The sequence below is a fragment of the Papio anubis genome, chromosome 16, assembly GCF_008728515.1.
Source record: "Papio anubis isolate 15944 chromosome 16, Panubis1.0, whole genome shotgun sequence".
In the NCBI taxonomy this organism is placed as follows: Eukaryota; Metazoa; Chordata; class Mammalia; order Primates; family Cercopithecidae; genus Papio; species Papio anubis.
Window position 1 is genome coordinate 20,885,180 of NC_044991.1, and position 65,476 is coordinate 20,950,655.

At 48.9% G+C, this 65,476-nt stretch overlaps 1 protein-coding gene across 9 annotated transcripts; it reads left to right on the forward strand.

Moving 5' to 3' along the window:
• The first annotated feature begins 6,252 nt into the window (after nucleotides 1–6,252).
• Nucleotides 6,253–57,798, forward strand: ASCC2 (activating signal cointegrator 1 complex subunit 2). Of its 9 annotated transcripts, XM_021921445.2 has the most exons (21): nucleotides 6,304–6,389; nucleotides 11,639–11,712; nucleotides 12,856–12,953; nucleotides 19,353–19,511; nucleotides 19,875–20,045; nucleotides 22,668–22,797; nucleotides 28,916–28,983; nucleotides 30,210–30,320; nucleotides 31,460–31,572; nucleotides 36,861–36,935; nucleotides 38,155–38,262; nucleotides 38,505–38,573; nucleotides 38,769–38,843; nucleotides 40,890–41,070; nucleotides 43,783–43,997; nucleotides 44,900–45,019; nucleotides 52,734–52,833; nucleotides 52,920–53,050; nucleotides 53,897–53,996; nucleotides 55,861–55,940; nucleotides 57,223–57,798. In XM_021921445.2, exons 3-21 carry the CDS (start codon nucleotides 12,873–12,875, stop codon nucleotides 57,392–57,394), a joined length of 2,259 nt encoding a protein of 752 aa, XP_021777137.1. In that variant the 5' UTR covers nucleotides 6,304–6,389; nucleotides 11,639–11,712; nucleotides 12,856–12,872; the 3' UTR covers nucleotides 57,395–57,798. The 9 variants fall into 9 exon arrangements, with proteins under 9 accessions (XP_009215328.1, XP_003905455.1, XP_031512237.1 ...); XM_003905406.4 differs by lacking the exon at nucleotides 11,639–11,712 and having other exon boundaries at nucleotides 6,263–6,389; XM_009217064.3 differs by lacking the exons at nucleotides 11,639–11,712; nucleotides 19,353–19,511 and having other exon boundaries at nucleotides 6,253–6,389.
• The last annotated feature ends 7,678 nt before the right edge of the window (nucleotides 57,799–65,476 follow it).

Here is a 65,476-nt window from a genome sequence, read left to right on the forward strand (position 1 = left end):
AGAAGGACTGAGCACCTAAAAGTTGTATTAGGACAGAAGCCCAACTCAAAATGGCTTAAGCAAAACAGGCATGAGGAAAGCCTCAGGGTACCTGAATTCAGGTTTGCCTAGATCCAGGGTTCAAATGATGTCATCTCTCTCTTTCATTCTCTCTCTGCTTATCATTCCTTTTCTTGGCTCTGCAGTTCTCTGAGTTGGCTTCATTCTCAGGTTCTATGTGGTGGCCTCCAGCCAGCATAAGTTTATTCTTACTGCTAACAATCTCATCAGAAGGAGAGCTTCTCTTTCCTTTTGATTTCAAATAAAGATACCAGAATTCGGTATCACTGGATAGATTTGGCAGACTGGATGGAATGGCTCATGCCTGTAATCCTAGCACTTTGGGAGGCTGAGGCGGGAGGGTCACTTGAGACCAGGAGTTCGAGACTGGCCTGGGCAATATAGACCCTGTCTCTTAAAAAAAACAATTGAACATCATGTATCCACTCTTGAGCCAATCACTGTGACTGAAGGTTTAGAATATGCCATTTATCCAGGCTCATATTAGATTGATGTGGCAGCTTCCAAGATGGCACCCAGTGATCTTGCCTTCTGATATCCATGCCCTTGTATAGTAAGACCCCTCCCACATTGAATCAAGACTGGCCTATGTGACCAGTAGAAATGTGGCTGAAGTGATAGTTTGTGACGTCTAAAGCTAGGCCACAAAGACATTGGTGCTTCTGCTTTGATCTCTTAGATTGTTCGCTTTGAGAGATGCCAGGGGCCATGTGGTGGGGACACTCAACTAGCCCTGTAGAGAGGAACCGAGGCCCCTTGCCAATAGCCAGTACCAACCCAGCAGTCATGCGAGTAAACGATCCACCGCAGAAGTGAATCCTTCAGCTCCAATCAAGTCTTCAGTCCTAGCTGACATCTGATTGCATCTTCCTGAGAGACCCTAAGCCAGAACCACCCAGCCAAGCCACTTTGGAACTCCCAACCCACAGATACCATATGGGATAATAAACTATTTTTTTAAATTGAGATGGGGTTTCACTATGTTGCCCAGGCTAGTCTTGAACTCCTGGGCCCAAGTGATCCTCCCACCTTGGCCTCCCAAAGTGCTGGGATTACAAGCATGAGCCACTGCACCTGGCCTAAAAAACTATTATTACTGTTTTGTTTTGTTTTGTTTAGACGGAGTCTTGCTCTATTGCCCAGGCTGGAGTGCGTGGTATGGTCTTGGCTCACTGCAACCTCTGCCTCCCGGGTTCAAGCAATTCTCCTGCCTCAGCCTAGCAAGTAGCTGGGATTACAGGCGCCCGCCAGCACACCTGGCTAGTTTTTTGGTATTTTTAGTAGAGACGGGGTTTCACCATGTTAGCCAGGATGGTCTCAATCTCCTGACCTCGTGATCCGCCCTCCTCAGCCTCCCAAAGTGCTGGGATTACTGTTTTAAACTGTTGTATTTGGGGATGATTTGTTGCATAGCCCTAGATGACTAATACAATTTTGGACATTTAAACTCTGGGTAAGGGGTCAATGCCACTCCATACATATTGAAATGGGAGTGACGGTTCCCTAAGGAGTGATCAAGTTGCTATTGGTAGGAAAACAGAGGAAATAAACACTGGACGCCAAACAACAGCTAATCTCAACAATGAGTGCTCTGCAAACACATGCTTGCTGGAGGACTGACATGCAAAAGAAGGGAACACTGATTCATCTGAGGTGACTCAGAGTGTCTGGGCCAGGCAAGACTCAGACCTAGATATTTCAATGTCTATTTTGTAGCACTGAATATTGACAGTTTTCTCCCTAGTTACCCCTAGACTTTGTTGATTATACGAACCATGGACACTCCTCTCTTTTGCCAACCCAAATAGTTGTTCTTAGTTGTTTTTCTTTTAATCTAGAGGAGAAGCCAGGCCAAGAAATTACTCTGTATTTGCATGTTTGCAAATGACTTATGCATGATTTGAGGCCTCTCCTGTTAACCCGGCTTTTAAATTTAATTTCAGTTGGACACATATTAGCTCAGACAAGAATGTGTCCTTTGTAAACCAACATTCCTCATTAAGCTTTTTTGGCAAGGGAGAAAGATGAAAGAAATGTAAAAGTTAATACTCCAGCTGATAGGGAGTCTCCTTTCTTCCTTCCTTCCTTTTCACTAACATTTTTCGAGCACCTACTATGTTCTTGGCATTGTCTATATTATCTCATTTAAGCCTTCTGTTTTGTTTTGTTTTGAGACTGAAATGCAGTGGCACAACCACAGCTTACTGCAGCCTCCACCTCCCAGGCTCAAACTATCCTCCCATCTCAGCGTCCAGAGTAGCTGGGACTACAGGTGTGTGCCACCACACCCAGCTAGTTTTTTTATTTTTATTTTTTGAGAGATAAGTCTCATTATGTTGCCCGGGTTGGTCTCGAACTCTTGGCCTCATGCAATCCTCCCACCTCAGCCTCTCAAAGTGCTGCAATTACAGGCACGAGTCACCACATCCAGCCTTAAGCCTTCTAATGATGAGGTGGATATTAACTATCTTGTTTAACAGATGAGAAAACAGATACATTTGGAGAAGTTGGTGACTTATTGGATGTTTTGACTTCTTACAGTCATGTTATTTAGTTCCAAAACCTTTGTGATATGAACATCTTTGTACCCATAGAAAAAGATGGAATCAGTGCATATATTTTTTCCGGAATTATTATTTTAAGGACCAAAGACTGCTGTATGTGATTTTCTCCCAACCAGTCACCAGGATACAGATTGCATTTTCCATGTGTCCAGTGTGTGTGGATGACAGAGAAGAAACAAAACAACACAAAACAAAACACACAGTTTCTGGCACCTTTTTCTGTCCCTTCCATGTCAGTAGAAGATCAGTTTTCCAAAAATGACAGCAACAGACTGGCATGGTGGCTGTAATCCCAGCACTTTGGGAGGCTGAGGTGGGAGGATTGTTTGAGCCCAAGAGTTCAAGACCAGCCTGGGCAACATATTGAGAAACCATCTCTACAAAAAAATTAAAAATTAGCCAGGCATGGTGGTGCATGCCTGTAGTCACACCTACTCAGGAGACTGAGGCAAGAGAACTGCTTGAGCCCAGGAGGCAGAGGCTGAAATGAGCCATGATCACGCCACTGCACTCCAGCCTGGGTGACAGAGGGAGACCCTATCTCTAAATAAATAAAATAATAATACTAACAGCAACAAAGGGAAACATTCACTGTTCTGACACAGCTTGTGGCACTTGAGACCTCTTGGAGCTTTGGGAAGGGCTCTTGGTAGGGAGGTTATGAGGACAGGCTCTGTGGTTAAACAGGGCTGAATTCAAATCCCCACTCCACCCACTTACCAGCTCTGTGACTCTGGTCTAGTCTTTAAACCTCTCTTTAAAATGGGGTAATAATAGCATCTACCTCTTATCATTCTTACAAAGAGTCAAGGAGCACCTGGCTCAGTGGCTCATACCTGTAATCCCAGCAGTTTGGGAGACCAAGATGGGCAGATCACCTGAGGTCAGGAGTTCGCGACCAGCCTGGCCAACATGGCAAAACACTGTCTCTACTAAAAATACAAAAATTAGCCCACTGTGGTGGCATGCGCCTGTAGTCCCAGCTACGAGGGAGGCTGAGGAAGGAGGATGGCTTGAACCTGGGAGGCAGAGGTTGCAGTGAGCCGAGATCATGCCACTGTACTCCAACCTGGGTGACAGAGTGAGATTCCATCTCAGTAAAAAAAAAAAAAGTCAAAGAGATAATGTATATTAAATGCTTATTCCAGTGCCTGGGATGAAGCAAGGGTTTGACAAATGTGGTCATTACTATCACAATTGTCTTTATCACTCTGCACCTCTACCTCCTCTGCTGCAGACCTGGGGTTGATATGTGTCCTCTAAGTATCTGTGGCAGGCAGACTCTAGAATGGCCTCCATTGATTTACATCTTTTGGTATTCCTGCCCTTGTGTAATCCCCTGTGGGCAAATCCTGTGCTTGCTACTAACAAATAGAACACGGCAAAAGTGATGTCACTTTCATGATTAGGTTACATGAGATTGTAATTTCTCTCTTGCTAATAGAATCTCCCATTGCCTCCTTTTGTTTGTTTGAGACAGGGTCTTGCTCTGTTGTGCAGCCTGGAGTGCAGTGGTGTGATCACGGCTAACTGCAGCCTCGAACTCCCAGGCTCAAGCAATCCTCCTGCCTCAACCTCCTAAGCAGCTGGGACTACAGGCATGCACCACCATGCCTGGCTAATTTTTAATTTTTTTTTGTAGAGACGAAGTCTCGCTATGTTGCCTAGGTTGGCCTCAAACTTCTGGGCTCAAGCAATCTTCCTACCTCAGTCTCCCAAAGTGTTGGGATTATAGGCATGAGTCACTATGCCCAGCCCCTACTGCCTTCTTTGAATTCTTTTTTTTTTTAATTTTTAGAGACTGGGTCTTGCTATGTTGCTCAGGCTCTATTTGAACTCCTAGGGACAAACAATCCTCCTGCTTCAGCCTCCCAACCTGCTAGAACTACCAGCATGTGCCACCACTCTTGGTTTCCCTGTTAACTTTTAGGCTTTCATGCTTTGATGAAGCAGGCTGCTACACTGGAGAAGCCTACATGACAAGCCTTTGGCCAAAATCCAGCTAGGAACTGAGACCCTTAGTCCAACAACCATTAAGGAACTGAATTTAGCCGGTAGCCATGGGAACTCAGAAGCAGACCCTTTTTGAGTTGTCTTTAAATGAGACTCCAGCCCTGGCTGATACCTTGATTGCAGTCTTGTGGGTGACCCTGATGCAGAGAAGCCGGCTATGCCATCCTCAGATTCCTGGCCCACAGAAAATGTGAGATAATAAATGTGTTTGTTGGCCAGGCGTGGTGGTTCACGTCTGTAACCCCAGCACTTTGGGAGGCCAAGGCAGGCGGATCACGAGGTCAAGAGATCGAGACCATCCTGGCCAATATGGTGAAACCCCGTCTCTACTAAAAATACAAAAGTTAGCTGGGGGTGGTGGCACGTGCCTGTAGTCCCAGCTACTTGGGAGGCTGAGGCAGGAAAATCGCTTGAACCTGGGAGGCGGAGGTTACAGTGAGCCAAGATCGCACCACTGCACTCTAGCCTGGTGACAGAGTGAGACTCCGTCTCAAAATAAATAAATAAATGTGTTTGTTATAAGTGGCAAGCAGTGTGTTGTTGTAAGTTTGTGGTAATATGTTATGCAGCAATACAAAACTAATATAAAATCCAGCTCCTCTCATCTCATTTCTGGTTTACAGGCCATCTCTCCTATTTCCTCAGCACCTTGCATTCATCACATTGACTCGTTGCTATTGGTTTTCTTGCACTCCCTATTTTGTAAGCTCCTTGAGGACAGGCACTGGACTAAGCATTACTTGTAGCCCTAGTGCAGATAGCAGGGGTTGGCAGGAGGGTCCTGGGAAATATTTCACAATCCCAGGGTAGGGTTGTGTTTTCCATTCGGGGGCTTCTATAACACCCCAATAATGATGGTGGTTGGTTTTGAATTCTTACTGTGTGCCAGGCACTGAGATGAAGCCAGGGATGTATGTCCTTAACAAGTTTTCTGTGATGATTCTGATCCATAGCCAGACTTAGGAACCACTAAATCTACATTACCTGAGACATTCTGTAGAAAAACTGCATCCTTCTCTCAGGATAGCTATACTTGTACCTTCATTAAAAAAAACAAAAACAAAAACCAAAAAAACCTGTATTGCATACATACAGAAAAGTGCACAAATTTTAAGTGTACAATTTGATGAATTTTCCAAAGTGAACACATCTACATGGCTACCACCGAGATGAAGACAGGGGTGACCCCAGCCTCACTTGTGGCCCCTCCCAGTCCACAGCCCCAGAGGAAACCACCAATCTTAACACCATCGCCACTCATGAGTTCTGTCTGTTCCAGAATTTCCCGTAAACGAAATCTCAGTCTGTACTCGTACATGTGCTTAACATTATGTTCGTGCTTTTGACTTGTTAAAATTTCTCTTCTGGATTAAATATGTAAAACGGTGACTAAGGAGGTCGGGCAGAAGGTGGAAGCCTGGGATTCCGAGACGCCTTTTTAGGTACCCAACTTGGATTTCCCGAGAGGTGTAATCACGTAGGGGACGTAGGAGGGGAAGGAGGCGTGGCTACAGACTGCCGAGTGTGGGGCGGAGTCTTAAGCATTGAGGTGCTGCCCGGGTCCGGCTTCCCGGCGGTAGTTTGCTCTGCTCTGGGGGCGGGGCCAGGCCGAGACTTCCTGTCTGCTCCTGCGGAATCGCCGTTTGACCCCGGAAGTGCGGGCGCCCAGGGAGCTGTCACCGTGGTCGGCGGCGGCGGCGGCGGCGGCGGCGGAGGAGGTGGCGGCACAGAGCTGGTGGTGGAGCCGCCGAGGTGAGTGCGTGGCTGGTCCCTGCCGAATGCAGGGCAAGAGGCCCCGGAGGAGCCGCGGCTGTGCCTTTGGCACCCTTGGCTCTCCCACCCTCTGGCCTCCATTGCGGGGCCCGCGCGTACGCTGAGGGGTTGTGAGCCGCCCCCAGCTCCCGAGACTTGGCCGCCAGGGTCAGGAGCCACGGGTTCGAAGTTCGGCCCCAGAGTGGCCTTGGACCAGCCACGATCCCCCCACGTCCTCACACCCGGGGCTTCAGTTTTCTCAGGGTTCACTCATTCGTTCAGCAAATATTTGTGGAGTGCTTCCTATGTGCCAGACACAGATCTAGGCATTGGGGATACACATAAAGCAAGACAGACAAGGCTTCTGACCTCATGGAGCTTACAGTCTAGTGGGAGGAGATGGTCAACGACAAGCAAATGCACGAGGTCATTAAAGTTGTGACACTAACTGGGAGAGTAGATACTATAGGCAGAGCAATCAGAAGGTCTCTGAGGAGAGTAATATTCAATTGAGAGACTAGAGGAATGATGACAAAGAAACTGAGGAAGCAATAGCCCCGGGGATGTTCCCAGGCCATATTGTAATTGGGTGCTTGTAGGGAGCTCCCATCCCTTTCTTAGCTTTTGGCTTTCGCTGTCCTGCCTGGCAGGGGAATACAGTGGTGGCACAGACATAGTCGTGATTATTGTTTGTCCTTTTGAAACTTAAAGTTCAGATTGCCTAGTTCAATTTCTTTTTTTTTCCCCCTAAAACGGGGTCTTGCTCTGTCGCCCAGGCTGGAGTGCAGTGGCGCGATCTCGTCCCACTGCAATCTCCACCTCCTGGGTTCAAGCGATTCTCCTGCCTCAGCCTTCCAAGTAGCTAGGATTACAGGCATGCACCACCACGCACAGCTATTTTTTTTATTTTTGTATTTTTAGTAGAGGCGGGGTTTCACCTTGTTAGCCAGAATGGTCTCGATCTCCTGACCTTGTGATCTGCCTGCCTCGGCCTCCCAAAGTGCTGGGATTACAGGAGTGAGCCATCGTGCCCAGCCCTGCCTAGTTAATTTGTACCCATGCTTTAGACAAAAACTCAGGTCTTCCTTGACATCCCTCCTCCCTCAAGCCAGGTGTCTCTTATAAATGCTGCCACAGCTTCATGAGCCTTACCTACATAGCTACATCATGGTATTGGTTTTTATTTGTTTGTATGGCTAATTGGAAAAGTATCTGTCTTTCCCCATTATGACTGTAAGCTCTGTGAAGGGCAGGACCAGGTTTGTTATTTGCCCACCTTAATATTCTCTGGGCATCAGTGCCTGCCACATAATAGGTGCTCAAAAATATTTGAATGGCCGGGCAGTGACTCATGCCTGTAATCCCAGCACTTTGGGAGGCCAAGGCGGGTGGATCACCTGAGGTCAGGAGTTCCAGACCAGCCTGGCCAGCATGGCAAAACCCTCTCTCTACTAAAAACACAAAAATTAGCCAGGCATGTGCCTGTAATTCCAGCTACTAGGGAGGCTGAGGCAGGAGAATCTCTTGAACCTGGGAGGCAGAGGTTGCAGTGAGCCGAGATCGTTCCTCTGTACTCTAGCCTGGGTGACAGAGTGAGACTCCATCTCAAAAAAAAAAAAAAAAAAAGGAATAAATGAAATGATTAACATACTGTTTGCTCTCCCATAGTTTATAAAAGGTCTTTTCTGCCACCAGGTTATCATCATCTCTTTCTGGTCATGTCTCTCCCATACTTACATGAGTCCTCACTGCTTTCAGGTGAAATACTAAAATCTTTTTTTTGTTTGTTTTTTGAGACGGAGTCTCGCGCTGTCGCTCAGGCTGGAGTGCAGTGGCTGGATCTCAGCTCACTGCAAGCTCCGCCTCCCGGGTTTGCGCCATTCTCCTGCCTCAGCCTCCCAAGTAGCTGGGACTACAGGCGCCTGCCACCTCGCCCGGCTAGTTTTTTGTATCTTTTTTTTTTTTTTTTTTTTTGAGACGGAGTCTTGCTCTGTCGCCCAGGCTGGAGTGCCGTGGCCGGATCTCAGCTCACTGCAAGCTCCGCCTCCCAGGTTCACGCCATTCTCCCGCCTCAGCCTCCCGAGTAGCTGGGACTACAGGCGCCGCCACTTCGCCCGGCTAGTTTTTTGTATTTTTTTAGTGGAGACGGGGTTTCACCGTGTTAGCCAGGATGGTCTCGATCTCCTGACCTCGTGATCCACCCGTCTCGGCCTCCCAAAGTGCTGGGATTACAGGCTTGAGCCACCGCGCCCGGCCAGTTTTTTGTATCTTTTAGTGAGACGGGGTTTCACTGCGTTAGCCAGGATGGTCTCGATCTCCTGACCTCGTGATCCGCCCGTCTCAGCCTCCCAAAGTGCTGGGATTACAGGCTTGAGCCACCGCGCCCGGCCAGAAATACTAAAATCTTTAGTGTAGCATTGAGGCTTTTTTTTTGAGATGGAGTCTCGCTCTGTCGCCCAGGCTGGAGTGCAATGACATGGTCTCCGCTCACTGCAGCCTTCGCCTCCCGGGTTCAAGCTATTTTGAGGCTCTTTTTAAACTGGTCCTGTCTTCCCTATCCAGCTTCTCTTCTCTCTTCACTTCTGTCATCCCCTATCTGACCTTGTGTTTTCAGCAACACCAAATGTCTCCCTCTTCCTTCAAAGCCACACTTTTTAGACAGGGTCTCACTGTGTCCCCTAGGCTGGAGTTCAGTGATGTATTATGACTCCCTGCAACCTCACTCTCCTGGGCTCAAGCAATTCTCCTGTCACGGCTTCCCAAAGTGCTGAGACTGCAGGCGGGAGCCACCTCACTCAACCCAGAGCCGCACATTTTAAGACTCTGAGCCTTTGTTCATGCTTGCTCTCTGCTTGGAATGTCACCTTTTCCCCCATTCTTCAACATCCAGGTTATAGATCACCTTCTTTGTAACATCCTTCATTTCTCTACCGTACATTTCCTGTTACAGCTTTAATGCTGAATGATAGTCAGTTATATGCCTAGGACCCAGATTATATGCAGGACATTTCCTGTTACAGCTTTAACGCCAAATGATAGTCAGTTATATGCCTAGGACCCGGATTATATTCAGGAATTATTTGCTGAATAAACCAGGAAGCCCAAAGTGTCTTGCCTCTGGTTGAGACTTGAATAATAACAACTAAATTTTATTGAGTGCTTATTATGTGCCAGGTATTGGGTTGAGCACTTCACATTGACTACTTCTCATGGCAACCCTGGAAGTTTATGTACTATTACAATTCTGATATTACAGAAGAGGCAGTCAAAAGTTACAGAGGTTAGGGAACTGTCTCAGGGTCTCAACATGGATAAGAAAAGGTGGAGCCAGGATTTGAACCCAGGCTGTAGGACTGTAGCGCTGTCTCCTTACCACCACACCAGACTAGCCCTGAACTGCCCTGGCGGGCAGTAGTTTGTAAGGGTGAATTTCTTTAAAAAAAAAAAAAATTTTTTTTTTTTTTTTAAATTTTGAGACAAGGTCTTGCTCTGTCACCTACGATAGAGTGCAGTGGTGCCATCATGGCTCACTACAGCCTTGATCTCCTGGGCTCAAGTGATCCTTCCTCCTCAGCCTCTTAAGTAGCTGGGACTACAGGTGTGCACCACCACACCTGACTAATTTTTGAATTTTTTGTAGAGATGAGGTCTCACTATGTTGCTTAGGCTGGTCTCAAACTCCTGGCTTCAAACAGTCCTCCCGCCTTGGCCTCCCAAGTGTGGGGATTACAGGCATGAGCCACTGCACCTGGCCGTGAATTTCTTCTGAAAGCAAATGCTGTCTCTACCTGCCTCGGCCTGGACTGTGGGGCCTAGAGGTTAAAGGGTGGAGACTTGCTTCCTCCTCATGACTTTTTTTCCACCCTGTGTCTCACAGCCAACACTCCCGCAGCCATCTTCAGTGGGCAAGCCTGGAAGGAATTGGGCCTGTCAGTCATTTAGAGTTCTGCACTGGTGTGCAAAGCAGTGGTGTTTCCAGCTCGCCTTCCAGCATGGCTAGAGGGTTAGGAAAATAAATTATTATTATTGTTTTTTAACATATTCAGCACGAGAGCCCCAGGTGCCCTAGCAAAAGACCTGGGCTTTGGTTTCAGCTTGGCCAATAATGTATTTACCTTGAGCAAATCAGGGCCCCTCTTTGGACATCTGAGCATAGTAATCCTTGTCCTTAATTGGGTTGTTGTGAGAGGCTAGTAAGATAGTAACTTGATTAGAAATAGGTGCAGCAGAAGATATTATCTATGCTTTGCAAAGCTGAAAGATGAAAACTTACCCCAAGCTCTTTATTACTTTCTTTGCCTTGTGATTTTTTTTCAGGCCACCTCATGTATGCAGAGACCGTGTGTGTCTGATCTGCTGGGATCCTATAGCTGGAACAGTTGTCAAGGACTAGGCAGACTGGTCCTCTCTCATTACTCCTTCTAGGGTGGGGATTTTCACAGTCTTTATAACAGGCCGGAACCAAGGTTCCTTGGGTGCCAGGCTGTGTCCACCTCCTTGCCTTTGCTCTGCTGTTTCTTCTGCCTGGGGCACCCTTCTTTCCTAGTCAGTTTCTATTATCAAGACTACTCAGGGTCTCCTCTAGAAGGGCTTTGACTCTCACTCCACCCCTTCAGCCCATCCCACCCCTAAGTTTAACTAAACTAGACACAGTATAGTGAATGGTTAAGAACCAGCCTGCTTCACCACCTACTAACTGTGAGACCTTGGGCAGGTTTCTTGTTTTCTGTGAGCCTCTGTTTTGTCACTGATAAAATGAGGATAATAATAGAACTAACCTTAGAGTTTTTGTGAGCATTAATACATGTAAAGCCAGTTAACTGGGCAAGTAAGTTAATGCTGAGAAAAGCACTTAGAGGCCAGGCACTCACACCTATGATCCCAGCACTTTGGGAAGCCAAGATGGGCAGTTTGCTTGAGCTCAGGAGTTTGAAACCAGCCTGGGCAACATGGCGAAACCCCATCTCTATTTTAAAAAAGAAAAAGAAAAAAGAAATTCACTTAGAGGAGCTCTTCATATCATTAAGCCTGGCCCAATATCTGAGATATGACACACCTGGTAGCTCATGTCCCCCGTGCTCCTCTGCTTGTCTGTGAAGGCTCAAGAGGTGACAGTTTCATCACCCCAGCCTCTGTCTCTTCATGTTGTCATTGAGACTGTTCCAGCCTTTTATGGCATGTTTTTTGAGGGGCCTAATTCACTTCTATTCCATGATTCATTTAACATGTATGTCTCTTCTGTGGGTCAGGCCAAGTGATATTGTGAAAAGAACACTGGACAGCAAGACAGGAGACCTTGGATCTGCCGCTTACTGACTGTGAGGTCAGTTTGGGCTTTTGTAGAAAGGAGTTTTCACTGTCAGTTTTCTATGAATTATCTTTTTCCCTGGTCCTTCTGTTTTTCCATGTCCTTCTTCCCTTCTTCTCATGTCCTATTCTTCCATCTACTTCTTCCCTGAAGCCTAGAGAGATTGTAAAATCTTAACATCCTCCACAAGTGAGGAAAGGCCCATAGCTTCACCCCTCAAAAGACTTAAAATCTGGCTAGAGTTTTAAAAGGAGTGTCCTCATATGTAGTTGTTCTTCAAACATTTGGTGAGGCCACCTCTGTACCAATTCTGTGCTCACAGAAAAGATAGCAAGAGGAGAGGCCTGGACACTGTCTTCATAGAGCTCACAGAGCTGGAGCCGTAATAAAGAGAATCTAAGTATTTTTAGCCAGTACTTCTCAAAGTGGGTGGAAACAGGCTGGGCACAGAGGCTCACACCTGTGAGCGCTTTGGGAGGCAGAGGCAGCACTTTGGGAGGCCAAGACAGGAGGATCATTTGAAACCAGGAGTTTGAGACCAGCCCAAGCGATGTAGTAAGAACTCATCTGTCAAAAAATAAAGCCTGTCTCTACAAAAAAATTTAAAAATTAGCTGGCCGTAGTGGTGAATGCCTGTAGTCCCAGCTACTCAGGAGGCTGAGGTGGGAGGATTGAAGAGTTAGAGGCCACAGTGAGCTATGACCGCACCACTTCACTGGGCAACAGAGTAAGACTCTGTCTCTTAAAAAAAAAAAAAGCTAGGCGTGGTGTGTGCCTATAGACCCAGCTACTGGGGAGGCTGAGGCAGGAGGATCACTTGAACCGGGGAGGCGGAGGTTGCAGTGAGCTAAGATAGCGCCACTGCACTTCAGCCTGGCGACAGATCGAGACTCCATCTCAAAAAAAAAAAAAAAAAAAAAAAAGTGTGGAAGTCATCTGGGGAATTATTTTCTTCTACAATTGAGAACCGCTTTATGCAAAAAAACAGTCACTTTGTCTGGGTTAGTAGGCGCATGAACCAGGTCCTGAACCACAACAGGAGCCTCCTAAGGCGAGAGGTCGAAGCTTCTCTTCTGACTCTGGGATCAGCCCCAGAGCAGGCCCTGCCCCCAGGAGTCTGTGTGTCTGCTCTCTTCTTCCCATCCATATTCCTTTCAGGAGGGTCACGCAGCACAATGCCAGCTCTGCCCCTGGACCAACTCCAGATCACCCACAAGGACCTGAAGACAGGAAAGCTGAGGACTTCACCAGCGCTGGTGAGCCGGTCCCTTAAGGCCATTCAGCCTGATATTGTCAGTCTTGCAATTTCAGAAGCAAAAAGTAAATTCCTTCTTTATCTGTTCCAAGAATGACCCGAGGGCCATGGTCAGTGATTCAGTAGCTGAGACACTACTAGTCTCTTCCAGGCCCAGAGTAGGAATTTCCTTCCGAGCAGCAGCTTGAATTTGCATAGGATTTTCCGTGTCACCACCCTGCACCTTCCCCCCAAAGCATTTTATTTCAAATCAGTCTGATGGCAGTTCTGATTCAGCCTGGATCAGGCTAGAAATGGGTCCAGCCCAAAGCTGGGTTTGGGGATTTGACCCTGTGGAGGGTGTTCAGGTTTCAGGTAACGTTTTCAGAGCTATCTAAGCTGCTATCTGTATTTTGGTGGGAACGCTGATTTCAGAGGTTGGGCTGTGTTTTATCTCAACTGAGATAAGAAGCACCACATACAAACACCCCAGCAGGGCTTGTGAGACTGAAAAATAAGGAGGCTGCGAACATGTCGATTACCAGCTGCAGAGAGAGATTAGAGCCATGGAGAGGTGCCAGGCTGCTGAAGAAGGAGATAGATGTGGCCCTGGAGTTCCCGTACCCGCTTGTTGTTTTCCCAAGAATTTGAGCTCCCTTGAACAAGGTGGGAGGAAGTGTTTTCTAGGGGTTTGAGTAAAGTCGTGGGAAACAGGAATTGGTGTTTCATTTCCTCCCTTCTAGATGGCTTCTCATTACTTCTTAAATACTCTCTAATAATAGTACCTGACATTTATAGAGTACTTGCCCTGTGCCAGACCATTCTAAACACTTCACCCAGATTATGTCATTTAGTCCACATCACAGCCCTACAAATAGACATTTTGATTGTCCCCATTTTACAGATGAGGAAACTGAAAGTTCAGAGTCACAGAATTAGGAAATTAGGGGAGCCAGGATGGGAACCTAGCCGAGCAGACCCTAGGACACATATCCTTAAAATCTTTCTGCTATAAAGCCTCACGTTTCCTTTTTATAACCTTTTTATGTGTGGGAGATATTTATCAGAAAATCTGGAGTGTTCTTTTCAGTACGATAGCCACCCAATTCATTCACCACATGTAGCTATTAAGCACTTGTAATGTGAATAGTGAGTGTATGCTGAGGAACTAGATTTTTAATTTAATTGTAACGCTTTTAAATTAAAATAGCCCCATGTGGTGAGTGCCAGCACAGATATAGAGCAGTTCTATTATTGCAGAAAGTTCTGTTGGAAACACTGATGGAGACTGGCTCCTTGGGTGGTCAAGTATGATTTTCTACCTCAGTCCTCCCCCCATACGAAATTAACATGTGGGTTGTTAGACTGTGGGCACTGTGAGAGCAGCAGCCTGGTCCTTGCCCTTTACTCCTGATTTCCAGTGCCAGGCGCATAGGAGGCTCTCAGAAAACATTTGGTACATGAGTCAGGGACTACAGCCAGGCCATGTGCCAGGTGCTGGAGCTATAAAGAGAAAAGACATGGTCTCTGCCCTTGAAGAACCCACAACCTAAGAGAAAGACAGACCAGTAGCTTCTCTAGTGTGATCAGGGTTGTGATAGAAGGAAGTCTAGGCTGCTTCATGAGTGCAGAGCCGGGGCCACTGATCCAGATCAATGGGATGTATAGGGGCAGGGAGGCCTTGGGCCTGGTGGGAGGAGGGAGGCCTTGGGCCTGGTGGGAGGGTACGTGCAGCCCAGGAAGGCTTCCTGAAGGAAAGGGCTTCTGAACTGGGTATTGAAGGGTGACTTAATACTAGCTGGGCAGAGCAACAGAAAGCTGGACCTGGTAGGACGACCTTAGTATGCAGTCCTGGAGTCTTGAGAGAGCCTGACTCTTACACTAACCACAAGTCACTTGAGGTAGCAACAGTGTAGCAGAGTTAGCAAGTACAGGCTTTGTGTTCATTTCACACATATTTGGATATTTGTCTTTGTGTCTTTGGACAAGTTATTGAACGTCTCTAAGCCTCAAATCCAAAAAATATAATAATAGGACCAGCTTTGCAGGGTGGTTGTGGGGACTAAATTAGATGTCTATGAATGAGCACTGTGCCTGGGACATAGTAAGCACTCAATAAATTGTTTTTACAATAGTGATGACAACAGGGACAACAACAGCAGCACTGAATGGGAGGTAGGGTGGGAAGGCTGATGAGCTGAGGGAGACAGCTGCCTGATCGAGGAAGGGTCTTGTTGGCAGACTGAAGAGTGTTACTCTGAAGGCCATGGGAAGCTCCTAAAAGATTGTACTAAGATAGGTGTCCACCCTATATTTGTCCCTTTAGTCTTGACTTGGGGCATGATCTCTAGCCAAAGGGTAGTTACCACACCACCTTTTCAGGACGATTGGTAGAGCTAATGTTGGTTGAGGATCTACTATTTGAATAGCATATACTTGACCCAAAAGAAATAGTCTTGTGGCCAGGCCTGGTGGCTCATGCCTGTAATCCCAGCACTTTGGGAGGCTGAGGCGGGTGGATCACTTGAGCCCAGGGGTTCGAGACCAGCTTGGGCAACATGGCAAAACCCTATCTTTTTTTTTTTTTCAGACAGAGTCTCGCTCTGTCGCCCAGGCTGGAGTGCAGTGGTGCGATCTCGGCTCACTGCCACCTCCACCTCCCGGGTTCAAGTGATTCTCCTGCATCAGCCTCCTGAGTAGCTGGGACTACAGGTGCCTGCCACCACGCCTGGCTAATTTTTGTGTTTTTAGTAGAGACGGGGTTTCACCATATTGGCCAGGCTAGTCTCGAACTCCTGACCTTGTGATCCGCCCACCTTGGCCTCCCAAAGCACTGGGATTACAGGCGTGAGCTACGACGTCCCATCAGCCTCCATTCATTTCTTTGTCCAGCCAGCAGATCTGTACAGAAAGTCTGCTCAGTGCGTGGTGCTGTTCTATAGACTCAGAATGCTGGGTGAGCAAGGCTCAGGCTGCCTCCAGACACCTACAGGCTAGTGGGGAAGACAGTTGGGAAGACTGGTCCTCCCTTTTTTTTTTTTTTTTTTTTTGAGACGGAATCTCACTCTGTCGTCTGCCCAGGCTGGAGTGCAATGGCGCGATCTCAGCTCACTGCAACCTCCGCCTCTCGGTTTCAAGCAATTCTTCTGCCTCTGCCTCCTGAGTAGCTTGAGATTACAGGCGTGTGCCACCACGCCCAGCTGGTCCTCCCATTTTATACAACTTTATTCAGGCATCGTTGAAGGACAATAAACTGCACATATTTAAAATATGCAATTTGTCAACACCTATGAAAAGAAAGGGTTTTTTCTTTTGAGGTGGAGTCTCATCTGTTGCCAGGCTGGGGTGCAGTGGCGTGATCTCGGCTCACTGCAACCTCCGCCTCCCAGGTTCAAGCGATTCTCCTGCCTCAGCCTCCCGAGTAGCTGGGATTATAGGCACGTGCCACTATACCTGGCTAAGTTTTACATTTTTGATAAGAGACGGGGTTTCACAGTGTTGGCCAGGCTGGTCTCAAACTCCTGGCCTCAAGTGGTGGGCCCGCCTTGGCCTCTGAAAGTGCTGGGGTTACGGGCATGAGCCACTGTACCCAGCCAACATTTTAAAAATTAAAATATGCAATTTGATTGGTTTTTCCATCTGTATACATGCATGAAACTATCATCATTAGTGAACATTTCTGCCACCCCTAAAAGTTTTCTTGTGCCTGCCTGCAATTCATGCCTTCCTCTCACCCTTTCCCCATGCAAACCACTGGTCTGAAAGCACTTTTAATGCTGTTCAAGTGGTATAGAGAGGTAAGCACAGAATGCAGGTGCTGAGGGAGAGCTTAGATGAGCTCCTAATCCAGCTGGGGTGGGAGTCAGGGAGGCTTCCTGGAGGAGGTGAGATTGGAACTGGGGTCAGAAGGACGATCAGTGAGACCAGGATGGCACACAGATACCAGGGGTCATTTAATAGGTCTGCAGTGTAAGCTTTGGCTCAAATCCTGCCTCAGTTGTCTCTTTAATCCCATGACCTTGGGAAAGTTCCTGAACCTTACTGTTTGATTCCTCCTCTAAAATGGGATGAATACTTTGTCTATTAAATAGTTTTTGTAGATTGAAAAAGAAATAAGGGCTGTGGGTTGTGTCTGCTTAGTGGCTGGCACAGGGCAGGTCCACAATAAGTGGCAGCTTTCATTTGCATCATTCCAGCATTCGCCAAATCTGTCTCCCACCTCCCAGTACAATCTGTGCCCTTTTGTTAGGGCCCATGTTTATGCCTCCATAAAAATGATTCTTTCGTTTAAAGTCCTTATCCTCCAAGGCTTGAATGCTTGGAGGCTTGGAGGAAGGCTGCTTGCTCTGGGAAGCCGGCCCTTATCCTCCAGGTGCTGTTAATTCCCTTCGGCATTTCCACAGTCCCTCTGCCAGGTCTGAGCTGTCACTTCCTCTGTTTTGTGCTCACTTGGTGATTTAGATGTCCATCTTCCCCCTGTGGGATTGCATGGAAAGTAGAATCTCAGGGTGTGTGTGTGTGTGTGTGTGTGTGTGTGTATCAGGAGAATGAGTAGCCTAGTGTGTGTGTGTGTGTCAGGAGAATGAGTAGCCTGGTGTGTGTGTGTGTGTGTGTGTGTGTCAGGAGAATGAGTAGCCTGGGGTGTGTGTGTGTGTGTGTGTGTGTGTGTGTCTCAGGAGAACAAGTAGCCTGGCCTGAGTGAGAAGTGAGGGAAGAGGTAAAGTGCCAACAGATAGAGGAGGAAGGAAGCTTGGAAACCAAGGAGATGTATTTTGGCTCCTGACAGTTGTTTTGAACTTGTTTCAGCCAGCAGAATTTCTTTTTCAACGGATTTGTACCTGGAACTCCATGATATAAATTTCATTTAAATAGGAGGGGGTCCTGCAGACCCACATGATAGGTGGCCTTGAAGAATCCTTGTGGTACCCACAGGCTCTATAGTTTGGAAACTCGCCTAAGGCAGTAGGAAGGCATAGATGGTTCTTGAGGAGGCTGACCTCTTATCAGTCTCAGTTTTTCTGTATCCTCTGGATCAACAGACCTGGAAATGGATGGACTGTGGTTGATAAGAGGTGACACATTGCCTGGCCATCCTCCTGTTCCCACTTCCCCAGAGGAAGCACCCCTTATGTAGTCAGAGGAGAAGACTTAGCCCATCTCCTCTTTATGGTGAACAAAGTAAGGTTTGTTCATGACAAGTAGGGGCTGGAAGGGAGAACTTGTGATTCTATGCTGAGACTTACAGTTACTTGATTAGAATATTTTATGTAAAAAAAATTACTGAAGTTTTTTTTTCTGGTTATAAAAAAGATACAGCATAGTGATACAAACAGTATGATGCTATTTGTATAAGAAAGAACAGACCCAAACAAATCGTTTTTATGGGTATAATTTAATGTAAATGCCTGGAAGAGGTCTGCAAGGACACCCACCAGATAGTGAGTGGTTACCTCTGCAGGGAACATGGGGCCGGGGAGTGTAGTCCCAGGCAGCTCACCTTCTCTGTACCCTTGTAAGTTTTTGAAAGAAAAGATGCTTGTGTCAAATTATATAATTAAAAATTAATTTAAAAAGTAATATATGTGGCCAGGAGAGGTGGCTCACACCTGTAATTCTAGCACTTTGGGAGGCCAAGGCAGGTGGATGGCTTGAGCTCAGGATTTTGAGACTATCCTGGGCAACATGGCGAAGCCCCATCTCTACTAAAAATAAAAAAAATTAGCCAGGCATGGTGGTGCGCACCTATAGTCCCAGCTACTCGGGAGGCTGAGGTGGGGGATCACCTGAGCCCAGGAGGTAGAGGCTGCAGTGAGCCCAGATTATGCCACTACACTTCAGCCTGGGCAACGGAAGTGAGACCTGTCTAAAAAAAAAAAAAAAAAAAAAAAAAAAAATTAATATGTGAATATATGTTCTTTTTTTTTTTAATGGGAAAGTCTATTCAAGCCACAATTCCCCACCCGCCTCCCCCATCAGAGATAACCACTATTAGCTTTGGGGCATCATCTCCCCAACTTCTTTTTTAAAAATCGATACCAGTGTGTGAATATATTTATACTTTTTAAAAACCGAAAACTACGCTCTGGTTTTTCTTCAGAACAAATAAATCTTTCGCCTTTTACTAAAAAAGAAAAACGAAAACCGATTATATTAAATAGAGAGTTTTGTATCCTGCTTTCTCTTCCCTTAACCTTTCCCTGTGTCATTAAATCCACTCCGAAAACATGGATTTTAATTACCGCCTAGTGTTCGCTGGATGCAACCATGCCCTCTTTGTTAGATACACTTGGTTCTTTATGCTTAAAAGCTCCTTGGAGGGTCACCGGTTGGAACAGCCAAGTGTTGTCATTGCTGTGGGTTGGCAAATGGGCCCTCGCTGACTAACCTCTGCCACGTTAACACGTGGTTTTTGGATCCGTAGCACCCCGAGCAGAAGGCAGACCGGTATTTTGTGTTATACAAACCGCCCCCTAAAGACAACATTCCCGCCCTAGTGGAGGAGTACCTGGAACGCGCCACCTTCGTAGCCAATGACCTCGACTGGCTCCTGGCCTTGCCTCACGATAAATTCTGGTGCCAGGTAACATTCTATCAAAATTAACGCTAAGACAAAGCACATGACATGCCGTTGGTTGGTTGCTGTTGTTGTTTTTCTTCCCTTAGGAGGTGCTTTTTGTCTACTTCTTACACTGGATCCTTAACAGCAAATTATGGTTTGGATTGCTCTGTCTTGTATCACAATCTTAATGTTTACACACCTTTCAAAGTGTCAATTTTAGAATCTTGTGTTTAGTCCTCGGCTCATTCATACCTCCTTGGTCCCTTGGGGTCGGAGTGTTTGGAATAGGGCAGGGCTGATGGGCGTTGAGCCCCTGCACAGTCCACCCACAAGTCCCTGGGGCCTCAGGGATAAATCCTCGCTCTCTTCTGTCTCCTGGCTTAGGTGATCTTTGACGAGACTCTACAGAAGTGCCTGGACTCCTACCTGCGCTATGTCCCCCGCAAGTTTGACGAGGGGGTGGCCTCAGCCCCTGAGGTTGTTGACATGCAGAAGCGCCTCCATCGAAGTGTTTTTCTCACCTTCCTCCGCATGTCCACTCACAAGGAATCCAAAGTAAGCCACTGATCCCATGACAGGTCGTCACCTGACACTCGACACCTCTGTGCCAGGCTCTCCACCCCTGGGAAGGAAGGCTCTGGAGGCATTGAGTTTCCTCTTTGTCTCCCCTCCATCTTTATTCCCTCTGTTGGGGAAGAAATCTGTGCCACCTCCCTTATCCTCTAATTCACTGGGTTGGTCTGTGTTACACCAGTGTTTCCATCAAAGAGAGCCGAGGGCCCTTTGCCAGCTGACGCGTGACTGCCTTGACTTGTGCGTCAGAGAGAAGAACATTGATTCTGACTTCTTAAAGGAACTTGTATACTCTTTTAAAAAATCTTTACTGTTTTTTTTTCCTGACTTTAAAAATAATACTGCTGTCTCTAAACAACCCAAACATTGCAGAAATATGAATGTCACTGACAAAATCTCAGTCCTGCAAAATAACCACTGTTAGGTGCATCTTTCTTTTCTTTTTTTGAGACAGGGTGTCACTCTGTTGCCCAGGATGGAGTGCAGTGGCACAATTATAGCTCATTGCAGCTTCGATCTCCCAGGCTCAAGTGATCCTCCCACCTCAGCCCCCCAAATAGCTAAGATACAGGCATGCACCATCATGCCTGGCTAATTTATTTGATTTTTAGTAGAGATGAGGTCTCTCTATGTTTCTCAGGCTAGTCTTGAACTCCTGAACTCAAGTTATATTCCCACCTGAGGCTCCCAAAGTGCTGAAATTACAGGCATTAGCCACTACACCCAACCCTGTTACATGCTTATTTCTCCAGATAATTTATTCCCTTTGAATGTGTGAGTGTGTGTATTTAAAAAATAGGATCTTGCTTTTTAAAAAGTTTTATAATATGGACATATTCTTTTCCTTTTTCTTTATTTTTAGAGACAGAATCTCTGTCACCCAAGCTGGAGTGCAGTGGCGCAATCATAGCTTCCTGCAGCCTCAAACTCCTGAGCTCAAGAATCCTCCTGCCTCAGGCTTCAAAGTACCTGGGACTACAGGCACCACCACACCCGGCTAATTAAAAAATTTTTTTTGGATAGCGCGGATCTTGCTATGTTGCCCCGGTTGGTTTTGAATTCCTGGCTTCAAGCAGTCCTCCCTCCTCAGCCTCCCAAGTAGCTGGGATTATAGGCACTAGCCACCACACCTGGCCTAGAATAGAAATTTCCAAATATACATACATATAAATTTTTTTTCTTTTTTTTTTTTTTTTTGAGATGGAGTTTCACCCCTGTTGCCCAGGCTGGAGTGCAATGGCATGATCTCTACTCACTGCAGCCTCCACCTCCTGGATTCAAGCATTCTCCTACCTCAGCCTCCCAAGTTGCTGGGATTACAGGGATCTGCCACCATGCCCATCTAATTTTTGTATTTTTAGTAGAAATGGGGTTTCACCATGTTGGCCAGGCTGATCTCGAACTCCTGACCTCATTCGCCCGCCTCAGCCTCCCAAAGTGCTGGGATTACCGGCGCTGAGCCCCTGCACAGTCCACCATACCTGGCCACAAATACAAAATTTTCATGTACAAAGTACAGTAAATCCCATGTACCCTTCAACAATTATCAACAATTCTGCCAATCTCGTTTTATCTCTTCCCCTTAGTTCTCTTTTTTTTCCTGAAGTATTTTAAAGCAATCCCAGATATCATACTAATTTATCTGCAAATATTTCAGGATGAATTCCCAACTGACTGTGTTATAGCGTGTTTTGTTTCTTTTTACATTTAAAGGGAGAATGGGCCTGGTATGGTGGCTCACGTCTATAATCCCAGTACTTTGGGAGGCCAAGGCAGGTGGATCATTTGAGGTCAGGAGTTCGAGACCAGCCTGCCCAACATGGCGAAACCCTGTCTCTACTAAAAATACAAAAATTAGCTGGGTGTGGTGGCAAGCTTCTGTAATCCCAGCTACTTGGGAGGCTGAGGCAGGAGAATGGCGTAAACCCGGGAGGCGGAGCTTGTAGTGAGCCGAGATCATGCCACTGCACTCCAGCCTGGGCGACAGAGCAAGACTCTGTCTAAAAAAATAATAATAATAATAATAAAATTAAATTTAAAAAAATTTTTAAGTTGGGGCTGGGCACTGTGGGTCACACCTGTAATCCCAGCACTTTGGGAGGCTGAGGCAAGCTCATTGCTTGAGATCAGGAGTTCAAGACCAGCTTGAGCAATATAGGGAAACCCTATCTCTACAAAAAATACAAAAATTAGCCAGGCGTTGTGGCACGTACCTGTAGTCCCGGCTACTGGAGAGACTAAAGTGGGAGGATGGCTTGAGCTGAAGAGGTGCAGTTTGCAATGAGCAGAGATTGTACCACTGCACATCAGCCTGGGCGACAGAGCCAGACCCTGTCTCAAAAAATAAAATAAAATAAAAGACATGATAATACAGCCAGTTCTAAAAGTCATGGGGATGTTTAGTCTAGAGACACAAAGACACAGATAGATGAACATTAAAAAAAAAAAAGGTGGGGAGAATGGCCATTGCTCCAGGTCTATGCATAAGGCATCATTAGCCAGTCCCCATTTGATGGACCCAAAGATTGTTTCTCATGAGTTTGCTATTTGTAATGCAGGAGTGTTCAGAAAATCTCTATCCTTTCTCTCTGCATTTTTCCTTAGGATCACTTCATTTCCCCTTCTGCGTTTGGAGAAATCCTCTACAATAACTTCCTCTTTGACATTCCAAAGATCCTGGACCTCTGTGTGCTCTTTGGAAAAGGCAACTCACCACTGCTCCAGAAGATGATAGGTGTGTAGGATGCGGGACTGGGAGGATGCACCAACATGGCCCCCACATGCCAGACTAAAGGTTGCAAAGGCCAGCGCTTTGACAGTGCCCTGGGACTCAGGGCGGTAAGGGCAGGGAGTCTTGGGAAATTGCTTAACAGATATATGAATGTCGTCTCAAAATGACTAGGTAGTGACACTACCTAGGGAGGTGGAAACAAAACTGTGTACCAGACAGTTCCTCAAGGATCTGGAAGTTTTTTTTGTTTTGTTTTGTTTTGTTTTGTTTCCCAGGAGAATCACTTGAACCTGGGAGGCAGAAGTTGCAGTGTTTGAGATGGAGCAAGCCTCTATCTCAAAAAAAAAAAAAAAAAAAAAAAAAAAAAAAAAGAGAGAGACAAAGCATTGCTCTGTCACTTAGGCAAGAGTGCAGTGGTGCAATCATATCTCACTGTAGCTTCACATTCCTGGATTCAAGCTATCCCCCCAACTCAGCCTCCCAGGTACCTGGGACTACAGGTGCATGCCACCATGCCTAGCAAATTAAACGAATTTTCGGTAGATGGGGTCTCACTATGTCGTTCCAACTGGTCTCGAACTCATGGCCCCAAGTGATCCTCCTGCCTTAGCTTCCTGAACAGCTGAGATTACAGTGTAAGCCAGCATTCTGGCTTGGGAGTGTATTAGTATTATGCAATTGGCCATGCGTCAAACATCGGAATGGGGAAGTTTCCTTTGGCGATGAATGTAAGAACAGCAGTGATAACTAAGCTAACCTTTATTGGATCGTGTTCCGGGGACCCGGCATTCTGCCAAGTACTCCACATATGTCATGTCAATTGGATCCTCACAGCAGCCCTGTGAGATAAGTGCTGTCATCATCCCCACTTACAGATAAGGAAACTGAGGTTCAAATGTAGGGAACTTGCCTGAGAGGATATGACTAATAAGTGGCCCAGTCGGGACGTGTGTCCACATAGACCTGACTCTCAAACTCTTGCTCTGCAACTCCCTTCTTGAGGGATGATGGCACTGCATCAAAAACGTCATGATTTGCATTGCTGCTGAGAGCAGGTAGGGACAGAGTTCAAAGAGGGCGCTTCTGGGTTGCAAAAGGAACGGACATTAGCAGTTGGATCCCATTAGCAGGCAGAGGGCTAGAAGGTTTGATAAAAAACAAGCAGTTATTTTAGAGGTTCCTCTTTATACACACACACACACACACACAAATAAGAAAAAAAAAGAAACCCAAGCGTTGTGGGATGTTACGGAGTGTGCGTCCCAGTGATATCCTCTTTGAATTGTAACTCATGGAGTTGGGCCAGGCACAGAGAGGTGTTCACCCTGGATGCCCTTGTCAGCTCTCCTCACCTGGAGCCTGTAGGACACAGTCTTCTAAATATCTAGTTACAAAACTGAGTTACCCCTTGTAATGGTCGCTTTCCTTTATTCTTTCCTTCCTTTTTTTTTTTCTTCTTTTTTTTATTTATTGAGATGGAGTTTCGCTCTTGTTGCCTAGGCTGGAGTGCAATGGCGCAATCTCGGCTCACTGCAACCTCCGCCTCCCGGGTTCAAGAGATTCTCTTGCTTCAGCCTCCCAAGTAGCTGGGATTACAGGTATTTTTAGTAGAGATGGGGTTTCTCCATGTTGGTCCGGCTGGTCTCAAACTCCTGACCTCAGGTGATCCTCCCATCTCAGCCTCCCAAAGTGTTGGGATTACAGGCGTGAGCCACTGCACCCAGCCTTTTCTTTTCCTTAATGGTAAAGGTAATACATGTTAATTTAAGAAATTTTGAAAGGATATAAAGCATAGTGAAGCAGGAAAGCAGTTACCAGATTTCTACAAGAAACAACCATTTGGTTGTTTTTTCCTTCTAGTCTTTTCTCTGTATTTTTCTTAAACCATACTCGATCATAATGTATATGAAATTTTGCAGCCAGGCGTGGTGGCTCACGCCTGTAATCCCAGCACTTTGGGAGCCGAGGCAGGCAAATCACGAGGTCAGGAGTTTGTGACCAATCTGGCCAACATAATGAAACCCCGTCTCTACTAAAAATACAAAAAAGTAGCCGGGTGTGGTGGTATGCACCTATAATCCCAGCTACTCGGGAGGCTGAGGCAGGAGAATCACGTTAACGCAGGAGACAGAGGTTGCAGTGAGCCAAGATGGTGCCATTGCACTCCAGCCCGGGAGACAGTGCGAGACTCCATCTCAAAAAAAAAAAGAAAAAAAGAAATTTTGCATCCAACGTTTTCATTGGAATAATCTCTGGTTTCTCATTCATATCTAATTATTTCCTGATCATCAGTTAATCTTTTTTTTTTCCCAGCCTGGGAAACAGCGACACCCTGTCTCTACAAAAAATTAAAAATTAGTCAGGCGTGGTGGCATGCCCTTGTAGTCTCAGTTACTCTGGAGGCTGATTCGGCCCTCCAGCCTGGGTGACAAAGTGAGATCCTGTCTCTTAGACCCTGACTAAGAAAGACTCCTAGTAATTTTACCACATACTGAGAGGATGGAGCAAGTGAGCACCAGAAGGCACAGTTAGTTAGAGAAACAATTCTTAGGCCAGTTTGCTTAGAGAGTGGAGCATTCCAGGAGGGCAGCAGCAGGAGACAGGGGAGGGGAAGTTGGAGCCTTGGAGCTGGATTGGGAAGGGCTTCATGCCAGGCTTTAGCACTTGGGGAGTGGTATTGCTTGGTGGCTAAGAAGATAGGCTCTGAAATTGAACTGCCTAATTCACACCACAGCTCTGCTCTAAGCCCCAGTTTTTTCATCTGCAGAATGGGAAGACTAATAATATACCTACCCATAGGATGGGTGCGAGGATTAAATTGGGTTGTTGAGGCTGGGTGTGGTGGCTCATGCCTGTAATCTCAGCACTTTGGGAGGCCGAGGCAGGCGGATCACCTGAGGTCAGGAGTTTGAGACCAGCCAGGCCAATATGGCGAAACTCCGTCTCTACTAAAAATACAAAAAATTAGCCGGGCATGGTGGCAGGCGCCTGTAATCCCAGCTACTCAGGAGGCTGAGGCAGAAGAATCGCTTGAACCTGGGAGGCGGAGATTGCGGTGAGTCGAGATTGTGCCATTGCACTCCAGCCTGGGCAACAAGAGCGAAACTCTGCCTCAAAAAAAAAAAAAAAAAAAGGTAAAAACAAATTGAGTTGTTGAAATAGCATGAGTAGAATGCTCAGCACCATGCCTGGCATGTCACAACCATTGGTAAGCATGAGCTCTTGCTGTGATGAGACCGTGGAGCCTACAGGAGCTTGGAGCAGGTAACAAGATTCATCTGGCAGCATGCAGGTGGGAAGGGTGGAGACAGGAGGCCTTGTAGGAGGTGGGCGCATCTGTGTAGGTTTGAAGGTGAGAGCCTGGCTGGGCTGCTGGGGAGGAAAAGGAAATCCAGGAACCTGATTTAAGCAGGGCTTGGTGAGGTCATCTAGAACTGGTGTTGGTTGCAGAAAAAAAGGCCCTCTGGGAGGTGGGAGAGGGAGCTGTGGGTAGAGGGGAGGTTCAGCATGGGACCTATTGGGTGTAAGATGCTGCAGGTATCCAGAGGGGACTGCGTGGTGATGGGAGAGTGAGAAAGCCCACTCACTTACTGCCTGGGCTCCGAATCATCAGGATCACTGACTCCTTTGAGAATCAGATGAAAACTTCTATACAGAAAAATGTCCTCCTTCATAGATTCTGAGGTGTTTTTTTAAGAGTTCTCAGACCTTGAGATTGAGAATCCTAAACTGGCTTATTAAGAAGAGCCCCTTCTTTGGCTCTTTGAGGGGAGTCAGCACAAAAGAAGTCAGGACCAGGCCTCAGGAGCCCCTTCACTCTGTGTGTGTGTGTGTGTGTGTGTGTGTGTGTGTGTGTGTGTGTGTGTAGACAGGAAGTGATGCAGAGAAGGTGTCTGCAGTTTCTGTCTGTCTCTCTCACACACACGTACACAACAGCTCTCTTTTTAACCTTTAAGCAGAAGGTACAAGAAGGGGCAGCCTCCAATTTCTATACTATAGAAACTCAGGCAAAGTGATCACTTGTAAGAGGATTGACAAGTGAAAAGAAGGTGGGAGAAAGGGGACTGGTTGAGTGTTCTGTGAGTAGAAGCCCAGTTCCTTATGTTGCCTTTTTTTTTCCCAAGCGATCCTCCCACCTTGACCTCCTGAGTACCTATCCCTATTCCCCCACCTTTTTTTTAACCTTCAGGGCTGGTATTATGCATCAACAAGTGTAATTTTGAAAGCAAGCCCTTTCAGTTAGACTCTCAGCACTGCTTTGCAAACCAGGAATGACTTGGGCCTTGGCCCAATTGTGGACTGCAGTGATCTACTTGGCAGTATCTCCATTCACCCTGGGTTTTTGAACTGCTTTCATCTGAGAAGGGACATTTCAAAGGATCCCATTGCTGTTCCTTACATTTTTATTATTTCTTTAGGAGATCAAAAGAAGATCGTCACTGTCATTAGAATCAGATGAAGGTGAGGAAAGGGACTTAGAAGACCCCAAGAATAGAGTATGAAATTTGATCTATACTAATAGATCAAATGTAAAACCTCGCTTTACTCAGACTGCAGCACTGGAAGGATCATGAGAGGGTGCCTCCCCAGTGCAAGGTGGTTGGGATGCTTTAGAGAACATGGTATGGCCCTGGGGATTGTGAGAGGAAACCTCTCCTAATGCCTGGGTCAGGAGGCACTGCGTGGAGTAGGTGACTCCTGCTTTATGGTGGAGTTAGCTCTAGGAAGGCACTCCAAACAGAAGGCAGGGACAGGGCTGGTTTTCTGAGGTTGAGAATGGTGTGAGGGAGGAGTGTGGTGTAGGGAAGGGGGAAAGGGTAGCCTGGGATACCAGCAGAGGCCAGATCTCACAGGGTCTTTTGTGCCATCGTCAGGAGTTTGGACTTAACCTTGAGGGTTTTATAGGAAGAACAGAGTTTGGTGGGGAAATAGCTCTGTTGTTCCTTGCCTGTCAGGAGTAGGAGGTGGGTGCGGATGGTCTGAGCACACCTTCACAGGTTATGGGATCAGCACCCATCTGGAGATGGGAGGTGCTGAGCAAGTCTGGGCTGGTAAAACTCAGCTTTCTGGAATCAAGAAATGCAATGGCGTGGCATCCAGGGAAGTGCTTACAGAAAGTCCAGCCACCTAGTGACTTGCTTACTCACCCAGCCCCATCTGGTTTTTGAACTCATTCATTTTTCAAATCCTCCAGAGTCCAGCAAGGGCTGCAGGGTCATCAATAAGGAAACCAAGGACAGACCTGCCCAAAGGCAGAGAACACCTAGAATTCAGAACATCCTGACCATCAGCCAGCCTTAGATGGTGGGATTATAGGGGGCCGAGAACCCTGGCCTCTTAAGGGCGTTGGCATTTCACATTGTCACGTCCCCAAGCTAGCTGTGATCTTCCCTCCCTCCCTCCCTCCCTCTCTCACCATTTGGGCAGCCAGAACACTTGGTTTCTGTTCCAGTTACCATATGCTCAAACCTACGCACTTAGAGCGGCAGCACTTGGAGAATAGTAAACACTCAGAGACAAGCTTCATCTTATAGGAACAACTGCAAGTGTGTGGTAAATCTGTCTCCAGGTCCTTCTCAGGCCTCTCACCTTGGAGTAGGATTAGTATGGTTAGCATATCTACAAGTGGAAGGCATGAAATTTCCAGAGAAATATCTCCCTGCAATCTCCTCACATTATTGGAGAGTCCTGGATTATTGCATCCATGTTTCTTGAGCAAAGAGATCCTATCTGCTGATTTTCCTGGATGACTAACTCCAACTTCCAGAGCCATAGCTGTCATAGGAGGCAGGGTGCCCAAGTGTGATCACTCCTTGGGGACATCAGGGTGAGCTGGTTTGACCAGGGCAGGTCTTTTCTGTAATTCACTAGGCAGAGGTACTTAAAAGGTTAAATCATACTGAGCAAGGTCCCTCCCCAATCCTGGGGAAGCTTCTAGGCTGGGCCAAAGCTCAGCGCCAGCAAGGCCTGGGGCCAGAACTCATCCGAGGTCCTAGCTGCAGATGGGATTAGGAAAAGGGAGAAAGGTCACAGATATGCTGGCAACCATATGTAATGTGTCCTCTTCACTCCACCAAGCCCCCACCTTTTCTCAATTCCAACCTTTCTCTTCTCTTTTTAGGAAACATCTTTACACAGCAGCCAAGTTACTACAATGACCTGGATGAAACCCTGCCTACCATCCTTCAGGTACCGGCTCTTGGCCCTGCCCAGGGGAGGTTAAGCTTGGGGTATAGGCCACCTCCCCAACTCAGTGGTGTTTCCTGACTTTCCTGGAAGAGCTGAGGAAAAGTTTATTCCCTGACTCCCCCGTCTCCCCAGACAGTCTCTTTGTCTTACCCCTGACTACACCTCTTTAAATTCGCCCTTTTCCGTTTTGAACAAGACTTAAGCCTAAGGGCTGGCTGTCTGGCGCTCCTACAGACAGAGTTTGGCTTGCGTTTTGTGTTGCTTGCCAACAGCCATATGCCTCTAAGGATATCCCTTTAAGAGACCGGTGTTTCTCAAAAAGTAGCTTTAAAGTTTTATAAAATTAATTCATGAAATAATGTTCATTGTAGAAAATTTGGAAAATAAAAAATGAAAGAGGAACATTACCATTCCCTCATAATCCCACCACTAAGAGATATCCACTATTCACAGTAAGTTTTGGAATCCTTACATGCCAGCCTCCTTAAAAATGGCACAGTCAGTTCAGTCCCTACGATGGACTTTGTTTTCCTCTCACTGTTGATTTGTCTTATTTCAATGTAGTTTCCATAAATAGCTATCTACAGGGGCTCTAAAGATTTGTTATACATTGCGAAAGGTATATCTTAAATGTTCATTATCATACTTGCTTGGCCTATACGGTCAGATAATATCTACAGGATTCTGGGAGGGAAGACAGGATCTTGCTCTGTCACTGAGGCTAGAGTGCAGTGGCACAATCATAGCTCACTGCAGCCTTGAACTCTTGGCCTCAATTGATCCTCCCACCTCAGCCTCCCAAGTAGCTGGGATTACAAGTACATACCATCTTGCCCAGCTAATTTTAAAAAATTTTTGTAGAGATGGGGGGGTCTCACTTATGTTGCCCAGGCTGGTCTTGAACTTCCGGCCTCAAACGATCCTCCATCCTTGGCCTCTCAAAGTTTGGGGATTACAGGAGTGAGCCACCACACCTGGCCCCAGGTTGTCTTTTTAATCCTCTCCGCCCTCCTGTAAGAAGGATGCTCCCATCATTCCCATCTTACATAGTTTTTACTCTGACCTTACTATTGGAGAAGGTAATTGTCTCAGCTTATATCCTGAAAACATGGATAAATATTCTAGAAACTCCAAGGCAGTTTTCAGATCACCTGACCCTGGCTCCGGCCAGGGGTCCTAGCCCTGGTTCAGTATGATGTGAGAGAGCCTGTTCTTGTCTTTCACAGGTCTTCAGCAATATCCTCCAGCACTGTGGTTTGCAAGGGGACGGGGCCAGTACCACACCCCAGAAGCTCGAGGAGAGGGGCCGATTGACCCCCAGCGACATGCCTCTCCTGGTAAGGTTGCCCTTCAGCCCAGTCTCTTTCCTGCTGGGTCCCTCCAACCAGGGCCTGGCTACCCAGAGGCTGGGAAGATTGCCCCAGTAGAGGACCCAGTGGTCTCTTCCCAGACCAGGGCCCCTTCCCTGCCAGGGCCCCTTTCCCCAGTGCAGTGAGCAACTATTATGTCCTATCACACAGGTTTAGAGCATTTTCAGTTGGCTTGGATTTCTCTCTGGGAGCCTCATTTACAGAGTAGTGGAAAGAACCGGGGAATAAGAATTCAGAGTCCTCATTTGTTTCAGTTTGACATGTTCATTTGTGCATTATTCATTGAGCCATTCATTCAGTGGACTTATATTGAGGAGTCTGCAGCATGTGCCAGACCCTGTGCTATGTCTGGAGGTAAGGCAGTAAACAAAAGCAGACTGGCCCCTGCGCTTATGGAATTTAGAGTTGACAAGGGTGACAGAAGGCAAACATTCAGGAAGCCTCGACATGTCAGGTGCTGCCCTAAGCCCTGGAGATAGAACAGGAACAAGGCAGCTATGAGCTATCCTCCTGGAGATTGTGATCACATTTCAGAAGGGCACGTGGCAGGTGCTGTGGGAACAAATCATTTTACCCCTCGGAACCTCGGTTTCCTTATCGGTAAAATAGAGATCCTCAACAGCTTCCCAGCCTACTTTTCAGAGTTGTCATAAGAACTAGGAAAGTGTGTAGGAAACTTAGAAGAAAGTGTTTTGTATACCCTCTTCAAGATGTGAAAAACCTATGGACTTGATAGTCTTGTCCTGCCTCGGATGTTCCTTCTTTGCATGATGTCTTCAGATTCAAGAGTTGGTTTTCCTTTAACTTAGAAGAGGGAATCATATTATCTCAGAACTGGAAGTAACCCTAGCGATGCTTGGGTGTAAGGCCATTGGAGCTACCATAGAAAGACCTGAGGCTTAGAGAGGTTAGGTGACTCACCCAGATCGTGCTCCTGAAGATGGACCAGCCAGCCAGGCTTTGCCCGGAACCTCCAGTGTTCCCTTCCTCCCATGTTAGCATCCTGCCTGTTTGGGACCCTGACCGTGTTAAAGTTGTCTCAGACACTCTGCAGATCTGTATGTGCGGGCAGAGGAGAATAATGCAGTGTATTCTTTTGGCAACAGGAGTTAAAGGACATTGTTCTCTACCTTTGTGATACCTGCACCACACTTTGGGCCTTTCTGGATATCTTCCCTTTGGCTTGCCAGACCTTCCAGAAGCATGACTTTTGTTACAGGTATGGCAGTAGTTCTGGCTGTTGAAATAGAGGTACTGGCTTATGTACTAATTTAACAAATATTTACTTATTTAACAAATATTTACTGGGTGCTTAGAATGTGCCAGTCTTCCAGCATGGGGATGCAGCAGTGAAAACAACAGATAAGCCTCCTGCTTGTGTGGAGCCTGCGTTTTAGAAGCACTCCCATTTTTTGGCCAAGACCAGGATAGGGTAGGGGAAAAAAAATACACACACACACACACACACACACACACACACACACACAATGAGCTGGGCATGGTGGCTCATGCGTAATCCCAGTACTTTGGGAGGCCGAGGTGGGTGGATCACCTGAGGTCAGCAGTTCAAGACCAGCCTGACCAATATGGTGAAACCCTGTCTCTACTAAAAATACAAAAATTAGCTGGGCATGGCAGCATGCACCTGTAGTTCCAGCTACTCAGGAGGCTGAGACAGGAGAATCAGTTGAACCCGCGCAGCAGAGGTTGCAGTGAGCTGAGATTGCGCCACTATACTCCACCCTGGGCGACAGAGCAAGACTCCATCTAAAAAAAAAAGAAAAAGAAAAAAAAAACACACAACCAAGAATAGTTTCAGTTCAATAGAGTAGCCCGAGGGGAACACACACAAGGAAACAACAGAGTGCTCCAACGTGGGGCTGGGAGATCACCCTTGAAGGATGTCTTGAAGGAACAGGTATCTTCCAGACAAAGAAAAGTTCCCATAGCAGGAAGGGCATCTTAGGCAGGTGAAGTGAAGCATGCAGAGGCCCAGAGAGAGAGCTGGGGAGTGAAGTGTGACATGAGGCAGAGTGGGGGGACACACAGGACAGCAGGAAAACAAGCCAGTAACAGGAGCCCACTTTGGGTAAGTCAGTAGAAGTCAGATTGTGAGGAGCCTGGGATGTGCTGGCAGGGCCTTTATGCTGTAGGCAGTGGGGAGCCCCTGGAGGCTTTTATCCAAAGGAGCCTTTAGAAAGATCCTGGTGGGATGGAGGCAGATGGGAAAGAGAATATGAGCGAGGGAGGCAGACCCACTTTGCCCTCTTAGCGCATCTGTTGCTAGTGCAGTAAGAAAGGGGTGGGCATGGGCGTTCCAGGCCAGGGTGAAAGGGCTGGCAACCTGCGTGTTGCCTCGCAGTTGTGGGCACAGGCCTCTTCCCCGTGGCCTCTGACTGTCACTCTAGCAAGACGTCTCTCCCCACCGTTTGTAGCAGCTTCTGGGAGCTGCCCAACTCCGTCCATTCAGCTGCCTGTCCATTCTGTCATTTACTCACCCATTTAACAAAACATTTATTTAGTCCTTACATGTGCCAGAGATGGCAGCTGGTGCTGTGACCCCTCCCTGGTCACCTCAGCTTATAAAAATCAGACATTAGGGTTACTGAGCCTCCCAGAGAATGTTAGGATAACGTGCTGCCCAGCATTTTCCCCAGCAGAGAGGGGTATGTAGCTGTCCACTTTTTTAAAAAGGTATCTTTTCTCATGATAAAAGCAGCATGTGCTTGTAGGACATTTGGCAAATCCAGAAAAGTAGGAAATTAAAAGCACCATAAGAAATCGTATTATTCTTAGAATTTTGTACCTTGCGTATTTTCGCTTATCGTAGGCATTTTCCCATTTTGTTAAAGTGTTTACCCAAATGTGGCACAGATTGCTTTTGAAAGGCTCTTTGGAGATGGGGAAGGGGTAAGTTTTGGAAGAGCCGACTTTACTGCAAGGGACAGCAGAGGCAGGAGAGAAGCTATGCCCATCTCAGGGTGAGGAGGAAGAAAGGGAAACACTTTTGACTAAAGGCAACACTGCCTTTGACCCACAAACACCCTGGGACTGACCCAGCCTGTTCCAACCGTGCTGGAGGCCAGGAACGCCCTCCTGAGCACATGCAGCCACCTCAGTTCTCCAGAACTCTCTGAAAGTGGTTACAGTTGCCCAGTCGGCTTTGTTGGTAATCCCTCTCAAAATAACCTTTTTCCTCCTTCCTCTCCCATCTACTCAAGTATAGCTGAGTATACCTCTTTCTGCCCTTTTAAGAATAAATAATATATTCACATGGTTCAAAACTCAAAAAGTATAAAATACACACTGAGAAGTCTCTCTTTCCACTTTCCCAATTCTATTATTCACATACAGCCATCGCCATTAGGTTTTTTTGGTGAAATTTTCCAGAGATATGCAAGTATATTATGCACATATGAGCAACTATGCACATTATATGTCTCCCTCCTTTAGGAAAATTTAAGGCTTGCATATTATGAGTATTTACTGTTTGCATTTTACTGTTTTACTAAACAGTGGTGCCGTATCCGTGCATTAAGCACTCTTTCTCTGATGTCTTTGGTATGGCTGGGTAGAATTCCACTGTATGGAATACCAGATCCCATTGATGGTCCTTTAGGTTTTTTTCAGGTGCTTGCTATACAAAAAAATACTACAGAAGCCAGGCGCAGTGGCTTATGGCCGTAATTCCAGCACTCTGGGAGGCTAAGGCAGGCAGACCACTTGGGGTCAGGAGTTCAAGACCAGCCTGGCCAGCATGGTGAAACCCCACCTCTACTAAAAATACAAAAATTAGCTGGATGTGTGGCACACGCCTGTAATTCCAGCTATTCGGGAGGCTGATGTGGGAGAATTGCTTGAACCCAAGAGGCAGAGGTTGCAGTGAGCAGGGATTGCACCACTGCCCTCCAGCCTAGGCGACAGAGCGAGACTCTGTCTCATTAAAAAAAAAAACAAGAATAACTTTGCACACACATCCTTTGGTACCTCTGCGAGTATATCTGAGGAATAATTCCTAGAAGTAGACTAGCAGAGACAGATGGAATGTGCATTTTTAATTTCCATAGATCTTGCCAAATCGCCCTCCATAGGGGTTGTTCCAATTTACTCTCCCACCAGCAACATATCCTGGCAACGGCTAAACCTGTTTAGGCCAAACTGCCCTCTCTGTCATTTTCTGGGCTATGCTGTGGGCCTAGTGGGACCCGCCTCTTTTGGCCTAGTTACCCTTTGTTGTGTATAGCATTGTAGTAGGATAGACGTTGCCAGAAACCAGCCAATTGACAGGCACATGTTTACAGAGGACTTGCTCCAAATTCAGCACCAACCTAGACACTTAAGCTACAGTTCCGGCTTTGGGAAGCTTAAGATGTTTGGGGGAAGAATTATACCACAGAAAAGAGGCAGCTGCAGTTTCACTTGCCAGAGCAACAGGGCAATATATTCCACATGCAGTGCATCTAGTTCTGGAAAGGAAGAATTCCCATGAGTGAGCATGATCAGGAAGTGCACAGGGAGGAGGTGAGCCTGGAATGCTGCGTGGAGGAGGAGGAGGAGAATAAGGAGAAAGAAGAGGAGAGCAGTGGCCAGCATTAGCCTGAGAGGAAGCCAGAGGGCTGTGGGAGTGCTGATCTCTGGAAGAATGTTGAGGGGCCGTGCGACTGGGATGGAGAGTTTGAATTTGAGTTGGGAAAGGGTGGTGTGAAATCACCAAGGTGAGAAGCAAGATTGGCTGTACTGTGACAGATATGGATGTACCAGAGAAAATAATTATGGTTTGCTGTCATAAGAGGTAGGGAACTGCTAGCAGGTGTTTTTCTTTTTTTTTGTTTTATTAGTATAATTATATTTGTTTGAAAATAATTTCATAGAAATTATTTTTAATTTACATTTTTTTTTATTTTTTGAGACAGAGTCTCATTCTGTCTTCCAGGCTAGGGTGCAGTGTCATGATTTCGGCTCACTGCAACCTCCACCTCCCAGATTCAAGTGATTCTCCCTCCTCAGCCTCCCAAGTAGCTGGAATTACAGGTCCCGCCCCCATGCCTAGCTATTGTTCATATTTTTAGAGGAGACAGGGTTTCCCATGTTGGCCAGGCTGGTCTCAAACTCCTGACCTCAAGTGATCTGCCCACCTCAGCCTCCCAAAGTGCTGGGATTACAGGCAGAAGCTACCATGCACAGCCTTAATTTTATAAAAGTTTTAAGCCAGGTACCTGTAATCTCAGCTTCTTGGGAGGCTGAGGCAGGAGGATTGCTTGAACCCAGGAGGTCAAAACCAGCCTGCGCAATATAACTAGACTTCATCTCAAAAAAAAAAAAAATTAATTAGTTAATTTAAAAGTTATAGAAACAGTGCTAACTGGCTTAACTCATAAGCCAATGTAGAAAATATGATACATTTACTTTTTTCTTAAATTTTTTAAGTATTACTTTTTATTTTAATATATTTTTTCTCATTTCCAGTGGGATTGGAAAAAATCCTGAGAACATTTAGCCTATTTTGACCAAATACAAATACTGTGTTGAGATTTTCATATTAAAACAATTTTTTTTTTTTTTGAGACAGAGTCTCACTCTGTTGCCCAGGCTAGAGTTCAGTAGTGCGATCTTGGCTCACTGCAACCTCCACCTCCCGGGTTCAAGCAATTCTCCTGCCTCAGCCTCCTGAGTAGCTGGGATTACAGGCATGTATCACCACTCCCAGCTAATTTTTGTATTTTTAGTAGAGACCAGGTTTCACCATGTTGGCCAGGCTGTTCTCAAACTCCTGTCCTCAAGTTATCCACCCAGCTTGGTCTCCCAAAGTGCTAGGATTACAGGCGTGAGCCACCGCACCCAGCCAGAACAATTTTTTTTTTTTTTTTTTTTTTTTTTGTGACAGGGTCTCTCTCTGTCACCCAGGCTGGAATGCAGTGATGTGATCATGGCTCACTGTAGCCGTAACCTACCGGCCTACTGCCTCAGCCTCCCAAGTAGCTGGGGCTACAGGTGTGCACCACCATGCCTGGCTAATTTTTGTATTTTTTATAGAGATGGGGTTTCACCAGCCTGTTTCCCAGGCTGATCTTGAGCTCCTGGCTCAAGCAATCCTCCTGCCTCAGCCGCACAAAGTGCTGGGATTACAGGCCTGAGCCACTGTGCCTGGCTAACTGACAGTGTTTGAGCAAGAAAATTACAAGCAAGTAATCTTCGATCTGCTTCTCAAACTTCAGTGGGTCCTGAATGGTCTTCTGATTCCTCTGTTAGTATGAGCCTATCTGGGCCTTAGTTGCCCATCTGAATGAGGGACATGGCTATAGGTCACTTCTTATGAAGCTATTCCTGGGACCAGCCCCAGGGGGTCAGTCTGGGGTGAGCTCAGGGAAGAACCAAGGGGTCCCTGGAGAAAATTGTGTGGAAAAAGAAGAAATGGACCTTCCCACTCCCTGGGGTTTGCTTTGATGTTCTTACGAAGTGTGGTATTTATGAACTAATCCAACATTTTCCCTGTGTGTGCCTGCACAGACTAGCTTCCTTCTACGAAGCAGCAATTCCCGAAATGGAGTCTGCAATTAAGAAGAGGAGGCTTGAAGATAGCAAGTGAGGCGGGGACAAAATTAAGAATGTTGTTGTGGGAGAGAAAGCCCCGAGCAGGGCCCTGCCTTCCCTAGGCATTAGCATCCCCATCTCTAAGACAAGTGGGTGGGACCAGGGACTGTGCAGCTTTTGGGCTTCTGCATCCCTGTCTAGCCACTTCCTGACCTCTGCATTGGTTTGTTGTTGTTGTTGTTGTTGTTGTTATTGTTTGAGACAGGGTCTCACTCTGTCACCCAGGCTGGAGTGCAGTGGTACAGTCACAACTCACTGTAGCCTTGACCTCCTGACGTCAATCAGTCCTCCCACCTCAGTCCCCCGAGTAGCTGGGATTATAGGTGTGTGCCACCATACCCGGCTAATTTTTGTATTTTTTGTAGAGATGGGGTTTTGACGTATTGGCCAGGCTAGTCTTGAACTGCTTTTTTTTTTTTTAACTCTTAGCATATTAAAATATATATATGTGTGTGTGTGTGTTGTCTGTAAAGACTTGTGTGAGGACCTAACTAGAAAGATCCCAACAGCTAGAGTTAAGTGTTACTAAACAGCATGAAGGAGATTTGACCCAAAGTCCTGCTTGTCCCAAGGCAGTTATGTCTGTTAACCCAATCCCCCAAAATACCATGATGGCTGGCCCCTGCATTTAAGCCCTTCCCTCAGCTGTTACTCACATTGTTGATACTCAGCCTGCTGGTTCCTGACCCACCATTTGAACTGAGAAGCAGCCCTGGAAGCAGCTGGCTTCTCTGGGCCTGTGGCTTTTGCCAGCTGCTCTCAGCAGTGAATTGTGAGGCCTTCTGTGCTCCAGGGAGGCACCTGCAACTGCTGGGGAGAAGCTCCCTTCATGCCTTTTTTTCTTTTTCTTTTCCTTTTTTTTTTTTTTTTTTTTTTTTGAGACAGAGTCTTGCTCTGTCACCCAGGCTGGAAGGCAGTGGCGCCATCATGGCTTACTGCAGCCTTGACCTCCCAGGCAAACGCGATCCCCCTTAGCCTCCCCAGGAGCTGGAACTACAGGCCTCCATCACCACACTTGACTAATTTTTTGTGTTTTTTGTAGAGACAGGATTTCACTTAGTTACTTAGGCTGATCTCAAACTCCTGGGGCTCAAGTGATCCTCCCACCTCAGCTTCCCAAGGTGCTGGTATTTCAGGTGTAAACCATTGCGCCTGACACCTCAGGCCCTTTTTGTCTCCTAAACCTGTGTCTTTTTTCTCTCTGGCCTAGGCTTCTAGGTGACCTGTGGCAGAGGCTCTCCCATTCCAGGAAGAAGCTGATAGAGATTTTCCACATCATCCTGAATCAGATCTGCCTCCTTCCCATCCTAGAAAGCAGGTAACCCTCAGGAATTGCCTCCTGGTGGAAGAGTCTCCTCCCCAGGCCCTGCAGGAGCATTTCCATTCTTTCGTCTTGGCTTCCTCCCCTGCACTGGGGTTGGCTGAACAGAGATGAGAAACTGAGAAAAATGCCTCATTCGTCCATCGGGCCTCAGCCCTGAAGAGGGGCAGGGGGTGTATAAAGGAGCTGTAGCTCATCTTGCATTGCATGAGCTTATCTTCCCTGGTGTCCTGTTCTAGCTGTGACAACATTCAGGGCTTCATCGAAGAGTTCCTTCAGATCTTCAGCTCCTTGCTGCAGGAGAAGAGGTGAGTGCGGCTGAGCTGGGCCAGGCCTATGACCCTCCCACCAGTCCCCAAGAGGCCTTACATGATAGAGCCCCCGCCATAGGCCCACCACAGCTCTAATAAGGTCGGGCAGTAGACACAGGGAGTGGCCTGCAGCAGCACAGTGTTCCTGTGGCCCCAGCCCTGTCCATCCCATCTGCTCTCCTCTGCCTACAGGTTCCTCCGGGACTATGATGCACTCTTCCCCGTGGCCGAAGACATCAGCTTGCTGCAGCAGGCCTCGTCAGTTTTGTATCCTTCTACCATAGCCCACTGCGACAGGGCCCAGCTTGACTAGGTCAGAAGTGAGACAGGCTGTTGGAACCCAGAGGAGTGGAAAGAGGTTTAGCCCCAGAACCCACGCGTGGGTCAGCCAGCTGTCCGAGGTGGCCTCCCAAGGTCCCAGCCTCGCCTTTTCTGTCTTTTCTTTCTTTCTTTCTTTTTTTTTTTTTTTCTTGAGATGGAGTCTCGCTCTGTCGCCCAGGCTGGAGTACAGTAGCGTGATCTTGGCTCACTGAGAGTTCACACCATTCTCCTGCCTCAGCCTCCCGAGTAGCTGGGACTACAGCCACCCGCCACCACACCCGGCTAATTTTTTGTATTTTTAGTAGAGACCGGGTTTCACCATGTTAGCCAAGATGGTCTCGATCTCCTGACCTCATGATCTGCCCCCCTCGGCCTCCCAAAGTGCTGGAATTGCAGGCATGAGCCAGCGTGCCCAGCCTTTTTTTTTTTTTTTTTTTTAATTTTATTTTTTGAGACAGAGTCTCTCTCTGTTGCCCAGGCTGGAGTGCAGTGGTGCAATTTTGGCTCACTGCAAGCTCCGTCTCCCAGGTTCACACCATTCTCCTGCCTCAGCCTCCCAAGTAGCTGGGACTACAGGCGCCCGCCTGTATTCTTTTGTATTTTTTTAGTAGAGATGGGGGCTAATTTTTTTGTATTTTTTTAGTAGAGACGGGGTTTCACCGTGTTAGCCAGTATGGTCTGTATCTCCTGACCTCGTGATCTGCCCGCCTCAGCCTCCCAAAGTGCTGGGATTACAGGCATGAGCCTCCACGCCCAGCCTCCCAGCCTTGCCTTTTCTAGAGAAGATGCCTGCTCTGATGCTTGGGGCAGGGGGGATGCAGTCCTAATTTTCCTATGTGTTTCCTGAACATCTGGGCCTATATGACCAAGATGGACTCAGCCCCTCCTCACAGCAGGAGGGGAGGTGGACAAGTAAACAGGCAGTTAGAGCATCACGTGGGAAGATTTCAGAGGGCAGGAAACCAGAGGAGGCGCCTCACCCAGCGGAGCTCCAGGTGGGGGTGTCAGATGGAAGTGATGTCCAAGCAGAAGAACAGCAGAAAGAGTGGGAGAGCACCAAGCTAGGAGCAAGGACAAGGACAAGAATGTTCCCAGTGGACAGAGGACAGAGAAAACAGGCTCCTTGGAGCCACAGACGTCATGTATAGAGTACAGGGGGCAGTCATTAAGGAGGGGTCTCCCAGGAGGAGGAATTGGGGTGTTGCAGGTGAGGTGAAGGCCAGCAATGTGCACAGCCCTGGGGTGACCATCACTAAGAAGTTTGGGGCTCTGTCCTGCAAGCGCTGGGGAGCGTGGAAGGTTGTGAAGCAGGAGGTGACATGGGCAGTTCTATACTTTGGAAAAGCTCTGTCTGGCACAGGGAAGAGAATGGACTGGCCCAGAACCACCATGAGGCTCAGGCCAGTGAGGAGGCTGTTGCTGGCATCCAAGCATGGGTGATGAGGGTTTGGACAAGAAGCAGAGTGAGAAAGTCTAAGGGAACTCTCAGATTTCTGGCTTCACAGTGCCCAGGGTGGTTGACAAGGAGGAAGGACGGGGAGGGGCAGCCTATGGGTCATTCTAGTGGTTGCAGTAGATTGCTCAGTCCTGCTTCAGGGAAACCTGATGGCCCACAACCTTTGCAGAATACCCTCAGCTAGTTGGACAGGAAGCCCAGTGGCAGTGGCCCTACCACGCCCTCCTCCTGGCAGTCAGTACAAAAGAAGAGCTGCTGGCTCGTCCAAACCTGTGCCCCAGGACACTGATGGCAGCCCTGGCCCTGTCTTTACTCAGAGCTGCTTTCTGCTGAGTGGCAGGCCCTAGGTTGTGAAGCCAGCATGGCTGTAGTCTGGCCCATTTTCCCATGCAGCCCAGGTGCCCATGATGCCCGCTTAGGTATAGCCCAGAAAGCCCCTGGCAGGAACCATGTGGTCAGATGCTGGGGAGGGACTGAGAAATTGTGCTGCTTCAGAGCTAGGAACCTAAGACAGACCCTTTAACAAGTCCTCACAGGGATGAGACGCGGACTGCCTACATCCTCCAGGCAGTCGAGAGTGCATGGGAAGGGGTGGACAGACGGAAAGCCACAGATGCTAAAGATCCATCGGTGACTGAGGAGCCTAATGGGGTCACGGTGATGGCAGAGGCAGTCAGTCAAGCGTCATCACACCCGGAGAACTCGGAGGAAGAGGAGGTATGTGTCTGGGTGGCACTTTTCCCTCTGCGCTTGTCCCTCCTTGGCCCCATCTGAGAGGCTGGGGCAGCAGGAAACCTCCCTTCTTTGCTTTTATACTCAGGGAAAAAGGTTTTTTGGGAATAGACAGCCTCAAGCAACTGGTCAGCTCTGTGCTGCCTTTAGAGGGTCCCAAGCCAGGGGCATGCTGGACTGGGTGTGAGGAGAGAGCAAGTTGCTTCAACTATCGAAACCTCAGCTTCCCCTCTATAAAATGAAGGGGCGAAACTTTCTGTGAATGTTTCCACGAGCCCTTCCCGGAGCTCTCCTCTCAACAGATAAAAGTGGAGCTCCTTTGGTTGCAACTGGGAACAGTGCCAAGTCCCATGGTTTGGCCTTCTCGGAAGCCCCTCAGTGGGGCTCCAGGATGCCACTGAACAAATGTAGAAACCTCGGATCTGGTGCCTTCTCTCCAGGCTTTACCAGGACTGGCCAAATCTGTGGCTGTCTTGATTGGCCACCAAGGCCAGGACTCCCCTGCATGTTGGGAGGCAGCATAAGAGTGGTGAAGACCACACAGACTCAAACCAGGCAGCTCAGGGGTGTGACCTGGTTCTACCACGTGGCAGCTGTATGGTCTTAGGCGCATCACTCACATTGAACCTTGGTTCCTCATCTGTAAGGTAGGGACAGATGCAGTGGCCACCTCCACGAGGTGCTGGGATTCCGAGAGCTATCACATGCCCAGGCTCACCCTGAGCCTGGCTGGCCTTCAGTGCTCCATTAACAAATGCCGCTGTCCTTCCTCCCAGACCCCAGGCCCTGTGATTCCTGCAGGGCCTTGGAAAACAATAGCCTCCTTCACCTTTTCCCACCCTCTTCCCCATTTCACTGCTTAGCAGACTCATGGAGATTTGTATTGTTGTGATCTGTAAATGTCCTTAAATTAAAAGGCTAACACAATTAAGTAATATTGAGCAATATATAAAATGCTTGCCCCTTACTTAAAAAGGAGATTATAGGCCAGGCACGGTGGCTCACACCTGTAATCCCAGCACTTTGGGAGGCCGAGGCGGGCGGATCACGAGGTCAGAAGATCGAGACCACGGTGAAACCCTGTCTCTACTAAAAATACAAAAAATTAGCCAGTTGCGGTAGTGTGCGCCTGTAGTCCCAGCTACTCGGGAGGCTGAGGCAGGAGAATGGTGTGAACCCGGGAGGCGGAGCTTGCAGCGAGCTGAGATCGTGCCACTGCACTCCAGCCTGGGTGACAGAGCGAGACTCCGTCTCAAAAAAAAAAAAGGAGATTATAATTTTATAATTAAAGGGGAGCATCTCCACACAGTCCAGCTCTGGTGGTTGCTGTTCGCCTCCAACGTCAGTCAACTTGTTAGAGTTGGAAAAGGACCTTGGATTAGTAGAAAGAATCGGTAGAAACCAGGGCTGTTTATGGAGGGCCTGGTCTGTGCCAGGTACTGTGCTCACTGGGTTTTGTGCCATCTTTGAACTATTTGAAACAACCCCATGAGGTAGGTGGTATAGGCCCATTTTATGAGGAGGAAACTGAGGTTCAGAGAGGGGAAGCACCCTACCCAAAGTCACACAGCCAGTAGCCCAGCTGGTAAGTCATACAGTCCCTTCAAAATTTTAATTTAATTTATTTATTTGGTTGGTTTGTTTTTGTTTTGTTTTGTTTTGTTTTGAGATTGAGTTTTACTCTTGTTGCCCAGGCTGGAGTGCAATAGTGCAATTTCTGCTCACTGTAACCTCCGCCTCCTGGGATCAAGCAATTCTCCTGCCTCAGCCTCCTGAGTAACTGGGATTATAGACACCCACCACCACACCCAGCTAATTTTTTGTATTTTTTTAGTAGAGATGGGGTTTCACTATGTTGGACAGGCTTGTCTCAAACTCCTGACCTCAGATGTTCCGCCTGGCTCAGCTTCCTAAAGTGCTGGGATTATAGACATGAGCACCACGCCCGGCCTAATTTATTTTATTTTTTATTTTTTGAGACAGGTTCTTGCTCTGTCACCCAGGCTGGAGTGCAGTGGCTTGATCAAGCTTACTGCAGCCTTGACCTCCTGGGATCAAGTGATCCTCCCACCTCAGCCTCCTAAGTAGCTGGGACCAAAGGCGCACGCCGCCATGCCTGGCTAATTTTTTTAGTAGAGACAGGGTTTCACTGTGTTACCCAGGCTGGTCTTGAACTCCTGAACTCAGGCAATCTACCTGTCTCGGCCTCCCAAAGTGCTAGGATTACAGGCATGAGCCACTACGCCCAGCCACCTGGCTACTTTTAAAATTTTTTTGAACTGATAGGGTCTTGCTCTGTTGCTCAGGCTGATCTAGCTCCTGAGCTCAAATAATTCTCTTGCCTCAGCCTCCCAAAGTGCTGGGATTACAGGTACGAGCGACTGTACCTGGCCTTAAATTTTTTTTATTTTTTGTTTATTTTCCTGGATATGTAGTAGGTGTATATATTTATAGGTTACATGAGATATTTTGATACAGGCATGCAATAATCATAACAATCACGAGCCCCCTTTTTCACAGAGAAAGAAATGGAGGCTCAGAGAGACTTGAGTCACTTGGCGAAGTTCTCACAGGCAGGAGGGGCAGTTCCAGGACTTGAACCAGATCCCTCATGCCTAGTCCAGTGCTGTTTGGGGCCTGTGGCCCTATCACCGGCCCACTTAGCCTTCCCCTTCTTGGCTCTGGCTCTCACTACAGTGCATGGGAGCAGCCGCGGCTGTGGGCCCTGCTGTGTGTGGGGTGGAGCTGGACTCACTCATCTCCCAAGTGAAGGACCTGCTGCCAGACCTTGGTGAGGGCTTCATCCTGGCCTGCCTGGAGTACTACCACTACGACCCAGAGCAGGCGATCAACAATATCCTGGAGGAGCGGCTGGCCCCCACCCTCAGCCAGCTGGACCGCAACCTAGACAGGTGGGAGAGACAGGTGGGAGGAGGCTCCCGCTGCCCAGGCTGCCTCAGGGTGGGGCCCCTTCCTCTCTTCCTTCCCTCATTTGTGGCCCAGGACTCAGCTTGTTCTCTCTTCCCAGCCATTTAAACTAAAGCCCTCTTTGGGGAAACATAAAAACCTTAGGCCCCACAGGAGTTTTTCACTTGCCCCAGGCAGGGCAGAGTATACACATCCCTGCCACACTTTGTGGGAAGGTTGATTAGAGCCATGGATGTGTCTTTAGGGATGTGACACAGAGTTGTTGAGCCCTTCTGATCCCCTACATTCCTGACCTGCCCCTGTCATTACCACGTTCCCACTAGATTTGTGAGAGAGGATGGCCACAGCTTCTCACTTTCATCACATCTACCATTTGTTTGGCCCACTGCTGCCCTGAAGGCCCCATGGGACAGCAGGAACCAGTGCCCGAAAGGGTGTGTCTTCCATAAGCAAGTGATGTTTACCAAATGAATGAGTGAAGTTAGCTTTGTGCCTTTGGACAAGTTCCTCAGCCTCCTTGTGCCACATTTTACAGATGAGGGCACTGAGGCACAATGACGTTGTGTGATCTGTGACTATTGATCTCATGGGACTATTACAAGCATTAAATGAGGGATAGCGCTTTTAAGAAACAGAAGGAAACCCTGCGTGAATGGCATGCAGGGTATGGAGGGGGAGCTTTGTTCGAGGTGTGGCTGCATACCCAGGCAGGGGCCAGGTCAGGCGGAGGCTTATCTCCCTCTTCAAGGTTTGAGATTGTGTCCTAGGAGTGTCTGTTGAAGGGGACTGAAAAATCCGATGGATTTAACACAGCAGGGAGGCGTGGGGTGCACGTTGCTTCAGCTGGCAGGGCCCCCTTAAATTGATCTCTGTGTCCCCCACCCAGAGAAATGAAACCAGACCCTACACCCCTGCTGACGTCTCGCCACAACGTCTTCCAGAATGACGAGTTTGATGTGTTCAGCAGGGACTCAGTAGACCTGAGCCGGGTGCACAAGGGCAAGAGGTGAGTGCAGTGGGCCATGCGGTTCTGATACCCCAACTCTGGAAGTGCAGAGAGGACACAGGGAAACCAAGGGCTCCATCTTCGCAGAACTGGACATGGAGTATCAGCATAGGGATCCCTTCACAACCCTAGACCTGTGCACCCCCAGTGGTTAGAAGCAGGTTCTCTAATGATCGGTCTTCAGGTTCTGACTCTGTGCAGGGAGGCTGTTAGTGAATCCCCCTTGTTGATAGCAAAAGGCCAGAAGGGCCAAAACTATCCCCACTTCCCTCCTTCTTACATCTTTAATGTGTTAACCATCAAATCACTGGTGGACAGTGCTTCCCAGAAACTACTCTTTGACCTGATTTTCCCCAGGCTGTGACAAAATGAGAAAATTAAGGACTTTGAGTGAGCTTTTCAGAAGGTGAACATATTCCACTTTAAGGCCTTTCTATTTATTTTTAGTTTATGTCCTTCCTACTTTTTTGGCATTGAAAAGTCCATTCATGATTTATTCATTTATTCAACAAATATTTGTCTAATACTTACAGCATTCTAGGCTCTGGATTAATTAGGTTCTGAGGATATAGTGGGGAGTGAAACAGACACGGCCCCTGCCCACGTGGAGTTTGCATTAATCAACTCATCAAACAAGCAACACCAAATCACAGATATAACAAATACTACAAGCTGGAGGTGCACAGAATTCTGAGCCTTTGGTAGGGCTTCACCCCAGGCAGGAAGGCTCCTCTGAGAACATGACATGGCACCGAGAGCTAAAAGGTGAGGAGGGGTAAGTTCTGCAAAGGAGGGAAGGAGAAGTTCCCAAGCAGAGTGAGCAACAGGGACAGTGGTCCCGAGGCCATAGTGAGTACAGCAAAGGGTCCCATGAACCGACAAGGCCGGCATGTTTTATGTTTTGAAAAGAGCAGGGCCGGGTGCGGCAGCTCATGCCTATAGTCCCAGCACTTTGGGAGGCCAAGGCAGGTGGATCACTTGAGCCCAGGAGTTCGAGAACAGCCTGGGCAACATGGTGAAGCCCCATATCTACAAGAAATACAAAAATTAGCCGTGTGTGCTGGCACACGCCTATAGTTCCAGCTATTCTGGAGGCTGAGGCGGTAAGATCACTTAAGCCCAGGAGGTCAAGGCTGCAGTGAGCTGTTATCATGCCACTGTACTCCAGCCTGGGTGACACAGTAAGAAACTGTCTCAAGAAAAAAAAAAAAAAAGAGTTCACTCAGCTTTGGAATGATGACCCATCAGAGGGACAGAGAGTCGGATGTATTGGTAAAGAGTACAACATCCAAGTGGAAAACTGCAAAATAAGATGTATTCTAGTCCCCCCGAGTTCTGCATGGAAGCTAGAAATCAGGGGACCTCTGGACAAGTACAGGTTGCTCTTTCACCATCACGTGGATGGGGATTGTGAGGTTCAGAGAGGGAGGAGACCAGTCAGCCTCATTCTTGTGGTAGGAGCCCCAGTGGTGGAAATGTCAGGTGCTTCTTCAGTTAGGGCCCTGTGTTGTTACCCCTCCCTAGGGCCGTTCACTGTTAAAAGCTTGGCTGGCTGAGGGCTTGGGGAACCGACGCAGGGCAACTACAAAGCCATCTGGCTGGCTGGACAGGAAGCACTTGCAAACTGCTTAGTCATACACATTGCAACACCCCCAGATCCCAGACTAGAGGTGTTATCCTGCATCATTGCGACATCCCCAGATCCCAGGCCAAAGATGTTATCCTGGACCAGTGGCCGCTTTCCAGGCCAGCATGACCCTCTGTAGCTCTAGCGGTGGGCAAGGAGCAGACAAGGGGTCCTCCAGGCTGGTAGAAGGCTGGCCCCCTGCTCCAATCCAGGGAGCCTGATTGGTAAGTTCCCCACGGAAGTTAGCCATCTCTGGACATGGCCTTTCACCTTGATCTGTGGTTTTGCCCAGGGCCCATGGTATTGTAAGGTCTCATCTCACCCCACGTAGGTCGTTAAGTCACCTATGAGCATTTGCCAAGGGGCTGGTCCCAGCTGTCAGGGTCAGCAGAGTGGCTGGCATTGAGGTGGCCAGGTTTCTGGAGCGCTGTGCCCTTGCTCCTGGGGCCCTCTGGGCTGCCATGCAGAGAGACTCATTGTGCTGGGTAGCCCAGGGGCTGCAGATTGCAAAGAGGCAAAGCCTCCATTCATGTGTTCATTATTTATTCATTCAGCAAATATTTATTAAGCGATTTACTAGCACCAGATCCTATGCTAGACACCAGGGAAACAGGGTGAGCTGGATACCCAGGCCTTGCCTTCAAACGATCATGAGGAAGACCATTAAACAAGTAAGGACAGAGTGGGAGGTGCTGGGTTGGGGTACACAGGAACTTCAGCAAGGACACATGTCCTAATCACATGAGAAATTAGGTAGGACACTGCAGATGGTACTGGAGTTAAAATGTGTTTGTTGTTGAATCAGATAGGCTGTTGTTGAACTGAGTGGCCTAAGTAGTAAGGAAATCTGTTCCCTTGCATGACAAGGCAGTGTAAGGTAGGGCAGTCTAGGCTTGGTTGAGCTATCATCCAGAATGTATCTTTCCTTTCTCTTGGGGCCTCACTTCATGGTCAGGCTACTTCCTTTGAGGCTGCAGTAGGGGCTGCAGCAGGAGCTGTTTCTACTATGGCTTCCAGACATGACAGTGCCAGGAGATAGTCCAGACCAGGTCTTCCTGTGTCTCTCCTAGAGACTAGGGTACCTTTCCCAGAAGTCTCCAATACCCCTCATATCTCATCAGGAAAACCAAGTCACAGAGTCCAGGCCTGTAGCTCCAGGGTCCAATGGAAAGGTAGAAAGACCTAAAGAAAATGTAGGGTCTGTTTGGAGAATAGGTGAGGTGCAGCATGGCTATTGTGGAGACATCAATACATGTGCTACAGGTATATCATAGCCAGTGAAGGAGTCAGTGGGCAAGAGGCAGGGTCCCCTAATGCCTTTGGACAATTCCATGGTGCCCTGGAAGATAATATGTGTTCTAAAAATGTGCCGGCCGGGCATAGTGACTCATGCCTGTAATCCCTGCACTTTGGGAGGCCGAGATGGGGGAATCAGCTGAGGTCAGGAGTTCAAAACCAGCCTGGCCAACATGGTGAAACCCCATCTCTACTAAAAATACAAAAAATTAGCCGGGTGTGGTGGCAGGTGTCTGTAATCCCAGCTACTTGGGAGGCTGAGGCAGGAGAATCGCTTGAACCTGGGAGGCGGAGGTTGTGGTGAGCCGAGATCGGGCCATTGCACTCCAGCTTGGGCAACAAGAGTGAAACCCCGTCTCAAAAAATAATTTAAATTTTTTTTAAATGTCTGTGCCCTTGGTCTGCCTTTTGGGGAGTCACAGAGCACATTAAGGCTCTGAAAAGTCCTGTAGTAAAAGAAACAGGATTCACTTTGTTGAGCCCAGAAGGTGCTGGATCTACTTCTACATGTCATCTTATTTCTTTCTCACATCAGCCCTGGGAAGTGGGCGCCGAGAGAAGGAACTGAGACTTAGCGAGGATGAGGGACTTGCCTGTGGTCACACAGCCCAGGAAGTGGCAAAGCAGACCTGAAGCAGGAGACCTATGCCTGGCCCTGGCTCTGCTCTTAGTAGCTGTGTGACCTTAAGAGGGTTGCTCTGCCTCTCTGGATCCCCTGATTCTTCACCTGGAAAAGGAGTCTGTTGCTTCTGCAGGCTCTTTAGAAGTTCAAAGGCAGGGGTCACCCTGCTAAGGACCAGTTTGAATTGGGCCTTGAAGGACAGGCTTGAGTAGATGAGGAAGGGAAAGGTGGTGAGGTTTCAGGGGAACCCGCATGTTCCCTGGGCTTGCTTCCAACTTGGAGGCTGAGGAAGCTACCTGCTCCAGCGGGTCTCTGCAGCCACCATTGCCTGTGTTTCCAAGCTTGACTGAAGTTCTGGCCTCTAATGCATCTTCTCCCAGCTGACTTTGATCCTGATTTTTCTTTTTCCTTACTGGCTCCAAATGATGTCTGGGGCCAAGGTTACACCTCCCTGGACAGGCTGCCCGGGTGCCTGGGTTTCACTGTCCCTACCTGTGTCTTCTTCCAGGGCACAGCTAGGGTGGGTGGAGCTTGCCATGCTTCTCTGCCTGGCCCTGCCAGGAAGCCACATAACCAGAGGCTACATAGCATGGAAGAACTGCCCCACTGCACAGAACCAGGGACGGGATGGACCAGAAGCCGAAGGTGTAGCAGAAAGAATGGTGACGCCTCTCATTCTTCCTCAGTCTCATGGCCCAGCGCAGGTCCTGGAAGCTATTAGGCCCTTAGGAAATATGTGTCAAATGCATGGATGTGCTCCTACCAGTGGCACCTACCGCCTGAACAAGCTTGGGCTCCTTTTTCTTCCTCTCTATCTCTTTTTCAACTTAGCGAAGAAAGCCAGGTACAGGGCCAAGGTCACAGTCACAGGCCCCTTCCCTGGTGGATGTGAAAGATTTCTTTGAACTGAGATTTCTCCCTGGTCTAAATCAAGTGCACCATCCCTCCTGCCATACCCTGGGGCTCCTGGTCCAGTCAAGTAGCCTCCTACCGTGGAACCTCCATTACCCCTTCCTACAGATGCCCCGCCAGTCCTCCTGAACCAAGTTCATTCCTTTTGTTTCCAGGGCCTCTGTTCAGCACATTTTGTGTTGATTGGTCTGTCATCCCCACTACACTGAGTTCATGAGGGCAGAGCTATATTTTCTTCATTTCTGAATCTCTCCCCAACTCAGCCTCATACCTTGCCTGGCACAGAGCAGGTCTTTAATAAAGACTACTGAAAAAAAAAAATACAAAATATTAGCCGAGCTTGGTGGCACACACCTGTAGTCCCAGCTACTCAGGAGGCTAAGGCAGGAGAATTGCTTGAACCTGGTTGGCAGAGGTTGCAGTGAGCTGAGATCGCGCCACTGCACTCCAGCCTTGGCAACAGAGTGAGACTCTGTCTCAGAAAAAAAAAAAAAAAAAAAAAAAGACGTGAAGGGAGGCAAACCGTTGTCCACCACGCTGAAGGCTGCAGTCCTGACCTGCCCTGGCTGCCAGGCAGACAGCCCGACAGACTGAGACGGACTCAGACGCCTGCCTCTCCCTGCACCAAAAGCCAGTTAATAGAAGATTTTTGTGGAAGCTGTGTTTGGCTTTGTGTCTTGTCTTTTTTTTTATTATCTTACCCTTGATACATTCCAGAGACCCAATTTCACAGCTAAGCTGGATTTTCTTGCCTGGCATCTCATACTGATTTTCCCCTGCAGGGCTAGAAGCTACATTCCACAGGCCTGGGTATGTTTCTGACAAGCCAGGTGTTTTCACAGGTTTGCAAAGCCACAAGTTAAGAAGCCTCAGTCTCTGCCGAGCTCAGCTCACTTGTGACCCAAACATGTCCCTTCCCCCACCCAGTGCACCCGAGTTTCCTCACCTTTTTGTTTGTTTGTTTTGTTTTGTTCTGAGACGGAGTCTAGTTCTGTCTCCCAGGCTGGAGTGCAGTGGCGCAATCTCGGCTCACTGCAAGCTCCGCCTCCTGGGTTCACCGGGTGCCACCATTCTCCTGCCTCAGCCTCCCGAGTAGCTGGGACCACAGGTGCCCACCACCACGCCCAGCTAATTTTTTGTATTTTTTAGTAGAGACGGGGTTTCACTGTGTTCGCCAGGATGGTCTTGATCTCCTGACCTCGCGATCCGCCCGCCTCGGCCTCCCAAAGTGCTGGGATTATAGGCATGAGCCACCGCGTCCGGCCCCGGGTTTCCTCACGTGTAACATGACTGGAGTTGGGCTTCCAAACATTTTCTTCCAGTTAAATTTTACATGGAAACTTGAGCTGTGGAAGAGACAGAAGGCTGCTGTGGTGAGGTGGGGGTGATAGGAAGAGGACTGAGCCTCCCACCTTTTCTTACATCCCAAAGGTCCCTAGGGCTCCCTTGAGCTCAGTCAGAAAGCCACATGTGGCCTTGCTGCTTCTTAAATTTTTGTTTGTTGGCAAGGAAAGGTCATTTTTGAAAAAACAATAAACAAGTAAAAATTTTAAAATGAAAAAAATTTTTGTTTAAGTGATCCAGTCTGGGCACAGTAGCTCACACCTGTAATCCCAGCACTTTGGAAGGCTGAAGCAGAGGATCACTTGAGCCCAGGAGTTCAAGCCCAGCCTGAGCAATATAGTGAGACCCTGTCTCTACAAAAAAAATTTAAAAATTAGGCCGGGCGCGGTGGCTCATTCCTGTAATCCTAGCACTTTGGGAGGTTGAGGCAAGCGGATCACTTGAGGCCAGGAGTTCCAGACCAGCCTGGCCCACATGGCAGATATTCCATCTCTATAAAAAAATACAAAAATTAGCCAGGCATGGTGGCATGCGCCTGTACTCCCAACTACTCAGGAGCTTGAGGCACGAGAATCGCTTGAGCTCAGGAGGCAGAAGTTGCAGTGAGCCAAGATCGTATCATTGCACTGTAGCCTGTAACAAAAAAAAAGATTTAAACAACTCCAAGTGCTTCCAAGCAGTAACCACTGTCATTTGGTGAGGGGCTTACTAGCCTTCTCTCTGCATTGACATGCATAGGTGCGTGGCCATAGAAACAGAGTTAGTGTGGTTTGCTTTTGGGATCATACTGTATGCATTTTTCCTGTAGCTTGCTTTTTTTCCTTGGGAATAAATGAGAATTCTTTCCGAGTTAGTACAAATAGATCAATGTCTTTCTTGACAACTGCCACACAGTGATCTGTAATTTAGATGTGGCACAGTTCATTTGGCTCTTTCACTCATGATGGACATTAGTTGCTTTCCATTTTTCACTGTTGCGAACAATGCTGAAAAGAAAATCCCTAATCACACCTCTGTACACACAGTCAGTGTTTCTTTAGGGTCCATGCCTTGACAGGGAATATCCTGGTTGAAAGGTGAGCACATTTTACCTTTTTTATTTATTTATTTTTTTGAGACAGAGTCTCGCTCTGTCGCCCAGGCTGGAGTGCAGTGGCGTGATCTCGGCTCACTGCAACCTCTGCCTCACAGATTCAAGCGATTCTCCTGCCTCAGCCTCCTGTGTAGCTGGGATTACAGGCACCCACCACTATGCCCCGCTAATTTTTGTATTTTTAGTAGAGACAGGGTTTCACTGTCTTGGCCAGGCTGGTCTTGAACTTCTGACCTGGTGATCCACCCGCCTCGGCCTCCCAAAGTGTTGGGATTACAGGAGTGAGCCACTGCATCTGGCCCCATTTTACCTTTTAACAGTGGCTCTTGGCCTGGCACAGTGGCTCACACCTGTAATCCCAGCACTTTGGGAGGCTGAGGTGGGGGGATCACTTGCGGTCAGGAGTTTGAGGCCAACCAGGCCAACATGGTGAAACCCCATCTCTAATAAAAATGCAAAAATTAACTGGGTGTGTAGTCCCAGCTATACGGGAGGCTGAGACAGAAGAATTGCTTGAACCTGGGAGGCAGAGGTTGCAGTGAGCCGAGATTGTGCCACTGCACTTCAGCCTGGGCAACAGAAAACAAAGAAAAAACAATGGCTCTTGGGATGCCCTCTAAAGTGACTGGAGCCATCCTTATGGGCACCAGCAGCAGTGAGAGTCCCACCTTCCCACGCCCTCACCAAGGCTTGATTTCATTTGTCTCTGTGACAGTCTGAGGGCTGGAGCAGTTAAGCCTGTGGTCTATGGACCCTCCGTACCCTGTGACCTTCCAAGCCTGATGGTTTTCCTTCCTCTCTTTCTGCTGTTCCTTCTCAGCACCAGGAAGGAGGAAAACACGCGGAGTTTGCTGAACGACAAGCGTGCAGTGGCAGCACAGCGGCAGCGCTACGAGCAGTACAGCGTGGTAGTGGAGGAGGTAGGCTACCAAGGCCAGGTCTCTGCAGGGCCGGGGAGACCGGGCCAGCCCCTGAGCCCCCCAAACCCATGCTTATGTCATTGCAGGTGCCACTGCAGCCAGGCGAGAGCCTGCCCTACCACAGTGTCTACTACGAGGATGAGTACGATGACACATACGATGGCAACCAGGTGGGCGCCAATGATGCAGACTCAGACGACGAGCTCATCAGCCGCAGGTGAGGCTGTAGAGGGGGTGGCATTCCAGGGCAGAGCAGCTCGCAGGCCTGTGGGGCTCCCTCACCCACTTGTTTACACAGATGTGGCAGATCCAGGGCCCAAACCCAGTCCTCCTGACTCCTAATCCAGTGCTCCTCCACCCCCCAGCCCACCCTAAATGGGGCAACATTTATTCGGTGTCATGCAGTAGCTTTGCATTTTTCTTTTTTGAGACAGAGTTTCCCTCTGTCGCCCAGGCTGGAGTGCAGTGATGGAATCATGGCTGACTGCAGCCTTGGTCTCCTGGACTACAAGTGATCGTCCCACCTCAGCCTCCTGAGTAGCTGGGACTACAGGTGTGGTGCGCACTGCCACACCCCGCCACGCACCTCCACACCCTGCTAGCTCTTCTCTTTTTTGCAGATGTGGGGTTCTCACTATGTTGCCTGGACTAGTCTCACTTCCTGGGCTCAAGCAGTCCTTCCACCTCAACCTCCCAAAGTGTGGGCATTACAGGCGTGAGCCACCGCGTGCAGTCCGTTTTTCTTCTTAATTGAATAAAACGTTTTCAGGTGGAATGTTACAGCGATTTCCCCAATACAAAGCAGAGCTGTCCTGACTAAAGAGAGAACTGGAGACCCTCCCGGCCCCATCTCAGCCTCCCCCTGAACCCCCACCTCAAATTCTGTTAACCTCAGAGAATCCAGGGGCTGGAGCAAAGCTGGCTTGAAACCCCTTTGGTTTTTCTCAGCCTCCTGAGCCCTCCTTGGCTGAGCCCCCTCTCACCCAGCCAGGTTCCCTCCTCCTTGTGGCTCTTGCTCCTGGTTGAACTTTGTCTTTGATCTCATTTCTCTCCACACCCTCAGGCCATTCACCATCCCTCAGGTGCTGAGAACCAAAGTGCCTAGAGAAGGGCAGGAGGAGGATGACGACGATGAGGAAGAGGAGGCTGACGAGGCTCCCAAGGTACCTCCCTGGCAGGTGGCAGATGAAGGCGAAAGTGCAGTTCTGAAGGGTGAATCAGAAGTGCCCCTCACCCCTCCCTACATCTGGCCGTGAGGCAGCCCCAGCGTCACTGGCAGGGACAGGAGGAGTCACGTTGAGCCCAGGATGTCTGCTTGGAGAGCTGCTGGCTTAGAACTCACTTCTGCTGCCCACTAGTGAGGACCCAGGGGACAGATTAAAGGCAGGGCCTCTGAGCCGCCAGCTTCATTATTAGGCCCAGGAGCCTGGGGGTCAGGAGAAGGGCAGTTACCAGCACCGTGCCCAGGATGGCAATTCTTAAAATCAGAGAGGAGTTAGAGCCCAAGGGCCCTGGGAGGTCATCTGGATCAGTAGGTTAGAAAATTCTACTTTTTAGCAGCTAAACTTTTTATTTGAATGAAATCTTAACTGGAACCTCAACATATAGAATAGATAAAAGCGGTACTACTCAGGTGACGGGGCAGCAACCTGGGATCATGCCCCACACAAGGGTGACAAATTCAGATGTTTCTGGGGCCGGGTCACCAACGGCAATGAGTAGCGGGGCCTGGTGGGGACTGCGCTGAGCAGCGGGAAGCACATGCCCTGCCTCAGGGGCTCCTCGGTGGAAGCATAGACTCAGGGTTTCCACAGATCTCTCTGCTTCTCAGGCAAGGGGTCAGCCCAGATTTTTATGTAAAACCTACCAGTTTTGTGTGTGTGTGTTTTGTTGTTTTGGAGATGGAGTCCCACTTCTATCCTCCAGGCAGGAGTGCAATGGCGCGATCTTGGCTCACTGCAACCTCCGCCTCCCAGATTCAAGTGATTCTCCTGCTTCAGGCTCCCAAGGAGCTGGGATTACAGGAGCTCACCACCACACCCGGCTAATTTTTTGTATTTTCAATAGAGACGGGATTTCACCATGTTGGCCAAGCTGGTCTCCAACGCCTGACCTCAGGTGATCCACCCGCCTCGGCCTCCCAAAGTGCTGGGATTACAGGCGTGAGCCACCATGCCCAGTCTTCTTGTTGTTTGTAGAGACAGAGTCTTGCTTTGTCACCCAGGCTGGGGTGCAGTGGTATAGTCATGGCTCATTACAGCCTCAAACTCCCAGGCCCAAGCAATCCTCCCACCTCAGCTTCCCAAGTAGCTGGGATTATGGGCTCACACTACCACGCCTGGCTAGTTTTTATATGTTTTTGTAGAGATGGGATCTCACAGTGTTGCCCAGGCTGGTCTCAAACTCCTGGACTCAAGCGATCTTCCCACCTAGACCTCCCAAAGTGCTGGGATTACAGATGTAAACTACAGTGCCTGGCCTTTTTTTTTTCCTTTTTAAAGCTACTGGCCACCAAAACCTGTCTGTGGTTCCTAGGTCCCGGTTTTTCCTTGCACTATTGGCACAGAAGGCTGTCCTTGAGAGTGGGCACTCTCACACATGCTGCTGGTGGTGCCAGAGTGAGGCCTAGGCCTGCAGCTCCCAGGACCACTCAGCTCCCAGGGGTGGCTCCCACAGCCTTCAGGGCCCTTCATGGCCTCTCACAGTGGCCATCCTGGCCTCCCCGACACTCCCATTTGTCATTGTTTTGCCATAACTATGGTCTATCCACTCTACCAGCCTGTCCAGGAAGCCTCAGTCCCTTCAGCTGCCACCTGCTCAGGGAAGAGGTGGGGCAGGGGGCTCCTAATGGAAACCTCAGACCACAGTAATCCCGCTCCATTCCTGGGCATTGCTCTGCCAGGCTGCAGCTTCCCCCCACACATGACATGGAGGCATCGACAAGATTCACTTGAGCAGGGCCTCACTGCCGCTTAGGAAAATGCGGCAGCTCCTGACTCCAGATTTGGTCTTGTCTCCCTTCCACAGCCTGACCATTTCATGCAGGACCCTGCAGTGCTGAGAGAGAAAGCAGAAGCCAGGCGCATGGCCTTTCTCGCCAAGAAGGGGTGAGCATTCAAGGGGCTGCTTCTAGGGGGACCCCTCCCAGCATCTGGGGAGGGCCCAACCAGCCACCCAGGAAACCCACACGTACACCCTAAGTGCTCCATGTGTATTTAGTTCTCACGACAACCCTGTGAAGTAGCTACCATTATCACTATCCTCATTTGACAGATGAAAAAACTCAGGCCCAGAGACGTTAGGTAACCAGCCAGAGGTCACACAGCTAGTACGTGACAGAGCAAAGATGGAGCCCAGATGGCTCAGCTCCAGGGTCCCCACTCATAACCATTATTTGGTGAACACAGGAGGGGATTTATTACCCAATGCGTCCAGGGCTAGCTGATATCAGGCAGAGTGTAAATGTGAGAGAGCTCAGACAGACACACACATATCCTTTCCGGCTGATAGAGGTATGGAAGTGAGGGGCACTTGAGCTGGGCCCCTAAGGGTGAAAAGGGCTCAGAGGAGTTTGTCATATGAGGGCAGAAAAGAAAGCAGGCATAGTCAGGAGAGGGATCTTTGAGGGGAACTGAGATCAGTACCTAGAGACTCCTCATCCAGGCCCCGCATCTTCCCAGTGAGGAAATATTCAGAGGGGCCAAGGATCTGCCTCCACCTAAGGCCAAGCCAGGAGTAAAAGCCCACTCCCCGATCCTGGCCCTAGGCTTCATGCAGCACTGTCTACTGGGTGCAGGAGGCCTGGCCACAGGGAAGGCATGTGGATTTCATTTTGAGGGCAGTGGGGAGCCACACAAGGTTGTTGAGCAGGGAGCAGAGCAACCCTGACTTCTCATCCATCCCAACCCCGAGTGCAGAGCTCTGGCAAATCCCGGTGGTCGAGATGGTCTGAAAGGGCCCTAGGTCGCATCTGTGAGTGCTCTTGGTCTTTGGAGGCTGCCAAGCAAAGCCCTAGGGTGGAGAACAGGAGTAATGTCTCAGCTGCAGCATGTGGCCCCAGACGGAGAGAGGAGGAGACCCCCCCCAAAGCCCGCCCCGTCTCCTGTGCGCTGTGTCAGCTCTCTAGCTGTGCCTCCGCTACACATAGCAATGGGGGCACCTGGAAGCAAGGCCGAGAGAAGAGAAAACACCAGGCTCGGGGCTGGTCAGAGCCCCAGGGCCCTGCCCCTGCCGGGCTCCATCTCTCCTTCCATCTGAAGTTGGGACATGGGTGACCCAGCCCAGTCTGCGTGTCCTTTCCCAGTGAACACCAAGGCAGGCTGTGCGCTCTCCCTGCCAGAGCCTCTTCCGGCTGACAGATTCTTGTGGGGTGGGTTGTGTCTCCCTCAGGTACCGGCATGACAGCTCAACAGCAGTAGCCGGCAGCCCCCGGGGCCATGGGCAGAGCCGCGAGACAACCCAGGAACGCAGGAAGAAGGAAGCCAACAAGGCAACAAGAGCCAACCACAACCGGAGAACGATGGCTGACCGCAAGAGGAGCAAAGGCATGATCCCATCCTGAGGCCTCGTGCAGGGCCAGCGGGGAGGCAGCGGCACCAGACTCACCAGGCTGCGCTCCCATTGCCTGGGGCCTCCTCACCAGGGTCCCCAAGTTCAACTCGACCCCTCAACAGCCTCAGCTTTGCAGCCCGAGAAGGCCGCCTCTCATCTACCAGCCAGCCATGAGCGCCTTCCTGCAGAACACACAGTGCCTTATGCCACAGCCGAAGAATCCATGGGGCCGGCAAGCAGGCACCTTCCCCCAGCCGTGCTGGTGGGAAAGGGACAGGCATGGAGTCCCAAGGCAAGCGCCGCAAACCTCGGGCCACAAGACACCACTTCCCCTTTACCCTGGACAGCAGGAAACCTGTATATTCAAAAACAGAAAGAGGCCTGCTAATAAAATTTTTGACCCTTTCAAACGAAGATCCGTGTATGCCCATGACCCACATTCCCTGTGTCTCATTCTTCAGGGACGGCCGCCAGTTGGAGGGCAGGATGGTCAGTCAGAATGGTCAGGTGCTCTCTCCATCAGCCTCTTGCTTGCGGCTCCTGTAACCCCCCTAATGCTGCTCTGCATTGCTGTGTGACCCCAGACTGTCACCCCCTTCTCTGAGCCTCCAGTCCTTGCTAGTGGAATGAAGGGCTGGGTGGGGGGAGCCCCTGTGGTCCTTTCCATTTTCTCATTCAGTTATGACAGCTCCACCGTAGGAGGTAGGGACCATTTTCAGCCCCGTAGTGCAGGTGAGGAAAATGAGGCACCAAGGGCTGAAGGCACCTGCCCCGGCCACAGCTAGAAAGTGGCAGAACAGGAATTGGACCCTGGCCTTTATAGGGCTATAGACCCTGTAGGTGGTGTCATCTCCATCTCACAACAGGCGCAAGGACATTCAGCCAGTGGCAGAGGCAGCACCCAAACTCGGCACCTCGTGGTTGCATCTGCACTGTAATAAATCCCCCCAAATCCAGAGTTCACACAGAAACCTGAAGAAACAAGTGAGAACGTCACTGCCCAGCCCTGTCGAAGTGAGTGGGACTTGGTTCCTCAAAGCCCCTTCCCAGGCAGGGCCAACCAGTTCCTAGTGTGGCAGCAGCTGCCAGGCCACCATGCATGTTGTCAGTGGCGAGTCAACAGTGGGGCATTGACTGGGCTGACCCTAGCCCAGCCCAGCCTGGAGCCCCATCCTGTCAGCGGAAGCCAGGGCCCATGCCTGGCTGGACCTTGACAAATCACCCTGGATGCTGGTGCAATTTATTTGCACGTGCTTAGGATGAGAGTCTGAAGCAGAGGCAGACAGGCACTTGATGGATTGGTTTTGTTAGGTCAGCCCACACAAGTGAAAATCAATAGCAATCCCTCTGCCTTGCCAGCTCTCTTGGTCTATTTGAGATGCAGAGCAGATACGGGGATGCTGTCCTCCCCCTGAGCTGCTGAATTAGCTGAGATCAGGCCCAGGGTCAGCCGTCCTGACGGGCAGCAGGAAGACTCTGTTTCCTCCTGGAGGCATTTGCCAGGGACCTCCCTGAACTCCTCAGGTCCAGTGCTTGTCCCTGGAGCAAGGCAAGGTGAGTTGGGAGTTCCCAGGATTTACTGGTCTTACCCGTTCCTGTTCACACAGCCCCTCTCACCTTCTCTTAGTCTCTATACCTCCCACCCACCCAGACTGGTGTTCAGGCCTCATGTGAAAATCCTGGTTTAAAGGATTTGAGGCGGCGGCAGTTTTTCAAATTTTTTAGAATATAGTGCCAGGTCAAACTTCATCTCCCTTGAGGAACTACTACTTTCTCGTTTCAGATCTCAAAAGCACTCTTTCAGGGGTGCTTTGAAAACAGCTCAGGGGCTATCCAGAATGGTGTTCCTACACCTACCGCCTTGCCTCTCAGGGCCTCAGTTTTCCCATCTGTACAGTGATCCAGTTGGACTGGATGAAATATTTCCACTTGGTGCCAATTAAATCCTCTGAAGAGATCCCAAGGTTTAATTAACATTGGCAGCTGCTCCAGCCTGTGCAAGAGTGAGACCCAATCCCTACAGAAAATAATAAATAAGGTGGGTATGGTGGTACACACCTGTAGTCCCAGCTACGCAGGAGGCTGAGGCTGGAGGATTCACTTGAGCCCAGGAGTTGGAGGCTGCAGTGAGCTATAATCATGCCATTGCACTCCAGCCTGGGCAACGAGTGAGACCTTGTCTTTTTTTTTTGAGACGGAGTCTTGCTCTGTCACCCAGGCTGGAGTGCAGTGGCACGATCTCAGCTCACAACCACCTCTGCTTCCCAGGTTCCAGCAATGCTGCTGCCTCAGCCACCTGAGTAGCTGGGATTACAGGCACATGCCACCATGCCCGGCTAATTTTTGTATTTGTAGTAGAGATGGGGTTTCACCATGTTGGCCAGGCTTGTTGGCCAGGCTGGTCTCGAACTCCTGACCTCATGATATGCCCACCTCGGCCTCCCAAAGTGCTGTGATTAAAAGCGTGAGCCACTGCACCCAGCCAGAGACCTTGTCTCTTAAAAAGAAAAAAAAAAATTGCAGCTGCGTAAGTGTTAGAAGCAAAGTGGGGTTGGAAATGCCTGCTGGGTCACTGCATCCCACCTCCCCACTGCTGCTTCTACACAGTTATTTTCTAAGTGGCTTCTCTAGGCCCTGGCAAAGAGCACGACTACCACATTTGCCGGCAAGCTTTGAAGACCTTGTGTCTCCAAGAGGACTTAAGACTCCAGTGTCTTTGTTCCTAGTCCGTGGGTGGCAATGTCGTGGGCATGTGTGTTTGAACAGTGCTTCTGTGCCTCTGTGAGGTGGTGGGGCAGAGCCTGTCCTTGTTTACTAAAAGGGACCTGAGAGTCTCCACAGGGGTGGGAGGACGGGTTAGGCTTAAAGAGCCAGGTGCAGTCTGGAAGAAGAAAGGATTGGTGAGAACTTGCATGGCCCTGCCATGCCAGGAGCTTGGGTAAAATCATACAGGGAGGGAAACAAAAAACTAATAAAAGTCAATACTCAAGAAATGCAGGGGGGTAACTCGAGCACCTCTGTAAAGAAAAAAAAGCAAACGAAAAATGCAAGGGGGTGTTGTGTAGCCATTTAAAATGGTATCGACAGACTTGGTAGTGACATGGGAAACTAAATATTCAAGAATTTTTAAAAGTGGAATACATGATTGTGTGATGCACTATGATTGTGAAAATGTTAATTTCTTTTTTCTCATACAAACCAAGCAAGTCTGGAAGGGAATGTGCATAAATGAAAATAATAGAGGCCGGGCATGGTGGCTCACACCTATAATCTCAGCACTTTGGGAGGCTGGGGCAAGTGGATCACCTGAAGTCAGGAGTTCGAGACCAGCCTGGCCAACAGAGCGAAACCCCATCTCTACTAAAAATACAAAAAGTAGCCGGGGGTGGTGGCATGCACCTGTAATCCCAGCCACCCAGGAGGCTGAGGCAGGAGAATCGCTTGAACCCAGGAGGCAGAGGTTGCAGTGAGCAGATTGCACTCCAGCCTGGGCGACAGAGCGAGACTGTCTCAAAATAATAATAATAATAATTTAATTAATTAAAAAACAAGAGTTAGCCAGGCATGGTGGTGCTCAGCTGTAGTTCCCGTCCCGGCTATTCATGAGGCTGAGGCTAAGCTCAGGAGTTCGAGGCTGCAGTGAGCTATTATCAAGCCACGACACAGGCTTGGATGACAGAGCAAGGCCTTGTCTCTAAAAAAAAGAAAAAGAAAAAGGCAGAAGGGAGGGAGTTAAGGCCACAAGACAGGCCAGCCCACGGCCCAGTCATTGGTTCAAAGCCCAGCCTTTAGTGTTTGTAGCTTGTTCTCAGGAGTCAGGGACTGGGCAGTCAGCCCGGCTGGAAGGGAAAAGGAAGGGGAGGGCAAGTGCATCTACTCACATATTCGCCAAAAATCGACTATGGGCCAGGCATGTGTGAGAAAGACCCAGACTCTGCCGTCTTGGAAATCACAGTACAAGAGGCATATGGATATTAAATAAGACATTTTGGAAAAATGATTAATAATAATTGTGCTAAGTCCCAATACATGAATGAAGGAATGAGTGGGAAGAGAAATAAACAAGCAAAATCAAGAGAAAAAGGCTGAGAGCAAAGAGAATTCCCAGAAGCAAAGAAAGAGAAAGAGAGAGACCAACTAGGCAGAGGCAATGGGGTTCACTGGGGCTCTGCCAGGAAGTGGCAGGGAGGCAGCCAGCAGGACGAATGGAACAGGAGGATCCTTCTTGGAAGGAAATGGGCATTGACAAGGAAGAGGGGGCTTAGAGGTGGGGAGGGGTGTTGGCACCCAGAGCATGTTTATATGATGCCTGGAAGGAGCTGGGGAGGCACCCAGGCTCCAAGGGACCCACCTGGAGGAAGGCCAGTCCCCAAGGAGAGGAAGGGTGGAGCAGAGGCTCCCCAGAGCAGCTTGGCATCTGGCCTTCTCTAAATCTGAGTGTGGGGCAGCAAGGCAGGGGCTTTCACTGTGGCCAGAGGCTGTTGCAATTCAGTAGTCAGAACTAGCGTTAAAAATTCATTCTGAGGGCTGAGTGCAGTGGCTCATGCCTATAATCCCAGCACTTTGAAAGATCAAGGCAGGTGGATCACTTGAGCGCGGGGGTTCAGGAACAGCCAGGGCAACATGGCGAAATCTCATCTCTACAAAAAATAGAAAAATTAGCCAGGTGTGGTGGCATGCACCTGTAGCCCTAGCTACTCGGGAGCCTGAGGTAGGAGGATCACTTGAGCCTGGTGGGGTGGAGGCTGCAGTGAGCCCTGAGCATGCCACTGCACTTCAACCTGGGCAACAGAGCAAGACCCTGTCTCAAAAAAAAAAAAAAAAATTCATTCTGTCTAGAGGTTATCCTATGTGTACACAGGGTGGGGTGGGGTCCTCAAAACGAGCATGAAATTCTCACTTCGCATCACACTGAAAATTCCCTTCCGACGATGGATAATCAGCAAGAGGATTTCACACAGACTGGCAGAATTCAGTACATCTTAAAGGGCATTTAGTCCAGATTTTCTCAACCTATTTCAACCCCCAACCAGCCCCAATCTTACGCTTTGGAATTCCAGACATTCCCCCCTCCCCCGGCCCCTGGGGGTGGGGAGCTTTGTCCTGCTTAAGACTTTGCTGGGGCCGGGTGCAGTGGCTCATGCCTGTAATCCCAGTACTTTGGGAGGCTGAGGCAGGCAAATCACCTGAGGCCAGGACTTGGAGACCAGCCTGGCCAACATGGTGAAATCCCATCTCTACTAAAAATACAAAAATTAGCTGGGCATGGTGGCACACATCTGTAGTCTCCAGCTACTCAGGAGGCCGAGGCACAAGAATCACTTGAACCCAGGAGGTGGAGTTTGCAGTGAGCCAAGATCACACCACAGCCCTGCAGACAGGGCAACAGCGCTTTCACAAAAAAAAAAAAAAAAAAAAAAAAGACTTTGCTGAGCTTCTGTGGGTCTCTCCCAGTCATGGAGGTTTCCTCCAGCTTTACTTACTGTGGTCTGAATTACAAAAATGACAGGTACTTAATTCTAGTTTTCTAAATATGAAATGACAGTGATGCTGCCTTTTCTAGCAACAGGAGTCGACTGTCAGCACTCTGACATGTCCCTTAAGTGCTCTGCCATCCCAAGGAGGTAATTATGGTTTTCTCCTCCTTAAAGTGATTTTACCCGGAAGAGGCAGGTGGAAAAGAGGAACCACCACCAATGATTCCTATAAAGTTGGGGACTTCTATTATTTTATTATTATTTTTAATAATACAGACAGGGTTTCACCATGTTGCCCAGGCTGGTTTCAAACACCTGGGCTCAAGTGATCCTCCCGCCTTGACCTCCCAAAGTGCTGGGATTACAAGCATGAGCCACTGTGCCCAGCCAGGTTGGGAATTTCCTTTGAAGAGTTTACAAGCAGGCTCCCCCTCACCTCCCATCTCAGGGGCTGGTCTGCATCTTGAATGTTCTTTCACATCCAGACTCCAGGCTTCAACATACTTGTCCTTTTTCACTGTTCGTTTGTTCATAAAGGTGGCCTGGGGTAGTGAAAAGAGCACTGGATTAAAATTTAGGAGGCTAGGGTCTAGCCCTAGATTTTAAGCACCTGTGTGACCTTGGGTCAGTCACTTGGCCTCTCTGGGCTTTGGTTTCTTCTTTTAAGAAAAGGGGGAGGCCAGGCGCAGTGGCTCACACCTATAATCCCAGCATTTTGGGAGGCCCAGGTGGGCAGATCACTTGAGGTCAGGAGTTCAAGACCAGCCTGGCCAACATGGCGAGACCCCATCTCTACTAAAAATACAAAAATTATCCGGACATAGTGGTGCGTGCCTGTAATCCCAGCTACTCGGGAGGCCGAGGCAGGAGAATCACTTGAGCCTGGGAGGTAGATGTTTCAGTGAGCCAAGATCGCATGATTGCACTTCAGCCTGGGAAACAGAGCGAGACTCCCTCTCAAAAAAAAGAAGAAAAAGACAAATGGGGGATAAGCATTGTCCCTTGCCCTCTTGCCTCATGGGCACAGGTAATCTCAAGGATCAGACGAGATCAGAATGGGGAGGGCACTGTGACAGCAGTGTACCCTGTTGAAATGGGAGAGATGGAAACTCCTGTGACGAGCAGGCAGCCCTGTCTACCCTGTATTTGGAGCCATTTCCCCCTCTCCTTTTTTTGAGATGGAGTCTTGCTGTCACCCAGGCTGGAGTGCAGTGGCACAATCTCGGCTCACTGCAACCTCCGCCCCCCAGGTTCAAGTAATTCTCCTGCCTCAGCCTCCCGAGTAGATGGGATTACAGTCACGCACCACTAGGCCCAGCTAATTTTTGTATTTTTAGTAGAGACCGGGTTTCACCATGTTGGCAAGGCAGGGCTCGAACTCCTGACCTCAGGTGATCCACCTCCCTCGGTCTCCCAAAGTGCTGGGATTACAGGCGTGAGCCACTGTGCCCAGCCATCTCCCTTCTTTTAATCACTCTGCCGGAAACCTCTCTGCATACATCACCTGCTATTTCCGGTGGGGAGGTAGGCACAGCTCCAAGCATGGAATTCTGGGGTCCTAGGGCCATAAACAGTTATAGAGCTGCCTGTCTCCCTGGGTTTTGGGTAGTTCTTGCTGGTGGGACAGAATCGGGGGTGACTTGAACTCCAGGGCTTTTGTCTCTGTGGGTGAATTCTGTCGTGAAACAGCCTCTCAAGCCCTTGTCTCTAAGGAAGGCTGGAAACTGCATAGTTGAGCCCTTTGGATGGGAGTTTGTTTAGAAGTGAAGCTACTGACCCCTTCACTCTGATGGACTCCCCAGGTGCCATGACAGAGCCAATGTCCACAGCTCAGGCTTCAGGGTCAGAGGCCTTGCCATAGGACAGTAATAGTGACAGATGAGGACCAGCTTGGTGACCTGTCAGACAGGAGGTGGCCTGTCACACCCGGAAAACCACACTCCCCTGCTTGAGAGGGGTCTACACAGAAAGGTATTTAACACTCTCTAGAGTGTTAATTCAGAGTAAGACGTGATGGCCAGGTCAGACTTTTTCCTTGGGGGACCAGGGTCCTCTAAATGGCTGGTGGCCTATTTTGCTTTTGTCATTCAGAGCAGGGGCTAGGCTCTGGGGTCAGAAATGAGCTGGGCTCAGCCACTCCCTGGCTCTCTGACTTTGAGCAAGGTGGCCTCACCTTTCGAAGCCACAGTTGTCCTATCAGTAAACTGGAGATGTTGGCAGGGTGGCTGGGATAAGGTGTGTACAGTTGCGGCCTGCCATGAGACAGGCTAGTGAGCTCACAGGGACTTGTCCACAGGGACCAGCCTGGGAGAGGAGTGACAGGTACCTCCTGCCAATGCTCCAGTTGGCTTTCTGTGCACCCCACCCCCCACTCTCTTGGCATAGCTGCCCTAATTCCTCCTGGGCCATCTCCCAGAAGCCTTCGGGCTCTGGATGGCCTGGACACACAAGCTGGACACAGAAGACAGGCCTGGTAAGTGTGCACTGGGTGTCCTGGGAACCCAGAGGACGTGCCCCCACACAGCCTTGTAGGACTGGAAATTACCCTCAGTGAATCTTTGAAACAAAGCCAGGAAATAGATTGATTAAAAAAGCCTTGTTTAGAAGTTCAGGCC

Excerpts from the sequence above, each read along its gene's own strand:
- ASCC2 (XM_017945215.3), top strand. The coding sequence starts at position 12,672 with ATGCAAAAAAACAGTCACTTTGTCTGGGTTAGTAGGCGCATGAACCAG. Across the intron at positions 38,574-38,768 it reads TCCTTGCTGCAGGAGAAGAG|GTTCCTCCGGGACTATGATG; the intron begins GTGAGTGCGGCT and ends CTCTGCCTACAG. Across the intron at positions 55,941-57,222 it reads GCCTTTCTCGCCAAGAAGGG|GTACCGGCATGACAGCTCAA; the intron begins GTGAGCATTCAA and ends TGTCTCCCTCAG.